This window comes from Perissodus microlepis, chromosome 7 (assembly GCF_051167445.1).
Source record: "Perissodus microlepis isolate ML-2025 ecotype Zambia chromosome 7, ASM5116744v1, whole genome shotgun sequence".
NCBI classification, from domain to species: domain Eukaryota; kingdom Metazoa; phylum Chordata; class Actinopteri; order Cichliformes; family Cichlidae; genus Perissodus; species Perissodus microlepis.
This window is the reverse complement of record NC_140467.1, coordinates 24,527,959-24,600,047: the sequence shown is the minus strand read 5'-3', so window position 1 is coordinate 24,600,047 and position 72,089 is coordinate 24,527,959. Positions and strand designations below refer to the sequence as shown.

Genomic DNA, 72,089 nt, shown 5'->3' with positions numbered 1-72,089 from the left:
AAAATCTATTCCCACAATCACTTATCTTTCATTCCTGAAGTGTAATCCCATTTATTCACTGCATCCACATGATTGGCAAAATTTGCACAGCTGAAGGATAGAGCAACAGGAAGATTAAGTGGTGACGATAGTTTGTTTTTAACTAACCAGGTCTGTCTCAAATAAGTTCAGTAAGGATCTCACATTTTTATTAGTAGTCTTTGTAGCAGCTCTGTTGCTCACTAGTGTCACTTGTAAGTATTCAGTGAAATGTAAAAGACTTCTAAATGACTGAAGACGTCATCAAACCCTTTATGAAGGCAACAAAAAGTTCATTTTACACTGAAAACAGCAGATATGTGTTTCCTTTCCTACACGCTTCTCTCTCCACTTCAATTCCTCTTACTTGGCTACATTCATTTTGACCTTTACTACAGCTTGTCTTTGTGTGTTAGCACTGGTGTGCATTTGTGAGTATGTGTTTGTGAGTGAGGGATAGACAGGGGGATACCACAGGATAGAAACCCATCTGCTGCTTTAAGCCATTAGCCATGAGTGAGTTTATTTTACTTTTTGGAGCAAGATAATCTCACTCAGTTTATATGACTGATGTCTTTTGAGACTTCATCAGACATATCAGTTCCATGCAATGCCACTACTGTGTGTGTGTGTGTGTGTGTGTGTGTGTGTGTGTGTGTGTGTGTGTGTGTGTGTGTGTGTGTGTGTGTGTGTGTGTGTGTGAGAGAGAGAGAATTGTTGACTTGCACTTGTTGATTACCTTAACACATTAACACTGCAACAAAGTCTACATCGAGTAGACAACAAAGCAGTTATATGTATTTTAATCTGTAAAGTTCCATGTGAAGAATCAAAGTGACTACGGGCTTAGTAATACTGACAGAAGAGCAGTGTGTACATTTGTGCTGCTCCACCCTGAGTATGTTGCTGAGGTGATTTATGATAACTAAGAGACAAAATACCTTTTTTTCTTGAACGTCTGCCATCACAATTTTGCATCTGATAAACTAAAATGAGTCAAACTGGAAACTACTGATACAGCACAACTTGTAGCATGAGGATATGTTGTCTGTAACACGTGGCACAGTAATGTCATGTTGCACTGAGAGAAACACTAAGAAATGGAGCGGCAGTAAACAGACTAAGTAATCATGGTTGATGGGTTCAAAACACAAGAGTTTTGAAAAAAAAAGTGTGTTTTAACAAATACAATTTAAACAAAAATAACACAATAGATGCACCAGTTGTCTGATGCATTGTTTTAAATGTAAAACAGCGTCACAGTGATCACAAATTATACATTTTCAGACCTAATAGTCTGCTTTTAAATAGGAGGTGAAGTAACAAAGCCCTTACAGAATGACGCTCCCTCTTTGTCTGCACTGTGCACAGGCCTGTTGTTGTCCTGCACTGCATATGGCCATATGGCACCCCCTTGGGCTCCAGATGGTGGGCCACTACAGAGTGAGGTCACACTAGAAAGAAACATACAAATGCTCATGACAGCTGCAGATAACAGAAACATGGTACATTAGGGACAGATATATGGGGCACTAAGACACAGACACAGATTTACTCTTTACGGCCATCCTGAATACCATTTCTGAGCTCCAAAGCTTATGATAGTAGTAAGCAGCAAATATTTAAAGCTTTAGCCAGCAGAGAGGGGGAGGTTCATGTCTGATCTTATAGCTTTGATGTTGTCTGTCAATGTCACTCCACATACATGTTAGAGATCGTGGGTTCACTGTAATTTTGGCTATAGTGCGTGTTTTGTTGATTTAATTATGAGGTCATAGAGTGTTTTATAAAATGTGAAAAGTTGTGGAGATAAGCGAAGGCCCTGCAGCCAGAATGCCAAGACTACTGATTAATAAGTAAACCTGGCTGGGCTAAAATTTTGGCAGAAAACAGTCACACAGGTCGTTTATGCCTGCTGTTACCATCATTAGCGGTCACGCTAGAACTGGACTGAAAATCAGTATCAGTACCAACAGGTCGGATGGAGGGATGAATCCAAATTTGAAATTTTTGGTTCAAATTGTCACCAGTTTTTACTGTATGGGGCGGGTCAAAAAATAAACAAAGATGAGATTCAGTAAAAAATGTGCAAAGTAAAGCTAGCATGTCACAGATCTGCCATAAATATTTACAGTTATTTGAGACTGTGGTGGGGCAGTGATCATTCCTCACTGTTTCCTGTAGGAGCTGGTCTAACTGGGACACACTGGAATTTAACAACTTTATATGAGGTTTAGCACATGTTAACTATTTCTGAAAAAGACTATATTTTGTGTCCTTGTATATAACATACAAGAACACAAAATAATGATCAATACAGGTTGATCTATAGTGGTCCAAAAATAGCTTTTGCAAAATTAGAGGGATCTGATTGCATTATTTGTGCATTTAGAGAAGGCTTAACCATGTTTGTGTCTTTATGCTTTAGTCTGGCTTTGTATGCCTTGATAGGAAACATTATTTTTGTGCATTAACCATTAATGCTGCTTAATGCTGCTTCCTAATGACCTAATGTGTGCGTGCACGTGTACACACACATACACACACACACACACTGGCAGCCATACATTCCCATTAACCCTGTTTGACAGCTAATGTGCATCAGATGATGAGTTGTTTCTCCCTCTTCTCCATGCTTTTCTCTTTCCGTCATTCCGGTATAAGTTAAAAGATTTTATAGAACTGGGTAGAAGTTTTGAAAAATGTGAAAATTGTGAAAGTTTACATTTTTTGACATTTTAGTAGTTATTCTGCATGTTACAACTGCTATCTGTATCTGTAGTTCAGTTAGCTAAAATGGCTGGTTTTATTCCTGACAAAATATGGATACAGACAGAATGGAACTGTGGGAAAAAATGATCTGAAGCTAGTAGTAATATTGTGTTCATATCTGAGACTGACAGTACACACAAGAAAGCTCTGATCTTTTGAATGTAGAAATTTTGGAATGAAAAGTTCAACTATCCAATATCAAAGACTTGTGGAAATGAGCTTCTTCCGAAGGGTGGCTGGCCTCCCTTAGAGATCGGGTAAGTTCAGCCATCTGGGAGGGACTCAGAGTAGAGCAGCTGCTCCTCCACATTGAAAGGAGGTAGTTGAGGTGGTTCGGGCATCTAACAAAGATGCCTCCTGGGTGAGGTGTTCTGGGCATGTCCTACTGGGAAGAGGCCGCGGGGCAGACCCAGGACATGCTGGAGAGGTTATATCTCTCGGCTGGCCTCGGAGCACCCTGGTGTTCCCCTGGACAAGCTGGAGGAGGTGGCCAGGAAGAGGGAGGCTTCTCTTTTTAGGCTGCTGCCCCTGCGACCCAGCCCGAATAAGTGGAAGAAGATGGATGGACTTTATTTTTTCCAATTATGGTGTAAATAATACACCGTAACTGTAAAGTTTAACACTTTAAAAGAATCACAAATCAGCAAGTAGCCATTAACAGTCTCCATTCTTTTGTGTCTTCTTAAAGAGGATGAACCTATCATTTTTGGCACCAACTCCCTTCAGAGGCGTAGAAAGGGGCTGGGCTTAACGAGCCTGCGCGCCACTGGCTCAGGCTCCACCCACTCAAAGGGCAGATCTGGCCTCATGATTGGACCGCCAAAGAACTTCAGACAGATTTCTTCAATCATCGATGTGGACATTTTGCCTGAGACACATCGACGGGTACGACTTCACAAGCATGGCACTCAAAAACCACTTGGGTTCTACATACGTGACGGCGTGAGCGTGCGGGTGACACCGCAGGGCGTAGAGAAGGTAAGGTTTGTTACTTTGCTTTTACCCTGCTTACAAGACAGTATTCTACCTTTAATGCTGACAAAATTGATGAATTATTTCCCTGTAATTCACCAATGATGTACCAATTGTGCAGTTATGACTGGGCCGGTAAGATACCCCATCTCAAAATTTCTCTAAAAATATCAGCAAGTAGCACCTTCATGCAGACATAAAGATAAAAGTTATGAATATATTAATATCAGCTATAATAGCTAAAAGCTGTTGTCTCATATTTGTATCTTTCTTCTTGCTCCTGAAGGTTCCAGGGGTGTTCATATCTCGTCTTGTGCGTGGTGGGTTAGCAGAAAGCACTGGGCTGTTGGGTGTTAACGACGAGATCCTCGAGGTCAATGGCATCGATGTAGCAGGAAAATCTTTGGATCAGGTAAATGCCCTTCCAGGCTCAAAGAAAATTCAATATATACAGAAGAAGATTCAGAATTAACTTGATCAAGATTCAAGTGTGCTTCTTTTTCATGAACAGTAAATGTACTTTGCCCATAAATTACAACACAGTCGCACTTGATTGTGTGTGTCATTTTTTTTTCTTTATCCGTAGTGGATACAAGCTTACAAAGTAGCAGTTCAAAAACAGCTTAGGAAGTAAAAGTAGTAGTAATGATTAGACCAGTGTTTGTATGTATCAAAGTAATGGGGTGTTAAGTCACTCTATATGCACTCATTAGAGCATTTTAATGATAATCAATCAGGGCTGGACTGGTAATCTGGCATACTGGTAGGCCAACACACTTTTGGGCCAATGGGTCAATTGAAGCGCTGCTGCGCACTGGCTTTACAAGCACTGACAGCAGCCCATTCGTTCATTTTAATTACTGACAATGTATTGCCCAATCAAGTCTCTAAAAGCTACCGGGCCCTCCCATACTTACGCACACGCACCTTGTAGAATACAGTTTGGTAAAACGAATGGCTAATTTCACCATGGGCCACTCTTAATGGCTAAAGTTTAGCTTTTAACTGTCACATGTTTCAGTGGAGTGCAAAAAAGAAACTTTTGTGTTACAGCAACATGATAAAGAGTAAAAATAGTAAAGTCTACAATAAATAACAAATAAACTAACAAATAAAGTAAGACTGGCATAGTGTGGAGAAGAGTGGAGTGCAAATTGCACAATATTATATTCATAAAAAAAAAAAATTATATGTTATATACAACATGTACACTGTAAATCTAAGAAAAACAGCTGCATTTCTCATCGCATCATTTAAGCCCTATTTGACTATCTCATCTGTCATTTTAGGTCACAGACATGATGGTGGCAAATAGTCACAACCTTATTGTGACCGTAAAGCCAGCTAACCAGAGGAACAATGTTACGCATCGTAGGAGTAAAATCTCCGTAGGTAACTCGGGTTCTCTGGGCTCAGTTGGATCTACAGGCTCTGCCGTGTCACATGACTCACAAAGCCCCGCCTCTCTGAGCAATCCCATCACTGCAAGGTTTGTCATGCATATTATCGTTTTTTGGGCCTGCTTATGAACAGAAAGAATGGGGACTGTGGCAGCACTGGCATATATCATATCTGTTAAAGGCGAAAAAGAAAAAGAAGTTTGTGCTTAAACGTTTAATGAAATGAAACTTCATTGAAACTGTTGTTTTGAAATAATAATGAGAATCATGAATTTTAGAAAAATGCAGTCAAAGCTAGCTGAATTCTCAACTTTAGTCATAAGTTGCCAATAGGAATGGACACGTGCAGTTTATATTGCATTCACTTTTTTATTAATCATTTGGCATGTGTTTTGTTACCATAGCAACAGCATTGCTGAGGGTGACAGTGATGATGGTGGTGATGATGATGATGAAGGTGACCTCATTCTGGAGAATGACTGCCTGACACCCTACGACTCCCACCGGGTCACTAACAGCACCACTATGCCAGACAGAGACTCACTTAGCAATGGGCCACATAGCTACACCGTGGGTAGGCCCCTCCCACAGAGTGTCTCATTGCCCAGTAATGTCGGCGCATCCCTGAGAGACAGCGCCATGATGATCTCCAGCCACAACGGAAACTCCACCCACACAACTAGTAGCAGTGAGGAGAGCATGAGAGAAGATAGCAACGTAACAGCACTGTAACCACGACAGCACTGTTCCATTGAGGACTATGAATGTTAGCGCAACAGTGCTGAAACCATGGCAAATACAGGTGGCTGTGGTCCTGTTAGATAACAGACTTATAAAAGAGGAGGGAGCTGACGTATGAAGCACTGACAGGACCTCAGGAGGGACCATTCACAGTCTTCTGCTAGTTTACACTTTACCTCTTTCCCGCCTTGGTGGATTGTTGGCTTTTACTGTATGAAGGCATAGGAACACTGTATACGATGCAACGTATGGCTGAAGTTTTCAGCTTTGTCAGGTTCTATAAACAGTAATTATATCATTTTTTTAAAAATATTATATTATGGAAATGTTTAAATACCATAATGTATTAACAGATTAATATTGACCATTTAATTAAAAAAATTAAATAGTTATAAATCCTCTTGTAAAAGCCATAAGTCACTTTGATGTCAATGTATTTTAAAAAATGTCTTCAAACCTATAGTTGACTTTCATGTTTTATTTTTGCAGCACCACAACAACCAGTGCAAGTAGCACTACGTCACTTTGGCATCTCTAACTGTGAAACTTTGTGTCTGTGTAGTAATCTTAATGCTTAGTGTGGCAAACATGGCGGATACACATGAAAGCTTCATGAAATGAAGCAAAGTGATTAAAGTTGCTTTGGCATTTGGGTAACTGGGTCTTAGACTGCCGACATCTCAGAATTACAGGTAGTTCTGGCTCCGCTTCTCTCTCTGCTGTAACTTTGTCAAAAGCTTTTAATACTTCAGGAAAAGCACAGCAGTAAATGAACAAAGGTAACATGTATTTTAACCCAATACTACTTACTTTACATTGATTACATTTAAATAAAAGTTTACTGTGATTTAAAGCAGAAGCATCAGTAAGTCAGTCTGTTTTATGAGTGGTTCTGACAGTACCCATTGTCCACAGCTGAAAGTCTTCAAACCCCTGCAGCATTTGAAGAACACAAATAAAATCCTGTTTCCTCACAATGGGAGTTGAGATGTGATTTGCTAAAAGTATATTTATTACTCACCTCACCATTTACCGTTTGTGTCAATCTTTCCGAACTTCAAATTCCTACACAGCAAACTAGCAGGAGGAGACACCTCCAAGACACAAGACAAATTATTTAACACTTGTTGTTGCACTTATCAAATAGTGACCCAATTGTACTATAAAGCACCAAATTTTACCAAATGGAAATTTTATTGGTGAACAATTGGTTTAAAAAAAAAGTAACACCGAGGGGAATGTCATAATAATTTCTTGCAATTATTCTCATCACATGTGCACAACTGGCTGATTTAAAGTTTCACGTTTAATTGTTTTTTGTTGTTGTTGTTTTTTTTTTACTTTAAACTAAAACCAAAAGAAATGAAAACTTTTGTTCCCAATCATGTGTTACTGAAAAATGTGTGGCCGGTTGGTTGTCACATTGCTTGTTACTGGCACATTAGTGAGAACTGTAGAGTTGTGTTAATATCACACATTTGACCTGACAAACTTGTTGTTTTTTTTTTTTACTGGTGAATTTGTGGACCCAACATAAAACTTTGAGAGGAAGAAGTTTTATGTAATTGTCATGGGTCAGAGTAATTTTTCATATGGTTTTCCTTATTACATTACATGAGACATTAAATTTCAAAGGGACTACCTACATAAATGAAATAAATGATAGATCACAAAACATTAGCCATTAAAAAAATATGGACACTTATTAAAAAGGTGAAGTTAATTTGAGTCAGTTTTTTACTAGCAAACTAAAGCTAGTGGTAGCTAGGTAAATCTTTATAAAGAGGTGTGTAACAACAAACCCTGCTATGGGGTTGGTTGTTACACAGTGACAGAGTGCTAATTACTTTTTTTTGGTTAGGGTTAGAGACCCATTTTGAACCAGCATCTTAAGCTTTGATTTAATAAAATAATGATTATTGAACAATGTTTCAATGATCAACAATTCATGCAAGATTGAAAAGTGTGACAACCAACGCCAGTCTTCTAGGGTAATGACAATAATACAAAGAAAGGAGAAAACAAAAAACCAAAAAAAACAACTATCATATGAGCCCATATAAGCTGTGCTCAGTGGTGAGGCTGTCCGACGCCGCTGTCCGAGGGGAGGAAGAAATGGCAGGGCCTTCATGGGAGACCCCGTTGATTCTGGCAATTCTCTCCACGGATGATTTTCCAGGAGGAGGAGGAGTCTGGAATGACACTCCACGCTCCAACTGTTTATGAAAAAAACAGTTGGAGCGTGAAAAAATTTATGTTTAAATTGTGCACCCTGATGTTTCGCTGACATTTCTGAATTTTGTAATGATTAGGAATAGATTACATCAAGTAAGTCATGACAATCAGAAGAGAAAAAAAAGCCCAGGAGTGACAGCAGCACCTGTAGCTCAAAGTTACTCACCAAGCAGCAAGGATCCTTAGTGATCACACCGCAAGTTTGTGATGATCTTATTTGTAAAACAGGCAAAGATTTAAATAACTGAATGGAAAATGGAAAATCAATTTCCAACAAAGGTTTAAAACTGTTTCATTGTTCCTCAGCACCGAGGGAATCAAAACATAATACCAGTAAACACTGTCAAGTACAACTGGGTTGTGAATGAATGCAGCTACAGTATGTAGAGTACCCAGCAGAGTTGCCACACAGCAAGATAGTTTAGATACTCTGTTTTTTTCCTCCATCTGGTAAATACTGCCCATCTGTGCCCAGGATACTTAATCGCAAGAGTTTCAATCACATAATTACAATAGCTCTTCATCCAAATTCTTGTAATAAGCAACATCTGGAGACACCTTGAATATAGGTCTCTGGCGAGGTGAGAAGAAAAAAACTGCTGTTAAGGCTTGATTTAAAAAGGCTTTAGAGATAAGATGATTGTTTAGGCTTCATAAATGCACCAGTTAGTTCAAACGTCAAACCCACAAAAAGGCAAAGCAAACTGTGGCAAAACTAAACTAGAAACTAAACTGGGAACAGCTAAACTAACAGGAAAACTAGTATATAAAACATCAACATGAAACTGAAGTGGCATGAAAAACCCTGAGACCTGACGTGACATGAAGCAAGGCAAACAGACAAACTGACTACTGAACAAAGGAAGACAGAGGACTTAAACATGGAAAGGTAACGGGGTAGTGGAAAGTGGAAACACCTGGAGAAACACAACTGTCACCAATTAACCTGACGCCACAGGGGAAGCAAAACTAAACACACTAAACATGGAAACACAAGACTTTCGAAATAAAACAGAAAACATGGAGAGATGTAGAAGTGACAACACAAGCTTGACAATAGGATGTGGAACACGCAGACATGAAATACATGACAGACTGGGGGAACGGAAAGGAACACAAGGAGAGGAACATGGGAACAGATAAGGGGGATGAGGCTAAACTAAAAGTTATACATAGAGGACAAGACAGACCTAAACAGGAAAATGACACATAAACTAGAGAGCATGAATGACAATATTAATTAGACTAAACCCCAACTAATAATAACACTAGAACTGAACATTATCCACAGTACATCAGAAGAAGGTCAAAGGTCATGACCTGTATGTAAAAGGTCTCATTAATAAGCAACTGCATGAACAGAATCTCCACTTAGGGTAATTTCTAAGTTTTGGTCAAAGATAACTCCATGAGCAAATTTCTTTGAAAAAGAAAACGTGTCACATCTTCAGTAACTTTTCATTTATAAATTCCTTCATAATAATTCACACCAGGTTCTCTGTGACCTCATGGTCCTCTTTAAAATGCACTCTTAAAGTAATATGTGTGTTTATATCATATATGATACATCTTGAAAATCTGTTTTCTTATAATGCATGTGTTTTGTTGTTATAGTTGCACATCAGCCAGAATACTGCATGCTTTTGCATCAACCCATACACTGCTTCCTATTGGATAGTCATGGGAAGTGGAGTTTATTCCACTGTCCATATTGTTTTTAAACTACTTTCCTCACAGTTGTATACAGAGGTAACACGTGCTTTTACTCTGCATTTTATTCCTGCAGCAAAAAAAAAGCATCAATCCCAGCAGGATGAAGAGTGGTCATACAGGGAGTGCAGAATTATTAGGCAAGTTGTATTTTTGAGGAATAATTTTATTATTGAACAACAACCATGTTCTCAATGAACCCAAAAAACTCATTAATATCAAAGCTGAATGTTTTTGGAAGTAGTTTTTAGTTTGTTTTTAGTTTTAACCCCTAGCTATTTTAGGGGGATATCTGTGTGTGCAGGTGACTATTACTGTGCATAAATATTAGGCAACTTAACAAAAAACAAATATATACCCATTTCAATGATTTATTTTTACCAGTGAAACCAATATAACATCTCCACATTCACAAATATACATTTCTGACATTCAAAAACAAAACAAAAACAAATCAGCGACCAATATAGCCACCTTTCTTTGCAAGGACACTCAAAAGCCTGCCATCCATGGATTCTGTCAGTGTTTTGATCTGTTCACCATCAACATTGCGTGCAGCAGCAACCACAGCCTCCCAGACACTGTTCAGAGAGGTGTACTGTTTTCCCTCCTTGTAAATCTCACATTTGATGATGGACCACAGGTTCTCAATGGGGTTCAGATCAGGTGAACAAGGAGGCCATGTCATTAGTTTTTCTTCTTTTATACCCTTTCTTGCCAGCCACGCTGTGGAGTACTTGGACGCGTGTGATGGAGCATTGTCCTGCATGAAAATCATGTTTTTCTTGAAGGATGCAGACTTCTTCCTGTACCACTGCTTGAAGAAGGTGTCTTCCAGAAACTGGCAGTAGGACTGGGAGTTGAGCTTGACTCCATCCTCAACCCGAAAAGGCCCCACAAGCTCATCTTTGATGATACCAGCCCAAACCAGTACTCCACCTCCACCTTGCTGGCGTCTGAGTCGGACTGGAGCTCTCTGCCTTTACCAATCCAGCCACGGGCCCATCCATCTGGCCCATCAAGACTCACTCTCATGTCATCAGTCCATAAAACCTTAGAAAAATCAGTCTTGAGATATTTCTTGGCCCAGTCTTGACGTTTCAGCTTGTGTGTCTTGTTCAGTGGTGGTCGTCTTTCAGCCTTTCTTACCTTGGCCATGTCTCTGAGTATTGCACACCTTGTGCTTTTGGGCACTCCAGTGATGTTGCAGCTCTGAAATATGGCCAAACTGGTGGCAAGTGGCATCTTGGCAGCTGCACGCTTGACTTTTCTCAGTTCATGGGCAGTTATTTTGCGCCTTGGTTTTTCCACACGCTTCTTGCGACCCTGTTGACTATTTTGAATGAAACACTTGATTGTTCGATGATCACGCTTCAGAAGCTTTGCAATTTTGAGACTGCTGCATCCCTCTGCAAGATATCTCACTATTTTTGACTTTTCTGAGCCTGTCAAGTCCTTCTTTTGACCCGTTTTGCCAAAGGAAAGGAAGTTGCCTAATAATTATGCACACCTGATATAGGGTGTTGATGTCATTAGACCACACCCCTTCTCATTACAGAGATGCACATCACCTAATATGCTTAATTGGTAGTAGGCTTTCGAGCCTATACAGCTTGGAGTAAGACAACATGCATGGAGAGGATGATGTGGACAAAATACTCATTTGCCTAATAATTCTGCACTCCCTGTATATTAAGAAGCCACCAAATGCTTTCATGCTGTACCTGACAGAGCAGAGGTCAAAGGTCATGGCTGAGCTGAACATCACTAGAAGTGCAGCGGTAAATGCAGTTGTGGGAGCGAGTGTAAGTGTGTAAATCTGCATATATATACGTATCTGTTCATGCTTTATGCTGGTGTTTGTGCATGTGTAGCAGCTGTCCTATAGTTATGTGTTGTAGCAGTGTAGCTGTGTAGCTGTGTACTTATGCATGCTGACAGTGTGTTCTTATGATCTTCTGTCCACAGTGGAAGTTACTGTCAAATGAACAGAAGGCCACATATTTCAGTCAGGCAGAAACAGAAAGATGCCGTCAGACCAAAAAGAATCCTGATTGGTCCACCAAAGACACTACGTATGTCCAAACTGCCAACATGCAGTCCGTACATGTGTGCATCACTGAACTGAACGATGAAAAGATCACTGAAAAAAGTTTGTATCAGCTCCTTAAAATTCTATTGTGTTTGTTTTTAGGGCAAAAAGAGGAAGAGAATCTGACATTGCACCTCTAGCACAAGTGAGAGAAGATTTCAAAGATTTGTTGAAACAAAAAAGACTGAACAGGAAGTTCAACAAGCCAAGAAGCTTTGTGTGAGGCCAGATCAGATACAGCCATCTTCTTCTCATTCATCTGTGACAGAGCCATGTCAGCAGCCACAAACACAGCCAGGTGTTACCAACCTGCCTCACCAGCAGTCAGTGTGTGTGCAGCTGACAAACACACTCATCAACATACCTGTGTGCAAAGTAAATTGGATCCCCTCTGCCTCTCATCAACACCTCCCTGCATCCACATCCCCCTCTGCTGCACCCCTTCAGCTCCAGACAGAGACCACCTTTGTGAGAAAAACTGGTGAAGACTTGCTTTCAGTGCTAGAACAGCTTGACCCCCTCCCCGTCATTGCCCTGTCTCAGCAGCCCTCCTCTCCTCATGCAACCTCTGCTGGCTGACGCTTGACTGTCAGTGCCAGTACCAAAGAAAGCCACCCCTTCTGGCCTTAATGAATTCAGACCATTATTGACCATCACATGTCATCAAGGTGCTGAAGAGACTGGTTCAGCTTGCAGGTGAAACATGTTCTCAACCCTCTTCAGTTTGCTTTCCAGCCTCTTGTGGGGGTGGATGATACTGCTATCTACCTGTTGCAGCATGGTCACTCTCACCAGGATGGTACTGGTGACATGCGAGTATCATGTTTGTTTTTATATTCCTGTGCCGTCATCCAACTACTTCTGCTGAGTGAGAAGCTGCTCAAGATGGGTGTCACCTCTTATGTCCTGTTTACCTTCTACACCTCAGATTTGTAGTACAACAGTGAAACATGCCACCTGCAGAAGTTCTCTGATGACACAGCAGTGGTTTGGTGTATTTAGGGTGGGCAGGAGTCAGAGTACAGGGAGCTGGTGGGCAGGCAGCAATCACCTCCATCTGAATGTCAGCAAGACAAAAAAGATGGCGGTTGACTTCCAGAGAATAAAAACTTCACTAGCTGGGCCCACGTCCCCATTTTAGGTTTAACAGCATTTTAGTAGGTAAAAGTAAATTCTTTGACATGAATTGAGCTGTGGATTGGGGAAGGCCTCGAAGGGGACTGGCGACGGCTCCTGGGCCTGGCAGATCCCCATGTACTAAATAGAAATGAAGAAGTTAAAGAATTGAAAACAAGGAGGGAGGGAGGGTGGGGCACGTAAATGAGAATGAACAGCTTGCAGAACTGGGGGGAACCTATATAGATGACAACCGGAAGGAGCATGTTTGGAGGCGTGGTCCTGCTCCTGAAATTCCGATACATAATTTCCAATACAACTAGGGTGGAAACAGTAGACAGATACAGGTATTTGGGTATTCACCTGAATGACGGACTGGACTGGAGGACCATAAGTGATGCTGTGTATAAGAAGGGGATGAGCACACTGTACTTTCTAAGGAAGCTCAGATCCATTAATGTGTGCAGCAAGATGTTAGAGATCTTCTACCAGTCTGTGGTAGTGAGTTTCATCTATTTTGCTGTTGTCTGCTGGAGATGCAGCATCATTGACAGAGACACAATGTCAGTCTTACTTTTACTGCTTTTAAATTTTTACTTTTACTTTTGTTTTGTTTGTTGTTGTTGTTGTTTTTTTTTTTTTATCAAAAAATAGAAATTCCTGCACTCTTTCTTATGGCTTTTAAAACAGCTATGATGCTTAACACTGGAGCTCATGAAAGGCAGATAAGAGATTTTCACTTTTCCACAGAGTTGTTCTAGTTTCAGCCATGGGCTGTCTAACAAGCTTAATTTAGACCAACATTGGGCTTTGTATTTTGTATATTTTTTAAACTTATTTGTGATGGTTTACTTTTCCATAAAGATTTCAAGATGTTTGACTCTAGTGACTCAAACCAGGCAATAGTAGGTGTGGTGGGGTATGGTTTGTGTCTCAGCTGAAGGGACGGGGTGTAACAGTGGGTTCAGGGGGCAGTGCTACAGAAGGCTGGAGGTCACAGCTGTCTCTCATTAATTTCATCATGTCGCCACTATTTGAGTAGCATGCCGGGACCCAGAAGAGAGGAGTGGGAGCAGACAGAGGACAAGAAGAGGGCAAACTTAGCCAACAGAAGCTGAAAAGCTACACCTCTGTCATTGTATATAAAGCACTATAAATAAATCGTCACTCATAGTACAGTGCTGAGTGTGACGGGTCTTACTTCCACAGTGATGCCAATGGACCAGCAACTGGCGTAGCCAGCAAATGCGCCAAGATCGTGGTTGAGTTACCGCCATGCATATGGAACAGAAGGCAGTGCACCAACAACAGCTAGAACGGTAGCAGAACCAGGCTGAGTGCTACACCAAAGTTTTGGGCAATCTGTTTTGCTCGTTCTGGCACCTCCTGGGCACCACCGCTGCCCCTCCTGGAACCCACAGTGACACTCTAAGAGATGAAGGGGACAACCACTGGCCTTCCTGGAGGTTTTTCAGGCCATTGCAGAGACGTGCCAGTGGCCCAAAGGGAAATGACTGCTGCAGCTGCTTCTGTTGCTGCCTGGTGAACCAGCCAGCCACCTGTTACCTTTAATAGAGGTCCAATTTTAGTGCATTGGCACGGACCTCATCGGGCACTTCACTCGCTTTTTATTAGTTCTAAAGGATGCAACACAATATCGCAAAGAAGGGCTGCTGTGCAACATTTCTGCAAAAAGTCTTGCGCAGGCACTGTTTCAGGTTTTCTCTTTAGTTGGTATTCTGAAGGAGATACTCACTGACAAGGGCACGGCGTTCATGTCTCACACATTAAAAGAACTATGTGAATTATTGGGCATTAGATCTGTTTCACCAACCCTCAGACTGACAGGTTGGTGGAGCGGCTAAATAAGACTTTAAAATCCATGATTCGTAAGTTCATTCACGAGGATGAGCACAATGGTCACTGGTTAGACCTATGTTGTTTGCAGCAGGGAGATGCCCCATGCCTCCATGGGATTCTCTCTCTTTGAGTTACTGTTCAGCAGGAAGCCACAGGGGGTGTAGGACCTAACTAAAGGAAACTGGGAGGGAGGTCCAAGCCCAGATAAAAGAGAAATTTTGTACTTTCTGGACCTGAGAGAAAAGGTACACACATTGTGAAGATTATCAAGGGAGAACCTTCTCCAAGCCCAGGAATTGCACCTTAACCTCCTAAGAGCATGGACAAAGGCTGAAACTGCTTCCCTGGTGAGCTTGGAGAAGGAAAGAGGTGGAATAAGGTCTGGCGGTGCCAAATTCCACCATTCCTGCCTCCCTTCATTATGATGACCATCTCATACAGAACCAAAGAAAAGATGTTGCTGAATTGCAACAGCGTTTTGCAGATGTGTTCTCTCCCCTACCCAGTCACACCAACCTCATAGAGCGACATTTTGTAGCGCGTCCCAGTGTAATGACACGTTCACAGCCCTACAGGCAACCTGAACATAAAAGACAATTTATTCAGAGGGAATTAGCTGAGATGCAGAAATTGGAAGTAATAGAAGTCTAACAGCACGTGGTGTAGCCCCAGAGTTATTGTGGTGAAGAAAGATGGGTCCATACAGTTCTGTGTGGACTACCACAAAATGAACAAGGGCACGAGAAGAAAAAACGGCATTCTCCACTCTGTATGATTGGTACCAATTCGTCACACTTCCGTGTGGCTTGTTCATAGCCCAAGCCATTTTCCAGACCCTCAAGCATATGCTGCCACCTACTTGGATAGTGTCATCATCCATAGTGACACCTGACTGTGGTGGTGTAGTTCATGAACCACCATTTTAATTGTAAGAATTCTTCCAATGAGTGATAAAGATAAGGTTTTCCAACTTGTGAAATTATCTTCTACTGTATTCAGTAAAGGACTCTGAGAGCCCGGTGCAAAAATTTATACCTAAATATCTAATGTTACCTGAGTGTTGTGGAGTGGTGGCAGTGATCTGAGATTTACAACTTACAACAAGGCAGAACTGTTGATTTACTTCAGTTGACAGAGTACCCACTGCGCAAAGTGATGTCGGAGTGATGTGAGGACAACAGGTGTATGGCAATCGAGAGGACATTATGAGGGTTAAGTTATCTTTGGATTTACAGTTTTGGTCCAGTGAAAGGGTTGTTTTGCAACGCCAGGCGAGGTCTTTTTTCAGCATCTATTGAACTTCTAGTGTAGACATTCATAGGACCTCCATGTACGGGCTATTTATGATCCAAATGTGGTTATTGTGGACATCTTTCCAATGTCAAATGTAGTTTTTCTACATATATAGGCTCTGTAGTCACGTTTCCTGTATAGAAACAGTTATGTGTTGATGAAGTAATAATCTCTTACATTTATTAGCGTGCATGTTTTATTGGCTGAGTGTTGATAAAACCTATTATGAATGAAGTGACTTTTTCTAATCTTCTGGCAAGGGCTTTGCAACCTAGTTTAAGGAGTACTTTAAGTATTTTAGGGTAATTAATCTTTCAATACATTTCCCACTGGTTTTTGAAATAATGAATGAAATCTTGTTCTTTAAGTAATGATGTATTAAATCTCCAGTTCCTAATTGGTGATGCATCTTCTTTGTGTCACAGAGATAAGACATTGCTGCACAATCACCAATATTGATAGAACGAATCTGCCTGTAATATCCCTCATAATGGAGCTGCTAACTAAAAAGTAATCTCGGGAAGAATGTGAGTGGTGCACTGGTCCCTGAGAGTGGGGTGATGTGAACACACAGCATCACAAAGACCAAAATCATTCATGTATTGTTTAAGAATATCTGTAGACTCCCAGTTCCTTTGACTAATTTCTATGAATTCCTGGATTAAAACCCAGGTTGTAGTCTCCCCCTATTATAATGGTGGTGTCAGAGTGATCCGAAAGTGAAGTGAAGAATGTATGGTTAAAGGAGGGGTCAGTATATACCATCAATACATAGATATTTTATTTTTAGATGTACGTGTAGGTACGAGTCCGTGTGAGGGAACTGCGGAGAGGTGTGTTTATGCAAATATTTTGGGCACATGTGTTTACTGGCTAGTCATTTTAAGCCTCTTCCCTGAAACCAACTCCACATACATCCCATGTGACAAATCTCAGTGAATTTCTGCTGTAAACCATTCAGACAAAGAATAGAAGACAAACGCCTCTCTGTAAATAACATTTATTTAGGTATACAATTTAGTATTCTTATTGACTGTGCACCACCACTGCCTGTCTCGCTCCCTTTTCACTTGGTCGACGTCAGTAGCTTCTAAATGCAGCATTAAGCCTCACCGGAGGGCAATAAAAAAAAAAAATTAAAACAAGTAATTTTCCTACAATGTTTACAGATGCAGGATCACAGGCAGTGCAAACCCACATGCTGCAGGGAATGTCACAAGAATGGCAAAAAAAGAACTAGATCCAATGAAAAAAACAAACAAAAACCTAACTTACCAGTCATGTCAGAAGTAGCAACTTTTAGTCTTTTAAAGGACCCCAATGTCTTGCTTGATATCCTGCCCCCCCCCAAAAAAAACAACAAAAAACATAAAACATAAAACAAAAACTATCATGGAAGTCGAGGACATGGTGCAACAGATGAATCAAAGGAAAGGGAAAAAAAGAAGAAGCAACCAAAATTTCGCAGGGAACTTGAAAGTATGAAAAGAAACTAATAGTGTTCTCTAATACTAAACCAACTGCTATCAAACACAAAGATGATCATGCCCATTTGGTCTCCCTTTTAATTTTCAAGGAATGAAGACATGAAAACGCACACAAATATTTCTCAAGGAGCACACACAGATTTAGACTCCTCAAAGTTGAGTGTTCTCTATTTACCTATTAGCGAAAGTGAAATGTAGCTGGTGCTGTCTCCACATTGTGCTGATGCTGGATTTAAGTGCTTCTAATGACATGAGGGAAATGACATGTGGAGTTGTGAGGATGTGTGGCAAACGGACCAGATTTAACGGATCGGGTCTTGCACAGATTATTTATAATAATCTTTTTCTTTTTTTTTTTTTAAAAAGAGAGGAAATAAGGCAAAAATAAATATACAGCAAGTTCATACAACATTTACATTTTTAGTCAGTCAGATACTAGGTTTTTAGGAGAAACTGTATGTGTGTGTGTGTGTGTGCTGATTAGTCATCCCACTCATCGTCGTCCTCAAAATCCTCATCTTCGTCATCATCATCATCTTCATCTGAGAAAAGAAACATTAAGATGAAGAAGGCGGAGAGTTTTCATATTGGCTCAGTCAATCAAAATCTAAACAGGAAATAAACGAGTGAACAGACTTTACAGATGACCAGTGGTAAGAGGTGGGGCAGTGATAAGTACTTGATTACATGTTTGATGAGAAAACTAAACTGAAATACTGGTAATTTTTCTGATTTCAACAACAGAAGAAAAACTTAAAGAATAAACAATGAACAACAGGTTGAAAGGTCCATGGAGAAAATCGACTGACAGAAAAAGGAACATTTTTAGGCTGCTACCTGAGGAATGGATGGCTTTGCTCCTCTTCTGCATCACTTCCATGAGAGCACCAACAATGCCTGTGGTTGGAGCTGGTGTTGGAGGGCCAGACTCTGGATGATCCGACACCTGGGAACAGACAAACAGAATACATAAAAAGAATTGCAACATTGTAGCATTGTAACACAATCCAGAGGAAAGTTGTGGTTCAGAGTTTGTTCTTCACATTATTGTTTTAAGAACGTTTTAACTTTAAATGAATCTTATGGCATTTAGACATTTATAATGGAAAACTGCTCATATGAAAAGGTAGATTAAAAATGTATTGTCTTAAAATGCATCTCTTCTCATGGTTGGTAGTCTACTAGGTTTCTTCACTGCCACCTTTTGCCAGTAGTAGCAGAAGCTTTTGGGGGTGAGGTGGAAAAAGAGTAGGTAGATAAAACAAATGGGGAAACATCAGATCTCTGAATACATCTTTTTCCACAAAGGATCTTGATTACATTAATTTTTAAGTCTGACTTAAAGGCAGACTGAGTGACTGTATGAAATGCATAGATACGTTTACCCTGCCATAAAAGATTTGTCTAAAAAGGGCTGAATATAGGAAAAGCTTAGTTTTGGAGTAGACAGTGGACAGGCTGATTTAAGCAGCAAACAACAAAAACAAAAACAAAACATTCTACTGGTAATTTTGGTGGGCTTATCTGAGACTGTGGTTAGCTGGCTAATAAGTAGTAAAATTTCCAAGTAGCTTGTGAAGAATCTACCAGGAACTACAATGTGGGTTTTCACAAAAAAAAAACAACCCCAGAACGAAACGAAACGAAATGAAACGAAACAAAACAAAACAAAAAAATACTGTCTTCATATGTGCAAATAAAGCCTCAAGTATTTATTATGTATTATTGTAGTGATCAAAGGGACTGACTCACAGTCTTGAGCTGGATTCCCTGTCGGATCTGGTCCAGCAGGGCATCTCGTCCAGTACTGGAAGTTGGCACTCTGTTGTTTTGCTCCACCTTCTTCAGCTGGGTTCCTCCTCTAATCTGCTCCAACAGCACCGACTTCCCACTTGGACTTGGTGAATGAGGCGAGTCTCCACCCCCACCTACGCTATCTGGCTCTGGAGGAGGAGGTGGGCCAGGTGGGGGAGGAGGAGGGGGAGGTGGCAGTGCAGGAGTGCTGCTCACCACAGAATGCTGTGCCACTGGGAGAGGTGGAGGGGGTGGAGGTTGGGGAGTAACAGAGGCATGTAAAGGAAGGGGAGGAGGAGGGGGAGAATGGTGGTGGTGGTGGGATGGAGGAGGCGGCTGGTGACTTCCCCTGGTGGGAGGAGGTGGGGGAGGTGGGGCACCCAGAGTTCCCGGTCTGGAGGGAGGTGGTGGAGGCGGGGCTAAGGCCGGGGCCCTGGATGGAGGAGGGGGAGGAGGGGCTCCTCGGCCTCCTCTGGAAGGTGGAGGTGGGGGTGGAGCCAAGCTGTGGGGCGGCGGGGGAGGAGGCGGAGGGCCGCCTCGAGAAGGTGGTGGAGGGGGTGCTGTAGAAGTAGAACACAACAAGAAACATCCTACGTTTAACTCTTGTGCAGTTTTGCTCCACTCTGCTGCAGCACTGTGATCTGGGGAAACATCTGGATCTGGAGCTGAGAAAAGTAACTAAGCCCCAAAGTAACTAAGCCCCAAAGTAACTAAGCCCCAAAGTAACTAAGCCCCAAAGTAACTAAGGCTACGTTCACACTGCAGGCGAAAGCGCATAAAATCTGACTTTTTTGACCCTATGCGACCCATGTCCGATCATGGTATGACAGTGTGAACGGCACAAATGCGATATTTTCAAATCCGATCTGGGTCACTTTCGTATGTGGTACTGAATCCGATACATATCTGATGTTTTAGAAAGCGACTGCTGTTTGAATGGTCATGTCCGTCTTAGACGGTTAAATCCGTCTTTTACGTCACTGACACAAGACAGACGCCAACTATCAGTGCCGGAGACATTGTGAACGCTTCCTGGCCATCCAGTGTAGATGTCAGAGAAACTGTTGGGAAGACAACGTTGGAGAAACGTGAACATTTTATTTGTACTGTATAATCTGCAGATTCTGACAGAAATCTGCAACTATCCTTTGAAGCACCGCTCCTCTAAAACAGCAATAAGGATAATTATTAGGCCATTTGTAAATAACAAAATAACTTTATAACTTAAAGCAAAATTGGGAAACGTAAAGTTCGAAACAAGTCTTTATATTAACGGCCATCAGGCAAACAATACTGTTGGGTCTGGGTCTAAACGGCGCGTTGTGTGTGATGTCTTCTTTTGCGCGTGGGCCGCTTGGAGGGTTCACACTGGAGCGCGTTTGCTGTCACATTTTATTTGTAGTGTGAACAAGCAGACAATAAAATCGGATTTGATCAAAAAAAATCGGAATTGAGCATTAAGACCTGCAGTCTGAATGTAGCCTAAGGGTCTAAGGTGGGTCAGTTCTTACCACACTGCAACAATTATGCTGCAGGCCCAGTCTGCTGCAGAGCAGGTTGTGTTTGACACGAGAGATAAACTTTTAAGAAATCACCATCTATTGACCAATCAGCTCACTGGAATTTTTTTTAGGAAGAACCTAAAAACCTCTAAATCCCTGGAAACTTTAGAGACCGTCTGAAGTCTTTATCTTTCCCTGAAATGCACCAAGTAAAATGATATTTGAGAGCTTAGAGTCTTATCCCTGTCGATGTTTCTCAGTGGTATAATGCTGATTACACCAACTTTTCCTAAGTTAACTAGATTAAGTAACCACAGATTGTCTTATTAAATTCAAACCACCTTCATGTGACTGTAGATACCTGAAATATTTGAAGCCACATGAGTAAAATATATCATGTGCATGCTAAACTATCTTCATACTACAGGCTACTCTCTCAAACAAGTCATTTTATAAACTAACCAGTATAAGTCTGCAACACTAAAAAAAATAAAATTCTTATAAAACATTAAAGATAAATGAGGGAACGACTCGCATTATTAGAATATAACAGGTAATTAAAGAGGGGTTCAATTTACACCAACACATACGCTGGCACTGTCCTAAATTCAAACACCTCTTTCCTCTTTTCTAACTAGTCCATGGTAACATGATTAAAACAGTCAGGACAGAAGAATCTGAGTACGTTTCACAAAATAACAATTCAGACTCAGAAAAGCACTTGATCTGCTCATATTTGCTGTGTGATGGGAAAAAAGGAGAAGGAAGCAGGTGGCAGCTCAAGATAAAACCGTGAGAAGAACTGCAACATGTGAATTTATAAAAGTTAAAAAATATCAGATCTCTGACTTCATACACTGACCAGAGAGAATCAACTGGATTTTTATGAAGCATTTCACTTTAACCTGGCATTTATTCAGTTATTTATTTATTTATTTTTAATGATGAAATATCCCCAAAACGAGCTATGTGTTTTGGAAGCGGTAAACAACACAATAAAAAAATAAGCATTTTATTCTAATTAAAAAAATTAAATTAATATACTGTATCATTTCTGTGTTCACAGTACATTTTTGAAGAAAGACATTTCTATTTCTAGTTCAACAATTTCTGTTTCTCTGTGAAATACAAAAAATGGGAATTTAAAACTCTTTTTTATGCTGTTCAACAATTTGTAATTATCAGTTCAGTTCACAGGTAGGTGTGTGTGTGTGTGTGTGTGTGTGTGTGTGTGTGTGTGTGTGTGTGTGTGTGTGCGCTCACCCTGTCTTCTCAGCTCGTTCTTGACTGCCTCCACCCCTCCCTTCTTCTCGATGAAGTCGTAGATGACCTTGGACGTTTCTCTGTCCTTCAGCTGAGCCTCAGAGATGCCGCACATGTCGAACAGGTTCTTCAGTTCAGGGTCCAGGTTATTCAGCTGTTGACAAAGTATATTTTAAAATACGCTTTACGCTGGGGAGGACCTTATGAAGGACCTTATGGTGCAAAAACCAGGCCAGCAACTCAAATATGACTTTAGCCACAGAAAAACAAAAATACTTGGGTGGCCGTTAATATGGTCGTTGGTAACAGTGACGTAAACTTCATCTAATGCTTTTTAATGTCTGATGGCAGCAGAAAGAGACAGTAGATATGTCTGTATATCAATAACATGTAAACCCAGATACAAGGTAAATGAAAGTCTTATCAATCAGAATCAACTTTGTCATTCTTCCCCTTCTGTGGTGTTTCTGTCCTGCTCATATCACACAACCTGAGCCCGTCATCATTGCTATAAAGCCCAGCATTTGTGCAGGAGTTTATGTCCTATTTCCCCCTTTTCCCTCTCTATATGAAGTATGTCCATGTGTTTATACGTCAAAATTATGTTTTCATCCAGCAAGTAACTAGAGAATGAGAACTGTGAAAAGTTGCACATTCATAAACTTAAAGTGTGAACTTTATAAGGATGTCATGTTTCTGTATCATCTCTCTCCTGTTGGACCCTCATACCCAAAAACACATCCGCCTGTTTAATGCTCCGATATATTTAAAATCTAAAGAAAACTATAGTGTACAATTTTCTAATCCAATAAAAGAATATTTACTACATCAGCTTACCTTTCATTTTATTTGAAATCTACCAAAGGATCACATCTTTTTAGCTTATTTGTAGCTGTCACTGTGGGATATTGCCCTAAATATAACTACCTAAAGCTTCCACACAGTTGGAGTGGACGTATTAATTTGTTTGTGAGATAGTCACAGAGATATAAAACGATATGAACTAAAAATAAATACCCTGAACACCAAAACACTAGGTGGCTGCCACAGGTGTCATCTTTTTCATACAATGTAGTGGAGAAATAACAGGTGATACTACACGACATTTAAAATATAAACTCTGCTGGGCTGTAAAGTGTGTTCTTTGGTTTCTGTGTGGATGTATGTGACAGATTTCAGTGTCTTCACTGAAGATGACTGACATTGGTCCAGAAAAGTAAACACGATGCTTGTTTTGTGAATGTCATAATGCTTGCAGTTTAATTCACATCTTTTTGTCAATACTTTTACAGTTTCCTCTTTTGATTTTTTTTATGCTGTGCAGACAAAAACAAACAAACAAAAAAACAAAACAAAGGACTGAAGTAAATATGGAAGAACAGGTAAGTTTGCTGTTCGAGTCTGCAGTTGCCTGCAGACAAAGATGTATCCGGGCTAAGGCTTGAACCTGGTATGTTACTTACTGTCACTGTTTGTCTATGGAAATATTAACTCCTGCTGAAGATCTTCAATTCAGTTTCAATTTAGTCTTATTTATATAGAGCTGAATCACACCAGCAGTGGCCTCAAAGTGCTTTATATTTTAAAGCGAAGACCCTTTAACTGAATAAATCTGGTTTTAAAAGCTAAACAGCTCCTTGTTTATGTTGGATTGTTTTTTTTAAACTAATAATAGACTTCCTCATGTTCTAGGTCTGATGAGTGTTTAATTTGTCCGCAGTGCAGGAGCTCAGACTGACGCTCAAAGTGCCGTGTGACACCTTGTGGTGAGCAGCAGGAAATGCACACTGGCTGTACCCTGATTCCTGGTATCCAATCAGGTATTTTATTTTTCTTATGCTTCTGTGCATTAGAAACATTTATTGAAGCTTTAAAGATTATACTAACCTTACAGGTTTTGTTTAAAGGATGCTACTAAAATAGATGTTTTAGCAGCAACTGAGTTTTTTGTTAGTACGATTCATTTCCTGTGCACAGCCTGATGTGCAGTACAACTGCTGTGAGCCATTTTTAACACATTGGTCTATTTCTTCAGAAATCTTTAGACAAAATGTGATTTCTGTAACTCATATGATATGATCAGCTGGAGAGAAGATAACTGACACAGGTCTGGATTAGAGAAAACCCAAAATAAACTCCAACATCTGCATCTTTTTTTAAATCATTAAAGTTATATGCTGTACATTCATTCCAACTTGGAAAAACACTTCAAAGAAACCATTAAAAGCCCAAAATTACCAAAACATTCACGCCCATGTTGAGTGTATGCAAGCTTCTGATAACAACTGAATGTGAAAACAACAGAAACAGTCTTTACTTGTTAATAATTTTGGATAAAAATGCTTAATGTGATTTACAGAAAAAAATACTTTAATGTTGCTCAGTGGAACTTTGTATAATTTTGTCTATTATCAGACTTTACTGACACATGATGGCTCTCTTACAGCAACAATGCCAGAAGCCTTTAGAGAGCGATCTACATGTTGGTCAACTACATTTTAGATATTTCTGTATAATTTTGGAAGGTTGAGCCATTTCTAATAATGTATCCTGATCTTGTTGGGACAATAAGTAACTTTAATCAAAGTCTGAATCCATCATCCTTATACATTTTGGGTCTGTAAAGTAGACTCATAAAGCTTTAAACAAGTACGTTTTAATTAATTGCAAGTCATATAGTAATGTATCATAAATGATCCAGTAACACACAGTAAATATTGCCAGTACAAGGAAAGCGGAAGACAGCGTGACAGCTACATTATTGCCCACAGAGTCAGCGTTACAAAGATGTAACCTACAGATTTTTTTCTGAGCTGACAGAAAATCTGCAAATTCCTTCTGTGCAGGTTCTCAGATGCAGAGCAGGAAGCAACAAGAGCCAAATTTGTGCGATTTCATCAAGCAGCCACCACACAAGTCACTACTGTGCTTCTGTGTCTGTGTTTGCTTGTGTGTGTGTGTATATATAAAGGGGGTACTCACATCAAAACCTGTGTTTGGATCCCAGCCCACATGACCAATGTGCCTGAAGAAGACAGATGTGTAGTGAGATCATGTAAACACGCGTATGTAAGTACACAGAAGAACATCAGCTGTTTAGCATGTGCACATGATACACAGTGAATGCACACACTGCACTCTGATAATGTGGCCATTGAAGGCTCTCAGACGTTAATGTAACATGTTCACTGTTGCCACAAAGGAGCCTATCATTGCTAGATCAGACTGTACAGACACCACAGTCCAAAAACTTTATCATTTGTCATTGTGTTTCAAGTTTTAGGGTGTGTAAAGCAGACTTTTGCTTTTCTGCTGTTCAGTCTCTGCCTACCAGCTAACACCAGCCTTTCTAATCTTGTGTTTTCCAATCAGCAAGCTTGATTCAAGATTCAAGATTCTTTATTCGTCACATGCATAGTTATACAAGTATAACACGCGGTGAAATGTAACCTGACACAATCCACTGGTCACTGTTATGGTGACCTTGATTCAGCTGCTTTCACAGAAAATCTTTTGGCTGGGTGAGCTACAACTCTATCATGATTACCTGCAGCTGGGAATAGTAGTCTTCCCACTCTGGAGTAGGGCTGTGCGATATGACCAAAATCTCATATCCCGATATAAGACATCTATCGTCCCGATAACGATATAAATCACAAAAATTTAACATTTTCTGTAAATTCTGTGACTCTCCGGCAGCTCGACTTGCGGGAAGTGTTTCCAGCTGGGTGTCCTGTAGCTGGAGTCGAGTGTTTTAACCAATGGATGAATCGATACATTTTTAGACATAAGTTGTAACGGCCGCCGTTTTCTTTGTAAGTATTTATTACAAGGCGTGCTGCGGGGAAAAGCCTGTTCTAACGTTTGAGTCTAAGGTTTATTTTCTAGCACCTGACGGCTCTTTTTTGCTTCTCATCCATAAACACTCTGCATACTCTTTCACGTCATTCAGTTTATTTTGAAAGGTCTCAACAGGATCTTGAGCTTTATTCTGAAAGGTTTGTGGAAAATAAACAAGCAGAAACGCGGTGGTTTTACCGTCGTTGTTGCTAACGACAACGCATAAAAACAGGCGCTTGTCTGTCTGTAGTGTGGTTATATTAAATATAAGAGAAAGAGAGAACTTTAAGAAATTAATATAGCCACTACAGTGACCATCAAAACGATGAAAAAATATTGCCGTAACAGTTTATTTTGCGACACCACGAAACAAACGATAGCGTAAAATGAATGATAGACGTTTTTATATCGTCAGCCGATATATATCGTTATATCGAACAGCCCTACTCTGGAGATCAACTATGAGCTGGAGGTGTGAATTAGGTCATATTTGTGGGTTTCACAGCGTGGTATGTGTGCATATGTGAGGATATATATGCACATGTGCTAAAGGGACCACGTTTTTAACCCCTACCCTTGTGACAGTAAACAACAGAGAAATAATCAGCTACATCTTGTAGACAATTTTCAACCGCACCAACTTAGACTGCAGCTGGTGGTCCTTGTTCTGCTCTCCCACTCACAGCAGATCTCCACAGCAGAACTAGGACTACTGTTGCCAGGTTAAATCTAGGATACTGCAGTTGAAATCTGTTTGGCCACAAGACAAAAGGCCTTAAGAGAGCAGAATGACTGCCACAAGAGCAGCTTGCCCATATGGAAGAACTGCAGTTACTAAACTGTCAAAATTTGATTGTGCAATAATAAATATTAATAATAAGTAATTTTCTCCATCAACAGATGAAAAAGTTTAACTACATGATAAAATATGTTCATTATTTTAGACATTTGATTTGGTTCAATAAATTAAAAAAAAGTCCTATTTGCTCAACACTGGAGTATGGAAGCCCGTTTCTGCCACTAAATAAAAACAAAACAGCTAGTATCCATGACTCGAAATTTCGAGTTATTTTCTCAAAATTTCAAGAAAAGTAACTCGAAATTTCAAGAAATATAACTCAAAATTTCGAGTTACTTTTTATAGGGCCCTCCCTTTACGGAGGTTTTTACCCTAGACCTACCAACGGGGTCATGGTGGGAGATTGTTTTTTCCTACTAATTGGGAGTCGCAAGTTTTTGATTATTTTTTGTTTTATGTTTAGTAATATTGTTTTTTCTTCTTTTTTCAAATTTGAGGGGATGGTTACTGCACATTGTACAAGTCATGAGTGGTGTAGGTAAAATAAACATTATCTCAATCAATATCAACGGTCTGGGGAATCCGGTTAAAAGGAGTAGGTTGTTATCTAAATTGAAACGACACAAGGCACAGATTATATTCATTCAAGAAACTCATATGTCAAAAGAAGAACATGAAAAATTTAAAAAGTTTGGCTATGTAAATTCCTTTTACAGCTCATGTGAGAATAGCAGACGAAGAGGAGTTATAACTTTAATTTCTAATACGGTAAATTTTGAAATGCTAGAGGAAGTCTGTGACAAGGATGGTAGATATGTTGCTGTTAAAGGGAGGATTAATAATAATGTGGTATCTCTGATAAATGTGTATGCCCCTCCAGAGGGCAACCCAAAATTCTATCAAAAACTATCTGAAAAAATTATTAGTTTTAGTGAAGGGACTCTGATATGTGGGGGTGACTGGAACTGTGTATTAAATCATACTAAAGATACTACAAGCTTAAAAAGACGCAAAAATAATAAATCCAAGGCTCTTAATTTACTTATAAAGGAAGTGGATCTTTGCGATGTATGGAGAGAATTACACCCTCTGGAGAAGGACTATACACATTTTTCAGTAGCCCATAAGGTACACTCAAGGATAGATTTCTTTTTGATAAATAGAAGCGATAAACATAGAGTCATAGAGTGTAATATCGGTATAGCTGATCTGTCAGATCACAACGCCATACACTTGACTATTCACTTATATAATCAGAATAAGAAATCATTGTGGAAATTAAATACTGGTATTCTTAACAATGAATCTGTGGTACAAGAGATTAAAAAAGAATTACAAGTCTGTATTGCTGACAACAAGGATGAACAGATGGATCCAACAATAATTTGGGATACTGTTAAAGCAGTAATTCGAGGGTATCTGATATCAAGGACTACCCATATCAAAAAAATGAAAAAGCTCACATAATTCAAATTAGAACAACAATTAAGGGATTTAGAAAAAAAACAGCATACAGATTTGAGTGCTGACTTGGCTGAAAGCATTAAAGATGTAAGAAAACAACTAAGCGATCTGTCTATGGAGGAAATGGAAAAGAAACTGAGATTCACAAAACAAACATTTTATGAGTCTGGTTCCAAAGCAACCAAAATACTGGCTAAACGGTTAAAATCAATACAAATAAGTAATGCAGTTAATAAGATTAGAGATCCAAACACCAAGGAACTATTATATGAACCAATACAGATAAAAAATGCCTTTCAAAAATATTATAAAACATTGTATAATCAACCCGACCAGAAAAACAGACAAGAAATTGAAGAGTACTTGGATCAGTTAGACCTTCCTTCTATTGGGACAACTCAAAATGAATTTTTAACTAAACCAATCACTAAGGAAGAACTGGATAAGGCAATAAGGAGATTGAAATCTAATAAAAGTCCAGGGAGTGATGGGTATCCCAATGAGTGGTATAAGACTTTTAAAGAGGTTTTGACTCCTATTTTGATAGATTCCTTTAACTGGACATTGAAACACGCTAAAACTCCACCCTCTTGGAAAGAGGCCATTATATCAGTCTTACCAAAAGAAGGTAAAAACAAGGAAAACTGTGACTCTTACCGCCCAATCTCTATTTTAAATGTGGATTATAAATTATTTACATCCATAATCACAAGACGCTTAGAGCTGTTTCTCCCAGATCTGGTGGATGAAGACCAGACAGGGTTCATTAAGGGGCGACAGACACAAGATAATATACGACGCACATTGCATATAATTAATGAAGTTAATAAAGAGAAAATCCCAACAGCCTTAGTGAGCTTTGATGCTGAAAAGGCCTTCGATAGAGTCTCTTGGATATTTCTTTTTGCTGTTTTGAAGAGAATGGGCTTTAACAGTATCTTCATCGAGTGTATACAATCCTTGTACCACAGGCCATTGGCTAGAGTTAAAATAAATGGGGACCTGACAGACAGTTTTGAGCTCTTCAGAGGAACCAGGCAGGGTTGCTGCCTGAGTCCAGCCCTTTTTGCTCTGTATATCGAGCCTTTGGCTCAGTATATACGGCAAAGTGCAGACTTAAAAGGGGTTTTAGTTTCTAAAATTGAACAACGAATAGGTCTCTTTGCAGATGATATAATTATATACCTACAGGATCCTGACACGACCTTTCCTCGGTTGATTAAAGCATTAAAATATTTTGGCAAAAACTCAGGATATAAATTAAATATCGTAAAGACTCAAGTACTCTGTCTGAATTATTTCCCCAAAGAATCAATTCAAAACGAATATAAACTAAAATGGGACTCAAACAAGATCAAATATTTAGGTGTCTATCTAACTAGTGAAATAAGTACACTATACAAGGCAAATTATGTAAAGATTAGTAATACAATCCAAAAAGATTTGATTAAATGGGCTCCGCTTGTCATGGACCTTAGCTCAAGAATAGAGGTAATAAAAATGAATGTGCTTCCTCGACTACTGTATCTATTCACTTCATTGCCAGTCCATATACCAGATGCACAATTTGGTAGATGGGATAAATTAGTTAGTAGATTTATTTGGAAAGGGACAAAGCCAAGAATAAGATTTAAAATACTCCAATTAAGAAAAGAAAAAGGAGGACTTGCCCTCCCGAATTTCAAGGAATATTTCTATGCAGCCCAGCTGAGATATATTGTTTACTGGTGTTCACCGGATTACACCTCAAAATGGAAGCATATGGAGATAAATTATTGCTTATGTCATCCACAAGCAAGATTGGGAGAAGAAACTATCCAGTCTACGAACACAAATCTCATTACTGAATTCACTATTAAACTCTGGTGGATTATAGTGAAGAAATATAGAATTATAGAAGACTGTAAATTGCTGATTTGGCCTGCATATTCTCGAAAATTCTAGAGTGGACAATGGGATAGTACATTTTTAAGATGGGTCAATAAAGGAATTACAGCAATGTGTACATTAATAGACGGGACAACATTCAAATCCTTCGAGAATCTACAGAGACAATTTGGACTGGATAAGTCAGATTTATTTAGGTATTTTCAATTAAGACATTTTTACAATACAGAAATTAGGAAGAAGTTCTTGAGAGAAGGAAGCCATATAATAGAAATAATAACAGGTGCATATAAAAATCCTCCATCAAGAATTTTATCGAAATTATATAATGGCCTGCAAAATTTGAATAGGAATGAAACATTATATATCAAACAAAAGTGGGAATCGGAATTACATCTTGAGTTGTCAGAGGATGACTGGCGATCCGTATGTCTCACACAGCATAATTCCACTAGCTCTAGACGATGGAGAGAATATGGCTGGAAAAATGTGATTAGGTTCTTTATTACTCCTTATATCAAAAGCAAGCAGCTGAAAACACCCCAACAATGCTGGAGATTATGTGGAGACTGGGACGCCAATCATTCTCATGTGTTTTGGAAGTGTAAAAATATCAAACTTTACTGGGAAAGCATTGCGGTAACAATGACGAAAGTGCTGGGGTATGACGTGCTGTGTGAGGCACGAGTAATGTATTTTGGAATATGGGAAAATGTAAGAAAGGAGGACCATTACTTGTTTAAAATTATGTTGTTGTCAAGCAAAAAGGTAATAACAAAAAACTGGCTGAAAAGTGACCCTTTAAAATTGGAAGAATGGACTGATGTAATCGAGGACATATATGTAATGGAGAAAATGACCTACACTTTGAGACTGAAATCTGACAAACACCGAAAACAGTGGACAAAATGGATAGCCTATGAGACTCACTCAGCCCCATAGGGCAGGGACCTCTCCTCGTTGTTTTTTTTTTGTTTTTTTCCCCTCTTCCACAGATTGGGTGTCCTTTATTTTTTTTTTGGTTTGTTTCTTTTGTGTTCTTTTTTTTTGTGTTTTTGTTTGTATGTAATATAAAATTGGAAAAAGTACAAAATAAAAAGTTAAAAAAAAAAAAAAATTTCGAGTTACTTTTCTCAAAATTTCGAGTTAGCTCTGCCAATCAAAAATATACGTGAATGAGGTCGCTTTCTTGTTACCCGGAAGCATATGGCGCAGAGGAACACGCACTCAAAAACGGATCCCAACAAATTGGCGCTTTCGCGAGTACGTTTGCTGATAGTAACACCATGTGATTCAGCTAATAACACAGGGATTTCATCATTTGTGAAGCCAGGCTGAAAACACTCAGCAATCTGTGCATTCACGACTGGATGTAATACCGGTAGCTTAGCTGTAGCATTTGTAGCTGAGGGCTTCAGCTTCCGGGTAACAAGGAAATGATGTCATTCACGTAGATTACTGATTGGCAGCGCTAACTCGAAATTTCGAGTTACTTTTCTCAAAATTTTGAGTTAATAAATCGAAATTTCGAGTTAATATGTCGAAATTTCGAGAAAATAACTCAGAATTTCGAGAAAATAACTCGAAATTTTGAGTTATGGATCCTTTTTTTTTTTTTTTTTTTTTTTAGTGGCGGAAATGGGCTTCCATACTGGAGCACTCAGTACACTGTGTGGTGTGACTCGGACTCACTGGAAGTTGCTCGGCGTGCCGATATCGGCCTTCGTCAGCTTCTTCTTCTTGCCTTTGATTTTCTTGTCCTTCCGGCTCAGGCCGCTGTGGCTCAGCATGTTGTTGATGTGATATGGCTGTTGATGGCTGTGGGAGTTGTGGAATCGGACATTGTTGATCTCCGGGTTCTTTATGTCTACTGTGGCCACATGCAGAGTTGGGCCTGTGCATCAGGAGGAAGTTAGCAGAAAGAGTTGAAAAAGTAACAACCACTATAATTTTTTAAATGATTTTTAACAACTCAAATTTTTATTGTCACATATTCAGCCAAAAAGTATCTTTGTGTGTGTGTGAGAGAGAGAGAGTGTATGACTGTGAGTGAGAGAGGTCATTGGGAGGATGACCTCAGAGAACTAGAGACAAAATACAGAGTGAGTGTGATAAGTACTGATGATATATGCTGATGATACAGATGAGTATCGCCAACTCATCAGAAGTAGCTCGATGAAGATCATTGAGCTACTACAAACCGCCTACAATGGCTCGACCAGCCAGGTACGTATTCATGACGAAGTGTCCGAACAATTCCCCATCATGACAGGGGTCCGGCAGGGCGATGTGGTGTCACCGCTGTTGTTCAACATCGTCATCGATGCGATAATGCGCAAAGCATTCGAGGGCCGCCGCGGAGTCCAAGCCTCGACCGATCGATTTATCACCGATCTAATGTTCGCTGACGATAGCGCCATTTTTGCCGAAGACGACACCGAGGCAACTCACATCCTCTATGACATTGCCCGGCACTCCAAACTGTACGGCCTCAAGGTTAACGCCGAGAAGACCAAAGTCCTGATCACCGACGGCTCACCAACGATCGTCCACCTCGACGGTGTGCAGATCAAACAAGTCCAACAATTTCAATATCTGGGGTCCCTCGTCGAGGAGAAGAAAGTGGCATCATCAGTGGAGATACGCTCCAGAATTGGACAGGCGGCGGCAGCATTCGCTTCCCTGCGCTGGTGCGTCTGGAAGAAGAACAACATCTCATTGGCGACAAAGATCTGCCTTTACCGAACCCTGATCCTGCCCATTCTACTTTACGGCGCAGAGACGTGGACAATGCTCAAACACGACCTGAGCAAGCTCGAAGTTTTCCAAATGCATTGCCTTAGATGCATTCTCGGCGTTTCCCTTCGCGACCGTCATTCGAATGACACCATCCTCACCAGCTGCGGCAGCCAACCGACGATCGGCGACCTAATCCAGCGCCGCCGACTCCGTTGGTTTGGCCACATTTGTCGAATGGACCTGAGCCGCTACCCCCATGGCCTACTCTGGTTGACCCGCCCCACCGATTGGAGGGTGCATCGAAATGCACCAAAGAAGACATGGATGAAACAAATCCAGGATGATTTGAAGGCCCTTCGACTTGACCTCGAGCAGGCAAGAACCATCGCCTTAGATCGAAAAGCGCGGAAGATAATCGTTGGTCAAGCAAGAGAACCTGCGGCACCTACAGCAGCGTACTGGTTGCGCGGCAGACCACCGCTGCTGGTCGCCCGCTAAGGACAAGAAGAAGAAGAAGAACTCATTAGAACATTGGTAGTGTTGTGGTGTCACTGTTTTAGTTTTTATTTGTCATATGCAAGTTAGCACAGGGTCAACATTGCAATGAAATGTGTTTATGTGTGAGTAAATGAGTTTGTGTGTACATATTTCTATGCATCTTGACATCATGAGTTCAGTATTAGGACAGTGCAAAAACATAAAGGGACATCCATTGTGAGAGATTTAAACCTAGCACAGCACCTCTTGACAGCTGCAGCACTAATCATGGCAGCACAGGAACAAGCTCCAAGTACAAGATCCATAGAAACTGGGTGCAGGCTGTGCACAGATGCCCCTGAGACAATCCAGCACATAACAGCAGGGTGCAAGATGCTAGCAGGCAGGTTTGCTCTTAACTCTAGGAAAATAATCCAAGCAAGCGACCCTTTTTGACTCTCTTACAGTGTCATCAACATGCCTTGCTATAATCCCATGTACTGATATGACAGAAGGCTGCCACAAACTGTGTGGTTTCATCCGTCTGCACTGAGCATTCATGACATATTCTTTTTTTAATGTGCACAATGAACTGTCCATGTTGTTGGTGCAAGCCATACAGTGTGGAAATTCCTTGTAATCTCCACAAACTGAAGTAACATCTGACACAGCCACTAATCCACTAGTAATCCATGTCTGAATCCCTGGTTGCACCCCCACCACACTCCCCAAGAATTCTGGACTTCTACAACTAGACCAACAGGTCTACCTCATCAGCAGCCTAAGGACTAGGGTGGGATGGGGGAGGTGCTTGTTTCCCTGCCTTCAAACAGAGCTGTTGAGGCACTTTTGCTTTGATATCAAAATAAGTACTTTAATAGTACTGACTGAAAAGAAAATACAAAGGATTAATCATTTATAAAATTCTAAAAACTAACATCAAATATCCATCCACACTGATAACCACATTTTACAGCTTCTAAATTAAAGCAAGGACTCAAAAGCAGCCATCTTTAACCAATATCTAACCTAATCATTTAGATGAACAAAAATGAAAAACGTGCTAATTTCTATTTTGAAAAAAAATTCACAAAACATTAATGAAGTTTAATAAATATTTTAAATTGATGTAATACATAATTATTAATAAGAAGTCCTGGCATTAGCAGGTACAATACACACAAAACAATCAGTAATGCACTTAACCACCATGGCCTGTATGCACGCTCACCATGCAAGGCTCCACAGCTGAAGAAAAAGCATGTTGAAGCGCAGAACAACATTTAGACAAGGTCAAAGGTCAAAGGCACTGCAAAAACACAATACCAACAGTGAAGTTTGGAGGTGGGAACATCATGGTGTGGGGCTGATTTTCAGCATATGGCACTGGCATGCTTCATGTAACTGAAGGAAGGATGAATGGAAAATGTACAGAGACATTCTTGATAAAAACCTGCTGCCATCTACCAGAATGATGAAGATGAAATGAGTGTGGATGTCTCAGCAAGACAATGATTCCAAACACACAGAAAGAAAGAAATTCAAGTTGCTAGAACGGCCCAGCCAATCATCTGACCTAAATCCAGTTGAAAATCACTGGAAAGCACTAAAGCTCAGAGTTTATAGACGGGGCCCACAGAACCTTCAGGACTGTTTGTGGGGAAGAACGGGGCCAAAATCAGACCTGAGCAATACATATGACTAGTTTCTCCATACTTGAAGATGTTATCACCAACAAAGGCTTTTGTATGAAGTATTAAAACCCACACTAGAGGGTTTAAAGAGAACAACAGAAAGCGTGTGGTCTACATACGACACAGAAAGGCTTCTCCACAAACCAGATTTAACCTGCTTCACTCTGTCAGTGTGAGAGCCAGACTGTGAAACAATGCTGCCAATGTGTTAGGAAACAGTCTACTGGCATTTCTCACACACACACACACACACAGTAGGACAAACGCTGTTGTCATCACTGTCTCGCCTATGCGGTCATACAAGGAGGTCCTTCTACAAGACCAGTGTTTGCCAGTTTGATCAACACTGCTCTTAAACACTGGATAATGGGAAATGGACTGGTTCTTATATAGCGCTTTTCTACTTTGAGCACTTAAAGTGCTTTACACAACTTGTCTCACTCACCCATTCACAAATTTACACCCATTGCACAAGCACTTTTTTCTATGCTCTTGCTATCTAACATTCAAACGCATTCAGACTCCGATGGATGATAATATCTTGCCCAAGGATATCTGGCATGCAACCACCAACCTTCCCCGTTAGTATGTGACCTGCTCTACCACCTGAGCTACAGCCACTCCTACAGCCACTGCAGCTCTGAACTGTTCTAGAAATAACTAGCTGAACTGGACATCAGCTGGTTCTTATTCTATATCCTAGTACAAAGTCAATGGATTCCTTACCAATCGCCATCAAAACTGTCTGAAGTTCATGTGTTTAACAGCTTTCATTTAATGGTCTCTCCACTGTAACCATCAAAACCCACACAAGCAAGTTCAAACAGATATTCCAACTGCTAATTTACTCAGTAATTTTCAAAATACACACACAAAGAACAAAACAAAACAAAAAATAGAAGGTCAATAGTAACAATCGGGTGCATTTGTTGGGCATATTTGGTGGTTTATAAGCAGATGATCTATATGTACGAAACGGCAGTTTCTGAAATCTAAGTGTTACTAATGTTTAGGAGGTGTATTTACAGAAAGACCTGTCAAACCACCATTTAATTCAATGTAGCAAAAGGGATTACATGAAAACTGAACCAAGAAACTAAAAGCTCAACATGTATTTGCTCACAGATAATTACTGCAGTCCTGGCTTAGATTCTTAGAATTCATTTATTTAGAATAGTAACCTGCTAATATTGGAAATGAGTGAGTCCCTATATTCTTGGTTATTCAGTGCTTCGTATGCTACAGTTTTAGCATATTTCTATCAATGCTCTATTGAATCCTTGGATAACTGAAGCGTTTACTTTGCCATTTCTCCACATGTTGCATCTTGCTGTATTTCTTTGGTTTTTTTTACTTCAGGGGATGAATGACATCCTCATTTTATTCATTTCTATGTACTTGTTATTGAATTTTTTAAAGCCTGAATGAGAAAAATAATTTTTACAAAATTAACTAAAGTTAAGAGCCTACGTAAGCAAAACTTATTAAGAGTTTAACATACCATTTTTAGGGTCGCCTCTTTTCTCTGCAAAAGAAAAATTAACAGAATTATGGTTTCAGAAAAGTAATCACGAGTCAGCAATCTTTAGAATGTATGAAGCTGAACTTATTAAGAGGTTTTAGTGAGAAAAAAAGAGTCAGAAAAGTGCTTTTCAGGTTCAGTTAGTTCTGTTAAAGCCCTAAGGTGCAGAAATGCTGCTTCACATATGAAAAAGCATTTTAATAGAGCAGTCAGGTTATTCTTGGCCTGAGCAGAAAAAGAAGAGAAGCAAAAGATTTGAAAGCTCAACTGTGTTTGCCACACAGCGTCCTGCCAGCTGTGCCAGCCCCGTGAGCCTTTGAACCCTCAGTCATCGTCACAGTTTGAGAGGTGCACTTCAAAAGGCCAACATGCAGGAAGGAGCTGAAGGGAAGTCAGAGGAGCCCCACAGCAGAGACATTTACTCTACTGAGAAAGACTGACAGCTTTACAGCAGCAGAGAGGAAGAGATGGAGCACACAGCAGCGAAGCGAAAGAAAAAATAAAAATAGGGGAACAAAACCCCACAGAAACAAACAAAAACACAGTCCCAAACCAAACCTGTCAGTGGAAACCACAGCTTGATGACTGATATGAGAGGTGATATTTTTTTTTCCGAGAAATACTTTTGGTGAGGATCAGTCCTCTACAAGCCTTCCATTGCTAGTGTCCGGAGAGTCAGTGCTATTCACAGCTCAAAGTAGATTTTCATTTTTACTTTCACCACTAAACAATCCTGCACTTTTAACTACCTCCCCTCCCTTTTCTAACAGTGAGCCAAACTCTAAGTCAGCCCCAAACCTGCCTTTAAGGCAGTGACTTTGGAGCCGCATTCAGGCTGAGTGAGCAAAAGATAAGGTGTGTTCTCCAATAAAAGTTGTGAAAGGTTAAACCAATTGAGGAAGAACACAAAGACAAACTGAAACATTAAAGTTCACCTATTTTCCGCTGTCGTCGGTTGAGCAAGTCATCAATGGTGGCTCTGAATCGTTTGGCTTCTTCTTCGCTGGCGAAGTTCAAGCCAATCTGACATGTCTGAAAGAAAGAGAAAGGGTGAAATGTGATCCTAACAGCTTTCTCTGAAGAACAGAAAAACTGTGCAACATTAAATCGTAATACACTGTAGGTGGATAAAGACAAGCCTGACAACTGATATTTGGAAATATGAAAGAACCACACAGCCTTATTTTATGCTGATAAAATTCTTGGTGAGAATAGACTCTAAAAACAGGAAGACTAATCATCTGCTGTAGACATTCAAGTCTTGAGGAAGTCAAAAGAAAACATTAAACACTTACATCTCCTGCAAATGTAATGAAGTAGGGTCTGGAGTTGCTGATGAAGAAGTTGTGGTAGAGTTCCTGTTCGAACATCATTTTCCCTTCCTACAGAAAAAAAATTACAGAAAAATGAAATTGAAAAAAAAAAAAAAAAGTTCAGAAAAAAAATCTGACTTCTAATCCTCTACAATTTAAATTCATACTCCCAACAACCCAAAGAGAGATTTAGGAGCTGGCTGCTTGTTCAAGAAATTAAATGTCTTCCTCTGGAAGACAATGATGCATTTTTGGTATCCTTGAACACACCTCCATAAGGAGCTCACCTCCACTTAGTTAAATGAAAAAAAAAAAAAATCACCAACAACACAACCAACAAGAAACTGTCAAATATTTGCAGCATGCATTTTCTATCTATAAGTAGGGCTGGGCCGTTAATGATAAATTCAATTAAAAATTTGGCTTTGAACACAATCAAACAATTTAAATGTGATAAAACAATTACTTATAATTTTTTAGCATAAAACTTGAGCCCTGCCTCTCACCCTATGACAGCTGGGATAGGCTCCAGCGCCCCCCCGCGATCCCGAAAAGGATAAGCGAAAGCGAATGGACGGACTTGTATTTTATGTTGTGTAATAAATTAAACACAACGCCTTTTTTCATATCAGTATGTTTACTTCAGCTCCAGCCGAGATGACAGAAGAGTACTTTTGGTCAACGAGCACTGACTAGAGGAAGTAAAAGTTACAAAAAGGTTTTTCAAATCAATTTTATTTATATGGTGCCAAATCACAACAACAATTGCTTCAAGGTGCCTTTTCTGCAGGTGTCTCAGCATTTCCTAGTTTCTGTTACTCAGTCCATGGGACTGAGGTGCTGGGTTTATTATTGGCCCTGCCATCGCACTACCTATAGTTATAATACAGGTCACCTGAGATGCAAGTCTGCCGTCACCTGCACCCACAGACCACCCTCGGTGATCAATACCTACTCGTCTGGTCCACAAACAGTATAAAAAATAAACATAGTTTACAGATCTGAAAAGTGAGGCAAAATAGCTTAAACCTGAATTCTATTTAATGGCCACGAGGAGACAATACTTCTGGCTGCAAATACACTCTGAAAAATACTTTCCGCTGAGTTAATGAGTAAAGATAACGAGTTTATCAGTCACTTATTTTGGGTCATACTGAATAGTACTGACTGGTCATACAGTGTTTCAGAAAGGCAGATTATCCCTGTTACATTCATGGCTAAACGTGAATGTAACAGGGATCGTAACAGTCAGACCCTCCTTTCTCCTGTCACATCTAGTTCAATCAACAGATTGTTTGTTAGCTTAATGAAATCTTATACTTCTGAAATAAAACCTGACCAAAATAATCATGACTGTCCTTCTTGTCATAATTCAGCATTCCTTGATTCTGATAAGTGAGCAGTTTTTTTCCCATTAGAAAGAGAAAATAAATATATACATGGATATATATATACAGCTTAAGTCCACACTGATATTACTTTGAGAGCCTGTATCCGCCTCAGGCAGTAACCACACATCTGATAATTCATTTTGATCCATTTGAGATGTACAACTGAATGTACATCATACTTAAAGTGCTGTTCTAATGAAGTCAGTGAACACACAGAGTAAAAGTGAAAAGTCTGGCCACAACCCTCCACAGAAGCACTGAGAAAAAAAACTAAACAATTTTGTTCCAAGCACTATTCTTAAATAATGTCTCGATGCATGCTCAATCATCCAGGAGAGGAAATCCCAAAAAGTTGATTCTGTTTATCTGGACGTAGCGTTTTCAGTGGGAGAAACATTTCCTCACTCATCCAAGTGACTTCTTCAGTCTCAGCTGACTGCAGGTTTCCCCAATCTTATAAACAGTTCATTTGCACAATAACTGAAGCTAGTACCACTGGCAAACAGTGTTATTGCTGTTTTTGTTGTTGTTGATCAGTGGTCATGACAATTTGCATATTAGTGATCAAGAAACTGACCTCACAGCCCATTGTTTGCCAGTGGTGCTAGTTTCAGTTATTGTGCAAATGAACTGTTTATAAGATTGGGGAAACCTGCAGTCAGCTGAGACTGAAGAAGTCACCTGGATGAGTGACAAAACGTTTCTCCCACTGAAAACGCTACGTCCAGATGAACAGAATCAACTTTTTGGGAATCTAAGTAACCCCCTTTAAATCCGTGTTCTTATTTCTTTTACAAACAAGATATGACTGTTTGTGAACATTAGAGGCAGATTCTATTAAATGCACCGATTGCCTGTTTCCAGTGCTGTAACCACTGCAAAGCTAACTGGCAGCAGTTTCATATTTCAGTTTTTCTTCTGCCAGAAAGCAAAGAGGAAAAAAGAAGAAAAAGAAAATTCCAAAAATGTGAAAATAATTATTTAAGATGCATCTTTCAACTATTCTGCGGTGTTTAAAGCTTTTGGATTGTTTCCGTTTGGGGTCACTCACCTTGATGTCAAAGACTCTGATGAAGTAGGATCTCTGAGGGTTGTCCTTGACAAGGCAGGCCACTCCACAGCACCTCTTCACCCAGTTACAGCTCCTCTCAGCACCATACACCTGGACCACTGCTGAACACAGAGTCTGAAGCACAGATATGATGGTTAATATCATCACCTGTGTGATTTACAGAAAGAACAAAGACAACTACAGAAAAGAAGGTTACGTTGCTGAAAATGTAACCACTTTATCTCCTTCCATTTTTTCTTTAAGATTTTACAGACACACAATGTTCTTTAGTATATACCTGTAAACTCCATGTGTAACAAATGGAGGAGGAAACATACACTATGCAAAACCTTCAAACAGCCACAATTACAGCTGGGAGGAGAAATAGAGTTGGTTATCAGGCAAACACTGAGACCTTTGGAAATCAGATTATATATGTCAAATGCATTCTACATTAACAGGGAGTCACAAATATCAAAGGCTATCAAAGGCCCTACACTGATTCGTGAGTTGTGACTCAGCTGTATTGATGTAGTCACAAACAAAACAAGAACTCTGATGACAAATTGCTGACTTTACATTTACATTAGGTGAAAAGTGAAGGACTTGTAACTCTTATACACCGATTCCCAACTTCAGGAGGGTAAAACTTAAAAGTACTGACACCGCCTCATTGTCTTACACTTTTCCACAGTGTTTTAACAACAACAAGAGGAGTCCAGCTGCAGTAGTCAGCACTGTACAGGTTTCAAACAGCTCCAGTTTGTGGTTTCTGCAGAGGTTGCACAGTGTTTGATGCACTGCCATGATTCCTCTGCAGTGGAAGTAACTCCGGCTGCTGAGGAAGTTAAGAGGAAATGTCACTGCGTCCTTTCCATCTGTAATTTATAGGTGTAGGTCAGAGGAACAGGTGCAAACACTTTTCAGCAGGAAATCACCAATCAGCATCCCCCAGAAAAGGTCAAAATGTGTTCCTTAAAACCTTAAATTAAAAGCATTTAAATTCTTACACAGGAGAAGAATGCAGCAATGAACACAGACAGTGGTGACACTGCAGCCTCTGCGAGCTAAGATCTTAGCATCTGTTAACGATGAACACAAAAATCAATATCTCAGTCATTTTTCTATCATTAGCAGCCTGACTGCTTCCTGTTAAACTCCTGATAGTGCCTACTACCATGAGTTAGTGCTAAAAATGTGTACATGCATTAATCACTGAAGACGTAACTGATTTGAGCAGTTAGTATTATGTAGCAAATCACAGTCACCTCAAGGCACTTTATATTGCAAGGGAAACACCCTATAATAATACAGAAAAAAACTACAAAACCCACAAGCAAGCATTTGGCAACAGTGGGAAGGTAAAACTCTCTTTTAGCAAGAAGAAATCTCTGGCAGAACCAGGTTCAGGGAGGGGCAGCCATCTGCTGCAGCCAGTTGGGGTTGAAGGGAAGAAAAAAAAAAAAAAAAAGAGCGCGAAAAAGAACCAGAGATTATTAATAACTCATGATTAAATGCCTGGCGTCTAAACACAGCAAGTGAAAAAAGGTGAGTGAATAAGAAATACTCTGTGCATCATGGGAAGTCCCCAGTAGACTAGGCCTATTGCAACAAAACTAAGGAAGGATTCAGGTCCAGTCCTCCTTGCTTTATCAAAAAGGAAGGTTTATCTATTGTTGTGATCCAAATTGGAAGCAGAAGAGGGGCTTGATAGCTGAAGGCTCTGGCTCCCATTCTGCTTTCAATTTTCTAGGAACCACAAGTTCAGCCTGCAGTCCAAGAGCAAAGAGCTAGCTTATGGTGTTATGGTACTATGAGATCTTTTAAGATAAAATGGGGCCTGATTATTTAAGACCTTTTATGAGATGAGAAGGATTTTAATTAGATTCTGGATTTAACAGGAAGCCAGTGAGGAGAAGCCAGTTTGGGAGAAATATGTTCTCTCTTTTCTAATCTCTGTCAGTATTCGTGCTGAAGCATTTCGGATCAAATGAAGGCTTTTCAGAGTTTTTTTGGGGGGACATTCTGATAATAATGAATTTCAATAGCCCAGCCTAGAAGTATAAAATGCATCAACTAGTTTTTCAGCATCACTCTGAGATAGGATAGGATGTTTAGAGATATTACACAGATGCAAGAAAGCAGTTCCACATATTTTTGTTTAATTTGCACAGTGTTACTAGCAGCCAAGGTAATGCCATCCAGAGTGAGTATCTGGTTAGATGCCATGTTTGTAATATTTATTTTGCTATTTAAGGCCAATAACCTCAGTTTTATCTGAACTTAGAAGTGGGAAAATGATCATCCAGTTGGCAAGATAAGTGGGCCAGAGAGAGCTTGAAGTCACCCCGGCTTACCTCTAATCACATCTGAGAGAGGGAAAAAGGTCTTAACATTCAACCTTTTATGTTTAAAATGATACAGACTGTTAGTCTTGGTAGCAGGGGATCGGTCCGCCAGGGCCTCCGCTCCTGGCCACCGCCTGACACACACTGCACCAGACCCCTACAGCACCTCCTGTGGGTGGTGGGCCTACAGAAGGACGGGCCCATGTCCCTTTTTCAGGTTGTGTCTAGACAGGCCCCATGGACTGAGGCCTGGCCACCAGACACTCGCCCTTGGGCACCCTCTACGGGCCCAGCTCCAGGGCGGGGCCCCAGTAACCCTATCCCAGTCAGGGTGAACTGTTCCTTTGATTGTTATCGCTATGTCTGGTCCTTCACCCAGGACCAATTTGCCATGGGAGACTGTACAGGAGGCAAAAGCCCCCTGAGAACATAGCCCCTGGGATCCCTGGGACACAAACCTCTCCAGCATGATAAGGTAGCGATTCACGGAAAAGGGTGGAGTACCCACTGTGGGTCAGGGACGAATTGATGTCCCAAGTGGAGGAGTTTAAATATCTCAGGGTCTTGTTCACGAGTGAAGGGAGAAGGGAGCGGAAGATCAACAGATGGATTGGTGCTGTAGCTGCAATGATGGGGATGCTGTACCGGCCTGTTGTGGTGAAGAGAGAGCTGAGTGTAAAAGCAAAGCTCTCAATTTACTTGTCGATCTACGTCCCTACCCTCACCTATGGTCACGAGCTGTGAGTAGTGACCGAAAGAACGAGATCGCGGATACAAGCGGCAGAAATGAGCTTCCTGTGAAGGGTGGCTGGTCTCTCCTTTAAAGATAGGGTCAGAAGTTCGGCCATCTGGGACAGGCTCAGAATAGAGCCGCTGAACCTCCACACTGAAAGGAGCAAGTTAAGGTGATTTGGGAATCTGACAAGGATGCCTCCTGGGTGAGTCCTGGATGAGGTGTTCCGGGCATGTCCCACCGGGAGGAGGCTCCGGGGCAGACCCACAACATGCTGGAGAGTTTATATCTCTCGACTGGCCTGGGAACATATTGGTGTTCCCCCGGAAAAGCTAGAGGAGGTGGCCGGGCAAAGGGAGGTCTGGGCTTCTTTGCTTAGGCTGCCGCTCTAGATGGATAACAGAGTTAACCTTTATGTGTTTTTGCTAATAGTAAATCATCTTTATCTGTATTTTAGGCCTTTTCTCTGCTCATTTTTTCATGTTGGAGTATAAATTCAAAAGGATTTGGATTTCCATTATTCCCTAGTGGATTTTGCTTCGCTTCTATTGGGTTATACCTACACACAAGAGATAAGGATGGCCAAGGCGCACTTATTCTCTTAACCTTTTTCCTCACAAAGATCAGAACAAGGTCAGCATTATTTCAGAGTAGGTTAATTAGATAGGTATAATTCAAGTGATTTGATTTTGTTTTTATTAGTATTATTTGATTCTGCTTTTGTTTTACTGATTCTAAATTACTTTAATAAAATATCCTGCATCACAAAAGTCTACATTATGGACATTACCTTTTTAGCCCTTTGTTAAACAGTATAGGTAAAAACCTGAGTATTAATCTGCTTTAATATAAATAGCTCTTAGAGGCCACTTCAGCCTTACAAAAGTAACAGACCCCTGGGACTTAGTTTTCCCAAGTCACTAAATGAAACCAATGATTTTCCAAGAGAACCTATCTGGAGGGGAGCTGCCATTAACAGGTGTGGCTACTGGATGCCAGGCCTGCAAGGGTACTCAGACTCCCGTTTTTTCGCATGAGAGGAGGCAGGGTAGACACCCGGAGAGCTTTTGAGGCAGTTAGAATTGGGAAAGTCCCCTCACCCATCAGCTCCACATAAGCTCTGTACTGCCTACTGGGTAAGATCCATGGGATCAGAGATTAGGATTGATTTGACGGAGGGGTGCTGGTCCTACAGATCGACACAGGTCTTAATGTCTTTAAGACATTCCTGCAGTTTAACTAAATGAATGAAAATCTATGCTATGCCTTCAAATGGTACTGCCTAAAGGAAGCCTGTACAATGTACATAAAAGTGGTTCTAGCACAGAACCCTGTGGAACTCAATAATTAACCTGTGTGTGAAGAAGACGCTCCAATTACATGAACAAATTGGAGTCTGTCAGATATATATGATTCAAACCAATGCAGCACAGTAACACTCACAGCATGTTCTAATCTCTGTAATAATACAATATGTTCGATGGTATCAAACGAGGTCTAGCAGGACAAGAACAGAGACGAGTCCACAAGAAGACCATAAGTAACCTTCACTAATCCTGTTAGTGTAGTGAGATGAATTCTGAAACCTGACTGGAAATCTTAAATTAAACCTCTCCTCTGCAGATTATCAATTATCTGTTTTACATCTACTTTTTCAAGAAATTCTGAGATAAAATAAAGGTTGGACATCGGCCTAAGCTAAGACAGTTCGGTCAAGTGATTGTTTAATTCCAGCCACCTTAAAGGCCTGTTGTACATAACCCAACAGGCTTCTCGGCTTTTTTAATTATTGTTGAACAGCCCAGCCTTGAACACAGCACATTAACACCATGTACAGGTAATGCTGACAGACTGTCAATCTACTTATTTTCAAAGAAAGAAACCAGAGAGAAAAATCAATTGGAGAGAAAGAGTCTGACTAAATATCACCTATTACCCTATGATATCATAATGTTGCTGGGGAGACATCATCATATTGTAATTAAAGAAAGAAAAAAAGAAAAAAAAAGGCTGACATCAGCGTGTTGTAATTCAGGGCTCTAGAGTGCGACCAATTTGGTCGCAAATGCGACCAAATTTTTCAGTGGTGCGACTAAAAAAAAATATTTGGTTGCACCTGTGCGACCAACTGTTCGGGTAGCAAAAAAAAAAAAAAAAAAAAAATCTGCAACCTTCCCTGTGGTCAACAACAGACACACGTTATGCCCCTATCGTGGACTAAACCAATCAGAGATAGTAAGGGGCGGGACCTCTCTGATTGGCCGTGGTCCAGTTGAAAGTGCAGGTGGAAGTGGGAGGTGAGTAGCTTGAATAAAGCGATATCAATTCATTAAATCCTGAATCGACTTTTAAATATAACTGTGTTTTGCCAGAAACGCCAGATTCTCAGATCAAAGCTCACAAAACCATTTCAACAACAACCAAACAGCAAATGAGAGCAGGTACACGGATTCCACACAGAGACGTAAACACGGAGCGGACCCGACACATCAGAATCAACTTTGTCTTTCTCGGCTTTCTCACCCGACGGCCCGTAGACGGACACGCTGTCGGAGCTTAGCGATTCTGATGCGCCGGTCCGCGCTGTGATTACATCTTTTTGCGCTGATTCTGAGCTGCAGGTTTTGTCTCTCTCAAACCAAAATTCACCGAGCCAGCAGCAAAAGAAGCAGCAAACTGCGCTTCACATTTGATCAATGTCGTCATGAATTTTGCTGTTTTGCTTCCACGACAATTAAAATCACACTTCATGCACAGCTAGCTCTCTCTCTATCTCTCTGTACTTCAAGAACACTTTCCCGTCTCCAATCTCTGTTTTCTGTATTATTCATTCGCTTATTACCCACCGGTCTACCGTTGTTTACAGCGCTGTCGGCTGCTGTCTTTTTCTTTTCTTTTTCTTTTTTTCACTTAAATGACCTCGGACAAGAAAGCCTATTTTTTCTGTTGTTCAATACTGAAGAAATTTAAACTTTATATGCAGAACATTGTAGAATATTTTTAAGGTTATCTGCTATAAAAAGCCAGACCAGGAAAATCTCCTTCATGTTTTTCTGTTTTATTCTCAGTTACTTTCACACAAAGGCATCTGCTGTGATGTTCACAATTCTGATGAAGTCAGTACTGATAAATGATCAGAATTATAATATTTCTGACTGTCTGAGGCTAAGCTGAATCGAATCGGGACTTTGAAAACTGGAATCGAATGGATTATAGAAATCAGTGATGATACCCAGCCCTAGTGAGCAGCCTAGGCACGACAGAAGTGGATGTAGCTGTAATAGGAAAAGAACTATTGCTAACTTTTCTGTTAAGTTAAGGCCTGATCCTTCTGAAATTCATAGCCAGTGCTCTGACACGGTGTCATCAATCTTTGAATGCTGAAAAAGCACAGTGTATCCAGAAAAACACATTATATTATATAAATTATTATAAAATTTGTGTGCACCTAACTTTTGTGCCGGTACGCCTAACTTTTTAAAGTTAGGCGTACCGGTACGCCCATGGCAAAAAGTTAGTCTAGAGCCCTGTAATTAAAAAAAAGTTTTAGAAAACACAAGAGCTATCCCTTGTGCTCTCTGAGTGTTTTGGTGTTTTCTCGATTGGTTAAATTTTTATTTGTGAAGAATATAGACAGTTTAAGATTACAGGAATGCTTGTTCAGTGTTCTGACTCTTATCCTGACTACAGTGCTGAAAAGAAACCCTGGGTTGTCCTTTTGTTCTTCATCACTGATGGATAGTAAGATGTCCCAGCGTTATAAAGGGCTTTTTTTTTTTATAGAGCAACAAACTCTTTTTCAGGCTAAATTAAGATTTTCTAAATTAGTGTGACACTGTTTACTCTCCAGGTTATATGCTTTAAAGTGCGTGTTTGAGAGTTGTACTAGTGAGTCAAGTGCTTCTTAATGGTTTTGCCTTTAGTAGCAGAATAACAGTAATTATTGGAGCTTCAATTTAAAAGAATTTAACAGCAAATTTAAGAAGCTGCTTTTATCACCTGCGAGAAGAATTCTGTGTTGTTATTTTGTTATTGTGGCTATCATTTGCATCCAGCTGATGAGGACATAAAAGCACAAATGCGCTGTGTTCATCTTTAAAGAAAGCCAAGCTCAGCTTTGTACCTGTGCTTATTTACCAGGAGCGAGCATAAACAATGCTGACACTAAGAAAGAAAACTGTAAAAACACAGTCTTGGAAACCAAAACAATGAGCTAAAACTCCATTTACTTGCATTGATTCTATCGATTCCCCCCCCCGATATGCATGCACACCTGCATGCCTCTTAAATGTTTTTTCTTCCATGTATTGGATTAGCATCTAAAGTACTGACTCATTAAGGTTATCAGGAATTGCCCAATTTTGTATTGTATTAAGTATTGTATTAAAAGTTTTATTTATCGCTGGCCACTTTCCCCCCTGACCATATTTATCTTTATGTTTTATTTATGAATAGTTGAGTAACTCAATATTCATCTAATTTTTGGCTATTCTAGCTGGACTGAGAAGCACATGCATTTCCCATACAATGTGAAGTGAATACACCTGCACCTACTTTTAAGTTGCAGGTGGTAAACAAACGCAGGAACTTACGGCGCATTTCCTGCCTAAGTAGCAGAACAGGCACTCGTTCTCCTGCGGGGTAAGGAGCAGGGAGCCGACGTTAACCGCCCTGCGGGGCGGCGGGTGGCTGTTCATGGCACCAGAATCTTGTAGTCGACCCCGAAACAATGCAGTTATCCCTGGAACGGGCACTACAAACGGCTGCATTTACAGAAAATCCATGCGGGCTCCGGTTGCTGTGGCCTGCAACCGGATCATCTCCGCTCAGTTCGACTCCGAGCAGGAGGGCGGAGGAGGATGTGGTTGCGATCTCTTTTCCAGTCTTGCTCCTGCTTAGGAAAAACCCTTGTATTCTCAGTTTGGTGTTGAATGGGAAACCAGTGACTCGTTAAGTGTACGTAGACAGATAAACGCCTAACTTTCATTCGGAAACTCCAGCGACTGCAGCAGTAATGCGTACATCCAACATGGCAGCAGGAGGGAGCAAACCACTTTAAGGATACAGCAGAGGGGTGTTGCGTTCAACAAAATCTGCCCATATCCGCTATAATACAGATAACATGGGCAGAAAAGCCGAAAGATGTGACACATTAAACACTGTAAAACTGTTGAATTATATATATATTTTCCGTGGTAAGAATAAAATGTTGCTGAAAACAAAAACGGTTCATCCCATGCGGCAGCAGAAATGCAGCTCTGCAGAGGGAGAAGGGTGGGGGGGCAGGGGGATGCCAGTAGATGTAGAGCGTGGAAGTATGAAGAAAATTCTTTGTAAGGAAACAATTAGCTTTATCATTATCATTTGCCTGAAATTAAACCGACTGGATTGTAAAATAATATTATATTCTTGTGCTAATCCAGATATAAAATTTATTTTTATATTATACATATTCTACTTTATCTTGTACATATTATAATGTGTACAGTATGTAGCCTACTATGTGTAAACCTGTGTTTAAACATAGTAAAATAGACTTGATTTACTGCTTTCTTAACCAGGAACTTTCTAACCACCATAAGCACTGCAGACATTGAGAAATAGATTTTGGGAGACCAAAATAATGTGGTAAAAGTCTCAATTCTCTATGATAATTCCCTATGACATTATTTTTACAGGTCACATCTTTATAGTTGTCTAATTAAGTACTTAAACCTGATTCCGTGACCTGACCACTAACCATTTTTCTGCTTTTCTACTGTTTCTACTCTTCTGGTGTTCTGCAAAATGCTCAGAATGGCACATATCCACAGTCCTTATTATTCCAGTCAGTAGTGGTGAACAGCTACCAACACAGCCTACAATGATAGGTGACATCTTATACGCTCAAGTTTCAAAACTTGATCTGCTAACATATTAGTGCCAGACACAACAAGGTGCCTTTTAAGGTTTTGTAGAAGACCAGTCCAGAAGCATAATGTGTTGGCTGTTCATTGTATAAGACATGTTGATAACGAGAAGCGCAATGTTAATGCTCTGCTGTGACAATCAAATTAACCTAAATTATATTTTAATGGTAAACAAATAAAATGTTGAAGTTTGTGAATGCTGAGGTGACAAATGGACAGAGAGTCTCATGCAGGACCTGTCTTCATGCAGCAAGTACATCAGTGGCATTAACACCAACACTAATCTGGAGACCAGCTGCTCCTACATTCTGCAGTATAAAACACTGAGCAAAGGTCACAAGTTTCAAAGAAGCAGCACCGACAATCTACGATGTTCTCATGAAGCAGGATCTCAGTAACTGAAAACTTTGGTAGTCATTTTTGGGACCAAGGATTTTATCCTGTAAAAAAGTCTTGTTTGCTTAAAATGTTATTTAAAAAGCTGATTAGTTTATCTTAGTTTCAACAGATGGTGAAGAAGGTTGGGGGTGGAAAGTTGTTCTTGCTAAATGGAGGCAGAAGAGATTTCTAGCACAAGGGATGATGCAAAACCAAGATGGAATTTATATACTTTTTTTCACTGTTTGTTTTGTATTTACACTATTAGGATTCGTGTAATACTATCAATATCATATCATATGAATTTATAATAGTTCACCTAAACATTTTATTGCAAAGCTATCGAATTTTGTTTGCACGTTCAGTACATTTCGGTAATCATATTGTTGTACTTACAATTTTATTTTTAAATAGCTGGGATTTTTTTGTTGTTGTTGTTTTCTTTTTACTTTACTGCCACCTATATGGTATTGCTAAAGTACCCTAATGTCCACTAGATGGTGGTCTTCTCATGCTTTTCTCTTCCTTGGTTGATGGTGGGAAAAGAAGCATTGTAGAGCAGAGGTGGGCAATTCCAGGCCTCGAGGGCCGGTGTCCTGCAGGTTTTAGATATCACCCTGGGTCAACATACCTGAATCACATGATGAGTTCATTACCAGGCCTCTGGAGAACTTCAAGACATGTTGAGGAGGTAATTTAGCCATTTAAATCAGCTGTGTTGGATCAAGGACACATCTAAAACCATCACTTCTTGTTCAAGAGTGATGGGAGAAGGGCGCAGGAGATTGACAGATAGATTGGTGCTGCAGCCGCAGCGATGCGGACGCTGAACTGGTCCGTCGTGATGAAGAGAGAGCTGAGTGTAAAAGCAACACTCTCAATTTACTGGTCGATCATCCCCCAACTATCACCTATGATCACGAGCTGTGGGTAGGGACCGAAAGAACGAGATTGCGGATACAAGCTGCAGAAATGAGCTTCCTCTGAAGGGTGGCTGGCCTCTCCCTTAGAGATCGGGCGAGGAGCTCGTCCATCTGGGAGGGGCTCAGAGTAGAGCCGCTGCTCCTCCACATCAAAAGCAACCTGTTGAGGTGTTTCGGGCACCTTACAGGATACGTCCTGGGCACCTGAGTGAGGTGTTCCAGGTATGTCCCAAATGATGGTAGGCCCCAGGGCAGACCTAGGGCAGGCCCAGGACTCGCTGGAGTGGTTATGTCTCACGGCTGCCCTGGGAACCCTTTGGTGTTCCCCCGTACAAGCTGGAGGATGGAGGTCGATGGCTGGTGAGAGGAAGGTCTGGGCTTCTCTGCTTAGGCTGCTGCCCCCACCACCCGGCCCCAGATAACCGGAAAAAGATGGATGGATGGGTTTTAAATCTCTGCATAACACAGAATCTTATACTTGGGGTTGTTAATGACATCCTCCTGGCTACAGATGTAGGAGATCATGTGGTCTTCGTTCTCAGGGACTTAACAGCTGCCTTTGACATGGTGCATCACAATATTTTACTATCTCACTTGGAACACTGTGTAGGCATTTGTAGTACTGTTCTGCAGTGGTTTAGGTCTAAGAAAACTTTTTGTGTCAGTCTTCTTGGATTTCAGATCCTCCTCAGCTCTAGTCTTGTGTGGCGTACCACAGGGATCAATACTTGGACCTCTGCTTTTCCCCCTATATTGCTTGCCCCTTGGCTCTATTTTTAGGAGGCACAAAACTGCTTTCTATTTATATGCAAATGAGATGCAGGTTTATATGCCTCTAAAAGAGAAAAATTACTACTCCATTCAAGTGCTAAATGACTGTCTTTGAGGAAGTGAAAACTTGGTTGACTCTTAATTTTTTAAAATTTTAATGAAAATAAGACAGAGGTTCTGTCTATTCGGCCAGGTGTCACTGGTGGGTTATTTTCATGTGGACACTGGCTCTCTAGCACAGTATGGAAAGGCCACTGTCACCATTTGGTTTTTAAAATGGATAGTGATTTTTGGTTTGACAGTCAAGTGAGAGCAAGTAGTGAAATCCAGGTTTTTCAGCATAGGTAACTGGCCAAAATTGAACCCATCTTGTCAAAAAATGATCTCAGAACAGTATTCCATCCTTTTATTACAACTCGGCTGGATTAATGTAACTTGTTATACCTTGGTATTAGCCAGTCATCCTTGTCACATCTTCTGCTGGTCCAAAATGCTGCTGCAAGACTTTTAACTGGTACACAGAGAAGGAAATGTGTTACTCCTGTTTTATCCTCACTAATAAACTGATCTGCAAAGGCCAGTAATGTTATGGGAACAGAGCTGGACTCCCTTAGGGTGGTGCATATGGCCACCTATGTGTACAAACATGGAAATTAGAGCATCAAGGGAAGCAGGTAATTCTTTAGCTGCTAATTCTCTCTTTAGTTCATTATTTAAAAAGTACAGAAAAACACCTCAGAGGCCCTTTTCCTCCGAACCTGTCTCTTCAGCCAGAATCCAAAAGTTGAGTGATTAATCCTCAACACTCCTCTTACATTGCTTTAAAGAAAATAGCCTGTGAGTCGCTGAGTATGGATTAAAGCCTTTATCAAACACATTCCAGAATTTGTTTAAGAATTCTTCATGAGACATGGATGTTTGGGTCCCCATTTTAAGGCTCTTCCTCGCAGTAGCGCCATCAAGAAAACTAAGGCACACTGGGAAACAGGCCACGTCCTGACAATGCACCAAACCTGGTACACACACACACACACACACACACACACACACACACACACACACACACACACACACACACACACAGACTGGGAAAGGAGGAAGTGGAGGATAGGGAGCAACAACAGTGCAAAAAAAAATGGCAGATCACACTTTGAGGACCGACGGACCGTGACAAAATTATGCATAAACTACGTGATTTTGCATCTTTCATCTCTTTGTGTATGAGAACCTCTGGTGATTTGATACACCAGGATTGCCTTTCATGTATTACTGTTTAGGCTCAAAGTTTGATTGTATAAAGGCATGCAGTGACTTGAAAAAATGACTCCCCTCAAATGTCTTAAACCAAAAGCAACAAGCCTGTTTGGAAATTGTGAAGAGTAGAAAGTCCAGATATTGGTGTGAAAATGTAAGGATTAAAAGGGAAAAGGAAAAATAATCAAGTAAAACACAGATATTTAAAAATTCTACTACAATACATTAATCAAGGGTATGTACTTTGTTACTCTCCACCTCTGATCATGACTGAGTAAATGAACATGGTCATGGAGATGCTCTGACCATCTGTTGCTCTAAAGTGTTCTCTTCTTCACATTAAAAAGTTTCTTAAAATCTAAAATCTGGTCATTTAAGGAAATTCTCAAAACAAAACCCCTCCATGAATTAATCCTAACTGTTGGTAATATGTTGCATTTATTAAAGACTTTCTTTATGAAGATGGCTTTGTGAGTATTGAGTAACGTTGGAGGAGGGGACAACAAAACAATACTCGGGCATTTCTGCCCTGATATCACCCCAGGGACCCAAAAGAATTGGGTGCAGAGACAAAGAGATCATTCACAGCTTATCAGATGGAGATTTTCTGAGTTTTACAACACCAAGAGAGGAGGCAGTCATCCACCAACAGGTCTTAATTTGAACCACATTCAATAAAGAAGGGGAAGGTATGTAATCTGTTCAAGAAAATTGCTATTATAGCTTCTTTAAACTGTTTTACCTCATCAAACGATAAATAGCAGATACTAGACAAGGAATCAGTATTTCCATAGTTGCTAATAGTGTGAAGTTTTGCTTGGTAGTTAGTGGCCATTAAAAAGCAAAACAGTGGAAAATTGTTAGTTGCCCTTAACCGAGACTGTGAGAAGTTGTGACTGTTTTATCTAGTGCTGCCTGGCAGTGAGCTACTGTCCTTTGCCGTTGTCCCAGTGTGAAAAGACAAAAAGACTCATCATTCAATAACAGTTAAAAATGTCTATATCATATGTAGGTACTGGGTTGTCACAAGTTTTGGGCAACTCATTTGACAATTTGCCAGATTGACAATGTTAGGCTAAGATATTACTGAACATATGATTTTGCCTCAAGCTTCCAGCAATGCTAACATCACATAGCATGACAACAGAGATGGAAGAAACATTTTTGCAACTACTTATTTAAAATATTCACAAGAAAGAAACTGTTTATTGCAAGTACACTCCATTTGGACAAAATTTGCTTAGCCTCACTTTAATATCATTGCTCTGCAGGTTAAGCATTTACATTTTGTTGTTTACAAAGATTATAGGATATATTTCCCAGGGAACTTTCTCAGTAAAAATCGGAAGTAACAGATATATGATTTAGCACTGAAGTATACTAAAATGTGTTTTAAAGTAAGTTCATTAGTGTGTATTTTATTCAGTGACATGTATCACTTTTAAATCAGGTTTCTCTATTTCAGGGCTCCATTATTTATCATATAGTTATTTTATTCTCAAAGTGGTTGTATTGGGGGCTGATAATAAAACAAGTCCTCAGCAAGGAACAAGTGCCTTTTAATGAACAAAGCACATAAACTTACATAACTGAATGCAGCAGGAAATTACATGTATGTTTATCAGTTTGCAATCGTGACTTTTGCTGGACAACATTTTCTTCTTTTTTATGGCACCAGTCTCTAGTGGTGCAGTTTGATATCTAACATTACAGGACAAAACAATAGTATTTTGACTTAAATCTTGAAATTTCGACTTTATTTTCAAAATGACCCAAATTAATTTTTTTTCTTAAAGTGGCTCTTATTCTGCTTTGTAGTACAGTGGATGATAACGAGCCAAACAATGTAAACACACAAACAACACCTAAGACAAGATATGATTCTCTCCTCCGCATGACATTGTCATTAGTCACATGATTTTTTTGTCACAGCAATGCATTATCTGCATTATCAGAAAAGGACTTTTGCTTGCTTGCTTGCTAACATTTCAGGTAGTGATGGGTCAAACATCACATGCATCGATATGGTGTTTCGCTTTTTGTGCTTACTGCGTGCCCCAGTGCAGTATTGGTGTGTCTTTTCTTCAATTTTTAGTTGATAAGATTAAAGATCAATGCCTAAATTTCCCCAAAGCCTCCTTCTTGTTCTGCTAGTGAGGCCCCCCCTTCTCCCTCTTGGTCTACTTTGATAGGAGTTTTAGTGTGTCTACTAATCAGATTATGTCTGAATGGTGCTATCTGGAGTTCCTACAGGCTCGGTGCTGAGAGTTATTCTGTTTTTAATATACATTCTTCCTTTAGGCCAGATAATACAGCAGTTTCTTGATGTTTCTTATCATCTTTTGGCTGATGATATTCAGCCATACTGCTTCTGAAGATTACCAACTCTCCGCTTTGATTGACTGCTGAAAAAACATTAAGCAATGGTTGAACAACACCTACTTACTCAAAGGAGCTTGCAAAGAAAAGCGTCTGGACTTCTTTAAGTTTACTTGAAGACGTTTCACCTCTCATCCGAGAAGCTTCTTCAGTTCTAAGGTCAAATGGTGGAGAGTCCCAGATATAAACCTAGTGGGAGTATCCCCCCACAGAGGGACAAAAGGACCCCCTGATGATCTTCTAATCGCCTGAGCCAAGGTGTGAAACTGGGTGTGGGTCCCAATCAGCCAGAGTTTCGGGTGTGTTCATTGTGAAACCTGGCCCCACCTTATCATGCGAATTCCTGAGGTCAGATGGCCCAGGATGTGAGTGGGCGTTAAGGCGTCTGGGAAGGGATCTCAAAACTGGATTATAAATGGCAGAGAGTTGGTGTCGTAAACCCCCGCCTCTGTTCAAAGATGGTCGCTCACAGTGGACATAGATGGCTTCTTTCACTCCTCTTTCAAACCATCTGTCCTCTCTGTCCAAAATGTGAACATTGGCTCTTCTGTGTTGTGCCATGCCATGTGCATGGCACAACACAGAAGAGCCACCTCCACAGGACAAGACTCAGCAGTCCATCTGCATCTTAAGGATAAAGGACACTCTTTCGAGGATGCCAATGTTCACATTTTGGACAGAGAGGACAGATGGTTTGAAAGAGGAGTGAAAGAAGCCATCTATGTCCACTGTGAGCGACCATCTTTGAACAGAGGCGGGGGTTTACGACACCAACTCTCTGCCATTTATAATCCAGTTTTGAGATCCCTTCCCAGACGCCTTAACGCCCACTCACATCCTGGGCCATCTGACCTCAGGAATTCGCATGATAAGGTGGGGCCAGGTTTCACAATGAACACACCCGAAACTCTGGCTGATTGGGACCCACACCCAGTTTCACACCTTGGCTCAGGCGATTAGAAGATCATCAGGGGGTCCTTTTGTCCCTCTGTGGGGGGATACTCCCACTAGGTTTATATCTGGGACTCTCCACCATTTGACCTTAGAACTGAAGAAGCTTCTCGGATGAGAGGTGAAACGTCTTCAAGTAAACTTAAAGAAGTCCAGACGCTTTTCTTTGCAAGCTCCTTTGACTACGATGACCTGGATGACTGAGAACCTTCACAGACAACACCTACTTACAGCTAAAGCCAGACAAAACTGAAACCTTGATTATTGCACCGGACAGTTCAATGTCTGACATTAAACAGCAACCAGGTGATTTAGGTATCTTGCAGAAGCGTAGCCTCAGTAATTTAGTTGTTATTTGTGATTAAGCTTTTCTTGGGAGCGAAACTTAAAACGGATAGTAAGATTCTGCTTTTTAAATTTATTTTATTTTTCTCCAAAACTCTGCAGCGAGACTACTGACTCGCTCAAACAGAGGAAATCATATAACTTCTGCTTTAAAGTTGCTACACTGGCTCCCAATCAGATCTAGATTTCATTTTAAAATTTTACATGGACATTACATGGACAGGCCCCTCACTATATTGCTGATTTGATTCATATATATATATATATACACCTCTTTTTGTACACAGAGGTCATTAATTCATAGACCTTCAAAAAGCAGCTAAAGACATTTTATTTCAAAAAGCTTTTAATTAGACCAGGGCTTTTATGATGCATTTATGATTGTGTTGTGTTTCGTTACTTCTCGTGTGAAGCACTTTGTCACATCTGTCTGTGAAACGTTGCTATATAAATACACTTTATTTACTTTACTTCTACTATCAAAGCACAGGGCTAACTTCAGAATGCACATATGCTCAACATTATGATTTAAACCTTTAAATAATGCTTTGAAAACCAATATCAGTGGGTGTATTAAACACATTAAGGATAATAATGCTAATGTTTTTAAAAAAAAGACCTTTAGTGAGGTCATTATTAGAGTTGATATTTAAAGCTATAAACCCAGAATGAGTTCTGAGATGAGGCCAGTGGGAACGTGATTAGTTAATAACAAAGACAAATAATGAAGTGAACAACCTGTTGATGAAACTTAATGAAATGAGAGATCACCTAAGTGATAACCAGTGACTAAATCACGTTTCAAAGCAGTTTGTTTCCCTAAAAATGAAAAAATATACAAAGTAAACTTGGATCCATTTTGTACCTAATCAAGTTTTGACCAAAATTTAATACCAAATATCCAGGAGTTATAGTTAGTTTATAGCTGTTTAGATATTTTGATCTAGATCAAAGGGGTGGATCAACCAACTGTTAATCATGACACATGACAACAACAGTTTACTCCCTGTTCCAGTCTGGACCAGATGAATTAGGTTGCTTCTCACTCACAGTTCCATTGCATTCATCTGTGATGAAACATAAAATTGAATCTCATGTGGATGTTTATACTCAGATCTTGTACTTGGGGGGTCTTTCTTGTGGTCTGAATTCACCATGTTTCCAGGGGTTCCTGCTTTCAGCGGTTTGGAGACCAGCCTGAGCGCCTTCACCACACTCTGCTTGTCTTGGATCAGCATCACCAGAAAAAAACATTCAGTCTGCAGGATATTGAAGCTGGTGCAAAACACACTGCCTAAAGAAATGCATTTTAATCTGAGTGGGAGGAAACTTTCTGATAATCTTTCAACAACTTATTTGTGACTGTAACTGCCTTCTTCTCTACCACATTCTTCTGCAGTTCTCAACTTACTGATCCAAAACTACTGAAATCATACACTTCTTGTGCCATTAAAATCATTGGTGAACAATCCAGGGCTTTCTTAGATGAATGTAAAGCAGAAATGATCAGAGAAGCCTCAGCCCACCAGTGGTTTCCTGCTCCCCTGCTCTGGTTACAGTCCTGAAAAAAGAATGATGGGAGATTTTCCATGCATTCTTGGAGACAACCTCAGTACCCATGTTTCCTAAGAGACTGGCCACAATGTCTTTCCCCTAACTCTGGAAAAACTGAAATATGATTACTTGCTTGTGAGGGGTTCCAAGAGCAATTAGTGGATGATGGTGTAACATAAAAAGCTGTAGAGAACAGTGATTGAAGAAAATAACAGTCTTAGTTTGAAAAAGGCTAAACAAGAGTTTGCCTGTCCTACTGCATGTGTGCATGACTATATATACAATGGGGTTTCTACTGTAGATTTAAAGAAAACGTACTTTGTAGAATTTAGTAAGTAAGTGTCTCATTCTGACACTACTGAAAAGATTATGAAAAGGCAAATATCAGACAACCTATTTTCAAACTTTGTCATATTTGTACGATATTTACTTAAAGGCATTATATAGTTTTTAAACTGTTAAGTTAAATATGAGTTCCTGTTACATTTTTGAGTTCATGAAACCTAGTTTTGATTCACTTTTACTATTTTGCAGTTTAAATAAGCACTATTTAAATGTTTAATTTCACTGCAATCATTTCTGTTAAAACATTCTTATGCTTTGACTGAAAGTCTATGCGTTTTAACATCAACGTGTATAAATATTTAATTTGGTTGGCTAGTGGGAAAGCATCAATGTAAGCATTTGCAGTATCAAAACTTCTAAATGTTAACTAAAATAATATGCATGTTGTGTTTTGAGTTTGTTGAGTTATATTTATTGTTAAACCCTTTGGATTGTGCTTAATTTTCCTTCATGTAGCAAATCTATGATACGATGGGTGAGGAGAGTTGCTGGGCTGATGACCATCATTGTGTTAGCAGAGACCACAATGGGTTGAACTACTTAATGCAAAAAGGAGGACTTGCAAAGTGTACTTCGAGGTCTTTATAATGCAATTTCTAATACAATTTTTTTTTAAAATATAAAACATTTTAGAGATCAGTGTTTAATACTTTAAAAAGTAGTTTTTAAATGACCATAATCCTATAGAAGAGTGAATGAATAATAAGGCACATCAACTGAACATATTTCAATTCTTCTTGTAAGTACTTTAATTTATTTCATCATTAATTTACTCAGTGGCAATCTCTTTCATTCACAAGAAGCATGCAGCAAATTGCCTTCCAATACCAGCATAAATGGTGATGTCACAGTTGGCATGCATACAGCCATTGGAGTGACTATAAATCAAGCTTGTTGCTAGTTTTACCTTTAGAATATGCGACTGTCCCATGCACCATGACTCACAGGTATGTCTGCATTTTGTGGTTGGTGTGTTTGAGCCATGCAGTAGTAAATAACAGTTAAGTTTTTAGGTATTTAAGCTATGTTATGTTTTAAATTCATGACAAAATATTACTGTGGCTTTTCTGATTTCTTTCTGCAATTTTTTAAGGGACACTTTGCTAATTCACCACAGACTTTCCTCAAACTATCTCATATTGGTGGTTTTAATGTTTAAAAAGTGTGTGGTTTTACCAGCCCCCCTCTCTCTCGTGATTTGCACCAATATTCACTCCATTGCTCTTTGTAGAACAAGGTAGCTTTGTTTCTTGCATTATTGGGGAATTTAGAGCATTCACTTCAGTGCTCATCACTTATGCGCTTCATGATTGTTCCTGCTCATTGAAGCTCATAATGCATTTATTTTCCCTCTGAAAATGTAATATCTGCTCTCCCTCTCTGTGCAGGACTACTAATTGTTCTTTGAGGAATCAAGGGCCATGGTGCTAATGGCACTCCATCTCCTGCTGCTGGTCTTATGGGTTTGCATAGTTGATGGTGACCAGACCAAACCAACCCAACCACCTCTGATACCTCATAAGCCTTTCGTTGTAGTCTGGAATGCTCCCACTGAGTCATGTCGGCTTCGATTCAAGGTGGACTTGGACCTTAGCATTTTTGATATTGTAGCAAACCTCAATGAAACTCTAAGTGGACCAAATGTCACCATCTTCTACCACAGCCGTCTGGGATACTACCCATACTACTCGAACTCTGGGATCCCAATAAATGGTGGCCTGCCGCAGAACCAAAGCATCTCCAAACATCTTGGAAAAGCCCGGGCTGACATTGACAAGTTGATCCCCCACAAAGATTTCCGAGGCTTAGGCGTCATTGACTGGGAGAACTGGAGGCCTCAGTGGGTCAGAAACTGGGGCTCTAAAGACATCTACCGCAAAAGGTCCAGGGAACAGATCCGAAAACTTCACCCAAATTGGCCAGAGAGCAAAGTTGAAAAGGAAGCGAAGGAAGGCTTTGAGAGAGCTGGACAAGCTTTCATGAATCTGACCTTGGCATTGGCTCAAGGTCGCAGACCAGGTGGACTGTGGGGGTATTATCTGTTTCCAGACTGCTACAACTATGGCTACAAACAACATCCACAACATTACACTGGGGAATGTCCAAATGTTGAACATGTTCGCAATGACCATCTGATATGGCTCTGGAAGGAGAGCACAGCCCTCTATCCATCCATCTACCTAGACTATGAGCTAAAGTCCTCCTCTAACACAGTCAAGTTTGTCCATTATCGAGTCAAGGAAGCTATGAGGATTGCATCCATTGCACGTGCGGATTTCACATTGCCTGTGTTTGTCTACTCCCGACCATTCTATGCCTACACCTTTGTAGTTCTGTCAGAGGTAGGCCTTAAGCTCTTTAATTACACCTTCATGGTGTGTGTGCCAACTGGACACATTTAAAAAGCAAAAAAGTGTCTATTGGCCTAATAATTAAGCTGTATACAACATACTGCAATGTTTGGGGGACCATTTTTCCTTATGATCCACTTCACAATTATCCCTGCTTTGCTTTGCTCTTTTGACGTTAACATATCCTAGTATTTACCACAAAGATGGTTGTAGACAAGAGAAAATTAATAGATTGTGCAATGGTGGATATAAAGAATTCCTGGATCTCTTTAAAGGCATCATAAATTGAAGTGTTAACAGTGTTTACTGGCAAAATATACACCTGTCCTTTTCTTTAAGAGTGACCTGATTCATACTATTGGGGAAAGCGCTGCCTTGGGAGCATCAGGTGTCGTCCTTTGGGGATCCTCAGAGTATGCTCAATCACAGGTAACTGCTAGACATACAGACAAAAATAGAAACAGATTTAAAAAAATTTGAGGAGCTGTGTAAAATGTAAATAAAAGAAAAAGAAAAAATTATCATAAGAAAAATATTTGCTCATTTTGAATTTGATGGCTGCCATCAGGTAGTTCTGGGGGCTGGGAGGTGGCCTGGGGCAGGGATGAAGAAATTCAGGGGGCTGACTGTTTGGCCCACGGCAAGGATGAAATAGTTCATTGGCCACCGGATCAGTCAGAAGGTGAGCAGAGGAGACAAAGTTCGGTGGCCGGGTCAAGAGGTCAGGGGAGAAGACAGGCCACTTCAGGAGGCTGACCAGGGGAGCAGTGCCAGAGATGGAGTTCAGGAGGCTTGGCTGGACTGATGGTGCCAACAAAGGCCCTGTGTGTCCATTACTGAAGGCTGACAATGGTAATGAAGGCGACCATCAGAAGGACGACTTTATGAAAACCCTCTAGAGGCCACCGTCGGGATAGAAGAGTTAAGGTGGATTGGCTGGGATTGATGATGGTAATGAGGATGCCATTCAAAAATGTAGGTTAAAGCTCTATAATGCAAAGAAGAAGCCATGTGTGAACATAACCAGCAACTGGTCTCTAGAGATCCCCAAAAATCACAGACTTTTATTTAAAGGAGAGATACCACACAGTGGTAAACATGTCTCTGTCCCAACCTTTGAGACATTTTGCTGCCACCATTTTCAAAATGAGCTAAAGTCTTGATGTGTAAAAGCAGCACCAAATAAAACAATACAAAAGAACTTCCTTCTAAAATAAGTTAAATGCTAAAATAAAACTAATTGTGCTGCACTACAGTGGCCTAACATATAAAAGACACGAGAAGCACTGCAAGGAATATATTTAAAAAGCAAACACCACATGTCAAAGCTCAAATGCATGACAATTTACATTGCAACCCAAAGGGGGGGAAAACATAAGAAAGTCTGCAGTGCCCACCACCAGTCAAAATCACTGTGGTACATGCAAAAAACACAGAAAAAAATCCCACTAATTTCTGTGCAGTTCCTTTACTGTCTGAAAACACAGAAACAAGGACCTTACACTAGTCTCCAATGTGATGCCTTGATGTTAGCTATATTGAAACTACAAGAAGATGGACTGCCAAACATGCCAGAGTGTGTTCTAACCCTGTTGTTTTATGGAGGTCTTATAAACAAAAACACCCTGTGAAAATATCCCTTCATAATAAAGGCTGGTATTTTAAAGAAGGCCCATTTGGGCCCAGATTTACTAATGTCTGCAGTAGCCAAAAGACTTCTTTAGATGTTAACATAACGAGGCTCAGTGTCAGTTTTGTGACTGAAAGTTATGAAGAGTAATTTTGTGGCTGGCCTTACGGTATATGTATTTGCAAGAGTCTCACTTTCAGGAGGAGAATATTTTAACCAGTCACGTTATCAGAATGAGTGACTAATCAGCACTTTGCACAGATGGCTCAATGCTCCTATTGCACTGCCAAAACTTTGGCTCTGTCCTAAAACTCTTCACTCTGTCCTCATGCGCATTTAGAGGTGAGCCCCATAATAATACCGTTTTCATAAGACAGAGGGGAAATGATTTGAAATGAGCTTCTTTCGGTTTCACTCTATTTCCGGCTGCATGTTTGTCTATAAATTACAGTGGTAAACATAATAAAATACTCCATTTTACTGTGTAATGCTTCAAGGTCATAGGTCAAAGGTCAGGGTTATTCAAATTAATCAAATGCTTTAGTTTTCATTGGATCACCTCCAAACTTTAAAGCAGTATATTAGTCATTGGAGGGCATAATTTATTAGTGCTTTTCTAGTCCTCAACCTTTATATTTTATGACAGTTCAGCACAAGAAAATGTCTTTAAAGTAGGGAATAAAAAAGCTAATGGTGTTGACAATGCTGTTGAAAATTAAATACAATATATTATTCTAATAAACGTCTTATACATTTGACTTAGAATTTCTCCTTCCTCCCCTAGAGAAACTGCCTAACGGTGAAGAAGTACATCAATGGTCCTCTGGGACATTATGTCATCAATGTCACATCAGCAGCTAAGCTGTGCAGCAAAGCATTGTGCAAAAAGAATGGTAGATGCATCCGTAAGAGCCTGGACTCAGACACTTACCTACACCTGAACCCACGCTTCTTCCACATCCACCACAACTCAGCTCCCAGCGGCCCTCGCTTTCACATCAGTGGCCACCTAAACAACCACGACATCCTGGACATGAAGCAAAAGTTTACCTGCCAGTGCTACCAGGGCTGGACAGGTGTTTACTGTGAGGTACCTCAGACTATGCCACCTCTTCCTCTTCCTCCCCCACTTCAACCCACTGTGCCGGTACTTCGCCCCCAGGGGATCAATCTGCTGGGAGACATCCTGCTCCTCCTGTCACTCCATTTCTTCTGTCTATGTGTCATCATATTCCTGGGACTTTGTTTGATTATCAAGTCTCTCATATTGTAGACACAAAGATTTTATTTAGGACCAGAGAGTTGCTGTAAATTCTTTGCCAAACCACAAGTGTGATCAGCCACAGTTCATGCCAATGTCCCCTAGTTGAAGAAAACTGTTTGTATTGAAAAAATGAGAAATTCTCAGATTTGGCCTATAAATGCAAAGCTCAGTCTGATCGTGGTCTGATCCAGGCAACAATGTTTGCATCTGTGTTAAAGTTCAATTCAGGAAAAATGTACATTGCGGTTTTATTTATGTCACAAATTGCAAATTTAGATTTCCATAATGTTCCCACTAAACAATATTTTTGAGTTTTTGTTTTTTGGTCTTTGTTTTTAGTTTTACCTGACTGTTGGCTGCTGACCAGCATTCATTTCAATTCAGTTTGATTTATATAATCCCAAATCACAAAAATGTTGCCTCAAGGTGCTCTTACTTTCCATTTGAAGGGAAAATGATAACAATCTGGGAGTAGAGAAATATAAAAATTCTGTAATCCATATAGGCTTTTCTAAGTTCAGTGGATTGGGCTTAAACTTGCCCAGTTGCTGGTATTCAGGAACTTTATTGTCACTCCATATTTTGATACAAGTTCTCGCAACTAAATAAAGTTTCTCTCTTGAATAATATGTTCTAGATTCTTTTTATCCCCTTTACATGCCATGATGCAAAAGTCAGTAGGTTCTAATTTTTGGACAAATATCTGGATTGTTCCAAATGGGAGCTACACGGGATAAGTGAAGACTTATTATTATTTATTTTTACTTATTTATCTTATTTAATTAAAAAATTCCCACAGGCTGTCAAGGACGTGTTTAAGTTAAGGCTTTTAAAGCAGTTATAATGCTCATTACTGAAGCCAATGAAAAGCAGAGCATACACACATATAGGTTCACCCATGAGTTACACATCAGGCTTCATTTTCTCCATTTTGAAACAACAAAAACTCTTTAGCTAAAAAGTAGTGAAAGAAATTTGTAGCTCTAAACCACCATTGTGTTTTGGGTTCTATGGAGTTTTGAAATGTATTTGTGATGGTTTATCTATTCATAAAAAATTCACAATGTTTGAGTGTAGTTACTTAAACCAAGCAATAGAGAGTTTACTAGAATTAGTTCTGCCTAAAATCAATTATCTGTTCTCACTATCATTTTAATGAGTGATATACGTGAAGTTTTCAATGTGTTAGACCTTCACTTGATATATGATTCAGAACACTAATAAATAGCTTATCTTTACTAAACATAATGCATTCAGAAGGGGGCAAATGGGAATGATGAGATGAGGAGAGCCAGCAGGCAGGATCAGTTCAGCAACAGAAATCACATGTGAAAAAAAAAACAGAAAAAGGTGCAAAAATGAGAATAAACCTCCCATAACTACAAAACTATTGGCAGCAAATGAGTGTGAATGTATGTAGCTATAAATATTAAGGGAACAAATGAGAGAATACAAGTTCCAGAAGACCACAAATTTCTGATGGTCTCTAAAAAAGGACACCATTCTACATGTTACATACTGTACTTTTGACATCAAATTAAGGTTTTGAAATAAATTTGAAATCAGCAGTGATTCAGCCGTAATGGAACAGGTGAAAATTCACAAACACATGCAAACTGACCGCAGTTTCTTTCCAGAGATGACACTTGTCCTTTAAATTGAATTCACACAATATTAAAGTTGTGGTGATAATTTTAAGCATGCCCAAAAACATCAGGCACTTTTGAGTTTGTGAGACTGCATCAGAAAAATATTACACTAAACATGAAATTCACTTTTATTAAAGTAAGATGTTGATGGGGTCCAGGTGATCATAAAGGCTAGAGGAGCAGAGGATGGTAGGACGAGAGGAAGTGGTCTAGTGTGAATTAACACAGTAATTAGTAAACATGCAAGCGGGTAAGTAGTAGTAGGGGATTGAAGTTAGCGTTGCATGATTTCTCTTAATTTGGTCATAGCTGAGACCTACTTCAACAGCAATGATGAGCTATCTGTGCAAATTATGAGTCCACAGTGACACTTCAGACAACCCAGCGCTCTGCCATCATCATGATACTTCCAGTAAATGATCGATGAATAGCATAAGTGCAGGAAAGCTGTTTGGAAGTGTATCTCAAAAAGAAAGATCAGTCAAATCCAAACAAGAACTGATTTGTTTTTAAAATATAATAAAATATAATTAGCTGAAGCTGACACCGCTAAATTATTCTCGCAGCAAGCTTCTGTCAGTGTTGTTAATGGATTAAGATGACTGACAGCCGAGGGTGTAAAGACCCTCCCCATCTGCATATCACAAGCTCTTTGTTTTCTAATATTTCTAACGTTATAATCTTCCTCACTTTCTTAACACAAACCTGTTAGAACAGACAAAAATTACATCATCAGCACAGCTGGTTTAAAAAAAATAACAAAGACAGTGTTTTGCTGTTTGTTTCCTTCAACTTCTTCATTGAGACCAAGAAGTTAAAGAGTTCAACTTTCTTTTTTAGTGCTGTATCCTACCTCTGCTTTAGAAAATAAACTTCTAGGGTTCATCATTCAATATGTGTTAAGTACACAGACACCAAAGACCAGTTATTTTAAAAACCTCAGACTTTAGTTAGCTCCTGCACTTGAACTAATAACCATAATCAGCTGTAGTTCAGTGTCAGCTCTCATGGTGGATGTTCAGCGTGTCTGCAAGTAAACCTGGCAGAGACTAAACATGAGTTTCCTCTCAGTGACCTTTTTTGTTGTTTAACAAATCATCTCCAGCTTACTGGCCTGAACCTCTGAAGGGCCTTAATGCTGACTGATATTCATCTAAAGGTTTTTTTTTTTCAACATCAGCAAATCAATGAAAAGACCAGAATCAGAAAAATCAGTGTGTAACTGTCACGTCCGCAGTGGCAGACGAGTGGAGGTTGGAAGTAGGACCCAAGATGCAAGCACTGACTTTGATGAGAGTGAGCTTTATTGCGACGGAGATAGAACAAACAGCAAAGGAGGTGGCAAGTGCTGAACCTAAGATTAACTAAACTGGGAAAAACTAACACAAGCAGACCTGAAACGGAGACGCAGGGAGACTCGGGGAACCAAGCCACTCCACTAGTGGTATCTACAGTTGCTGATTACAGGCGGGGAATCAATGCAGCTAAACATTTACATTCTTTGTACACAAGCAGTTAACAAGGTCCGAACAGCAGCAATTGATGATCTAGATGGTCTCACCTTACAAACTCATTGAAATGAAGAAAAGAAAACTAAACTGTATCCATTTCTGGCTTAGAAGCAAAGATAATAATAAACCCTGTGGAAAACACATAATTTTGTCCTTTCTACTGAAATACATTTAAAAGAAGTGAATGATACAACTGCTGGTACTTCTACAATTCACAGGAACAAAGGTCTGAATGTAGAATGGAGTTTGTGATACTGCTACACTAGAGATGGGCTGCTGTTTCAGTGAAAATAAGTAAATAAGTGTCATACACATCATCACAGTATAATGAGATTGAAAAAAAAGCATGCAATATCAAACACATTTGTTGATCATTTCACAGTTTAAAGGTTAAGATGAGAGAAACCTGTAATCCAAAGATTATTCATCCACTTTGATGACGTCAGGCAGAGAGACAGAACAGATTAAGGCCTGTCCGAAAGGGTAAACACTATCATTCTGTCACATGTTGCCACATTGTTATGCAAGAGGTGTTTTGCAGATTCCTTGACACACATGGCATGGTTACTGAAAGATAACTGTGAGAAAATTAAAATACTGTCTTGGAAACAAGGCCCCCCTGCCCCTGGAATTAAACTGCCTGATAGACCCCATAGGGCCACAGTGGAAACCGTCTTGCAGTTTCTGCAGTCCAAGCTGGACAAGTGCAACGAGGTAAGCTGGCATCGATTAAGGCAGTTTGTGTTGTACGCTCAGCACTCAGTCGGAATGAATTGTGTCTGATCTCCCAGTTTCTAAAAGGTGCCTAGAGGCCGACGGCTTGTAGGTCTGGATCCTCATTTCCCTCATGGGACTTCGATTTAGGCTTCGCACCCCTCAGCATCCTCCCTTTGAACTCTCAAGGATGCTGATTTGCAAAGGCTTTCCCTAAAATCAGCTTTTCTGATGTCCATAATACATAATGCAATGTAACTGCACATTTTGATGTTTGGGATGTCTCGATTTTCTTTAGTTTTGTATTTTGTATTTCTTCTTCCTGGTTGTATCAACAAAAGATTTGAAGCTTCAAAGCCTCAAAGACAGAGCCTACCAGTAACATCCAATGGATGATTACAGTTATAGCATTCACAAACTTCCAAATGATTCACACATCTTGTTGATTCCAGGTCCAACATAAAATCAATAAAGACTAGACTGCAGAGACTGTACCTCAGCTGGAATCCCCAGTAAACTTTGGTCCAGTTAACTCTGGTTTCTGGTTAATCCTGAGGTGGAGCAGCTGATGCCGTTGTCTCTAGTAAAACTGGTTGGGTGCTCTGCTGAGGAGCCCCAGGCTTCGCCATCAGCTGGAGTCTCTGCTGAGGAGCCTCAGCCTCTGGTGTATCCAGAGAATCCTATGTGTCATGCCTATTCCGTGTTGCCTGAGTTTCCACACTACCATTGCCACCAAAAAAGTTGGCAACAGTACATTTGAATATTCATAGATAACAACAATAATTATATTTTGGCATAAAATTACAACAACATATAAAATATTTTAAATCACTAATACTGTGATTCTGATCTATGGCAGCTGTGGCAACAACCTCACATTGGGTGTTGGTGTAATTTGTTAAGCACTGTAGATAAAACTCTATTAAAGAAACTCGTACACTAAGATACAAAGTAATTAAAAACCAATATCAAACATTCCTTGTTAAATAAAGAATCAGAAAGGCTATAGGTATATCAGTGCTTTCCTTAAAAAAATGACATATTTGATAGGTTTCAGTCTGTTTATAGAGCAAATCACAGCACAGAGGTTTCTGGAACATGTTTGTTACTATAGCGTCACAGATAAAACACAGCTATTTTTTTCTTGAGAGCCAGTTTACTGTCTTTCTAGTACTGTGTTTAACTGAATTAACAAATACATGACTGCAAACATTTATCTAAACGTAACAATGACAAAATGGAAATTATTTGAATTGGCTCTGAAAGTTGAAACTCCCCAAATATTGAAGGACTGATGGCCTTTTTCTCCAATAAGCACAATTATGCTTTTTCAATCCCTGGTCTATCAAAACTAAATTATCGTAGTAGTGGAGAAGTAAATGCCTGGCAAATTTTTCTGAAGAAAATCAACTTTGTTTATCCTGAAACTCAACGTATCATGTGGTAAGTATTGATTCCAGGCACCATTTTTAGCCAAGTATTCCTTCTCATTCTCAAAGCCTCATTACAACTGAGGTCATTAAAGCAGCAGTAGGATCCATGCTGTCTGAGCATAGCCATTTCTGTAATGAAGTCCATATGCCCACGAGGAGCCTATGACCACGACAGCCAGCTGGGGGTTTCCGCACATGGGTGAGTGAGTGAGTGAGGGGGATGAGGAGGTGAAGAAAGGGTAGTTTGGGTTCATGGTATGTGCCTTTCATCTGCAGAGGTAGTGGAAACAAATGTGCTGTCGGGATCACACTGCCTGAGGAGTTCAAAAAAATGCCCCAACACACACACACGCGCCCACACACACAAAACCACACACACACACACACACACACACACACACACACACACACACACACACGGCCACACACACAAAACCACATACACACACACACACACACACACACACACGGCCACACACACACAACCACATACACACACACACACACACGGCCACGCACACAAAACCACATACACACACACACACGCACACACACGCACACACACACACACACACACACACACACACACACACACACACACACACACACACACACAGACTGAGGTAATATTTGTATGTCTTTCAGTTTTCCTGACTTTGTCCAAAGGCTTGAATTGTACTTTATTAAAAGCTCTTCTTTCTCAAAGTGAAGACACTTTTTTGAAAGTGTAAAAATTTTGCAATACTATATCTTGATAAATGAGTACATTTTTGATTTTGAACCAGACTTCTGGATTTTAAAGCCCGAACTAATAACTCTTAAATGTATGAGTTGTTTTTCTTGGACTTTATCCCAGTCTACCCTTGTCCTTTGCTGGAATGTCAGTTCAGCTTCCCTCAGGTCTTTCCCATGTTCCTAGTGCTCCCCCTGTTCAGGATTTGTTAGTGAAGATTTTTAACTCACTCTGGCCTCCTTGTGTTGCCCAGATCCTGACAGTTACTTCTGGGTAAAAAAAAAAAAAAAAAAAAAACACAGAACAAACACACAAAAAATATGGTAACAAAAACTTAGCATGATGTTTCAGTGTGTGGAGTACAGAAACTGGCAAAGTCTATCTATTATATAGTTTATGTTCCAAACCAGTGTGTGCTGCGTTGTTTCGTCAGACTTGAGCTTAACTGACTTCATACTTTTTCCAACTCTCTGGCTCCTCTGTTCTAATGTGAAACAGTCTTCAATTATTTAGGGATACTTAGTTTGAAGCTAGCTTACCCTGAAAACTGTTTATTTTGCTTAAGTAAACACAGTTTTGTAAGAAGGAACTGTTGTAAATATGTTGCTATAGAGCATTGAAAAATACACAAACAGTGAAAAAACTTCACCAAACAGTGTTGCTTGAATTTCTGTTCACACACCCCAAAGTGCTCCCTCTTACACAACAATGCGAAGCATATAATTAAGACCCAGTCTAAACTGATGGCACGTTCCCATTGTCTTTCAAAATCTCTTGCAGGCGTCAGTGTTAACCTTTGAAATGTATACTGTATGTGTTTGTATGTTGGATTTAAAAAGACAGAGAAGAAAGATGTGTTCAGAAGCAAATACAGAAAAATGTATAGGACAAGCCAAGAGAAACGATCCAAAGGAGGCAAGAATCAGAGATTACTGTAAGAGTAAAAAACATCTGAACCACCAATAGTTGGTGACTCACATCTGAACACTCATAAATGCATAAGTTCTGATATCAAGAAACACAAGATTCTTCATTTATAGGGGCAGTGTGGATGAGGTGGTTGTGCTCAAGCAGGGTCTCTACAGAATGCATGGTTACTTTGTAACCTTGGTTCTCTGAGTGAGAGACTATCTTTCCACTCTGTTGCATGTTCTATATGTGTATATGTATTTTTACAAATATACATATATAGACTCTGGCCCAGTCAAGCCGAGCTGGAGGGCGGAAGGCATCGGTCTGTTAGACACAAGACTGGCCTCAGCGAGTCCCGCCTCCCGCCTCCTGCGCCGATCAACGCCGACTCTGCATTCACCAACGAGCTGAATCAGTTCTACGCCCGTTTCGAGGTTAGCCAGGCGGCTAATGCTATCTACCGCCTGAATACCGAGGACAGTGACGTCATCAGCGAGAGACCGGTGACCAGCATCGCGGAGCATGACGTCCGAGCAGCATTGAGGAGAGTGAACACAAGGAAAGCGGCGGGGCCAGACGGCATCACCGGCCGTCTGCTGCGCTGCTGTGCTGACCAGCTAGCAGGTGTGTTCACTTACATCTTCAACGAGTCCCTGGCGAAGTCTGTGGTCCCCACATGCTTCAAAAGATCCACCATTATCCCTGTGCCCAAGAACAGCAAACCCTCATCCCTGAACGATTACCGGCCAGTTGCACTGACCTCGGTAGTAATGAAGGTGTTTGAGAGGCTGCTGAAGAACATCATCTCCTCCTCCATCCCAGACACCACAGATCCGCTGCAGTTCGCCTACCGATCCAACAGATCCACAGAGGATGCCATCGCCCACGTCCTGCACACCACCCTCAGCCACGTGGACAAGAAACAGGGTAACTATGTGCGAATGCTGTTTGTTGATTACAGTTCAGCGTTTAACACAATAGTGCCCTGCAGACTGTTCACAAAGCTCAGGGATCTGGGACTTAACAGCCGTCTATGTGCATGGGTGTTGGACTTCCTCACTGGCAGAACTCAGGTGGTGAGGGTGGGTAGATGCGTCTCTAACAGCATCACCATCAACACAGGAGCACCTCAGGGATGTGTCCTCTCGCCACTGCTCTACTCCCTCTACACTTCAGACTGTGTGGCCACCCATGGCTCCAACACCATTGTGAAGTTTGCTGACGACACAGTGGTGTTGGGTGCCATCTCCAACAACAATGAGGCGGCCTACATGGATGAAGTGAAGAATCTGGCATCATGGTGCCAGGACAACCACCTCCAGCTGAACGTCGGCAAGACCAAGGAGCTGGTGGTGGACTTCAGAAGGGGTCAGCACAGAGACTACAAGCCCATTATCATCAATGGAGCTCCAGTGGAGAGGGTGCAGTCCTTCAAGTATCTTGGTGTCCACATCTCCTCAGACCTGACATGGGCTGCCCACATTCAGGTCCAGACCAAAAAGGCTAGGCAGCGCCTGTATCACCTACGACAACTGAGGAAGTTCAGGGTCTCTCCAAAGATCCTCAGGAT

General features: G+C 40.2%; 3 protein-coding genes across 4 annotated transcripts in view; 2 read left to right on the top strand and 1 right to left on the bottom strand.

The window, feature by feature from the left end:
- Positions 1-6,880, top strand: part of pard6a (par-6 family cell polarity regulator alpha) — a 16,553-nt gene extending 9,673 nt beyond the window's left edge. Inside the window, exons 3-6 of the mRNA XM_084934319.1 lie at positions 3,479-3,768; positions 4,049-4,174; positions 5,052-5,251; positions 5,567-6,880. Coding sequence (XP_084790445.1) covers positions 3,479-3,768; positions 4,049-4,174; positions 5,052-5,251; positions 5,567-5,894 — 944 coding nt within the window. The 3' untranslated portion in view covers positions 5,895-6,880. The remainder of the gene's footprint in view (positions 1-3,478; positions 3,769-4,048; positions 4,175-5,051; positions 5,252-5,566) is intronic.
- Positions 6,881-17,193: 10,313 nt separating this feature from the next.
- LOC146383140 (actin nucleation-promoting factor WASL-like) lies at positions 17,194-48,579 on the bottom strand. 2 transcript variants are annotated; one of them, XM_084934316.1, is made up of 11 exons: positions 48,106-48,579; positions 40,433-40,567; positions 37,973-38,059; positions 37,613-37,709; positions 36,657-36,680; positions 31,938-32,139; positions 25,238-25,280; positions 22,256-22,409; positions 19,449-20,050; positions 18,534-18,642; positions 17,194-18,238 (listed from the first exon to the last, which is right to left on the bottom strand). In XM_084934316.1, the coding sequence occupies exons 1-11, from the start codon at positions 48,280-48,282 to the stop codon at positions 18,177-18,179; spliced, it is 1,692 nt and encodes a 563-aa protein (XP_084790442.1). In that variant the 5' UTR covers positions 48,283-48,579; the 3' UTR covers positions 17,194-18,176. The 2 variants fall into 2 exon arrangements, with proteins under 2 accessions (XP_084790442.1, XP_084790444.1); XM_084934318.1 differs by lacking the exon at positions 36,657-36,680.
- A 4,778-nt stretch (positions 48,580-53,357) lies between these two features.
- hyal6 (hyaluronoglucosaminidase 6) lies at positions 53,358-64,068 on the top strand. Its single transcript, XM_084934314.1, has 4 exons — positions 53,358-53,437; positions 59,711-60,664; positions 61,013-61,102; positions 63,088-64,068. Exons 2-4 carry the CDS (start codon positions 59,744-59,746, stop codon positions 63,574-63,576), a joined length of 1,500 nt encoding a protein of 499 aa, XP_084790440.1. The 5' UTR covers positions 53,358-53,437; positions 59,711-59,743; the 3' UTR covers positions 63,577-64,068.
- The last annotated feature ends 8,021 nt before the right edge of the window (positions 64,069-72,089 follow it).

Bases quoted from the DNA above. Each gene is read 5' to 3' on its own strand.
- LOC146383140 (XM_084934316.1), bottom strand. From the start codon at position 48,282: ATGCAGCCGTTTGTAGTGCCCGTTCCAGGGATAACTGCATTGTTTCGG. The intron at 40,568-48,105 runs GTAAGTTCCTGC...TCTGTGCTTCAG, and splicing joins ACTTAGGCAGGAAATGCGCC to ACTCTGTGTTCAGCAGTGGT. The intron at 36,681-37,612 runs GTGAACTTTAAT...TTTCTTTTGCAG, and splicing joins CCGACGACAGCGGAAAATAG to AGAAAAGAGGCGACCCTAAA.
- hyal6 (XM_084934314.1), top strand. From the start codon at position 59,744: ATGGTGCTAATGGCACTCCATCTCCTGCTGCTGGTCTTATGGGTTTGC. The intron at 60,665-61,012 runs GTAGGCCTTAAG...CTTTTCTTTAAG, and splicing joins CCTTTGTAGTTCTGTCAGAG to AGTGACCTGATTCATACTAT. The intron at 61,103-63,087 runs GTAACTGCTAGA...TTCCTCCCCTAG, and splicing joins CAGAGTATGCTCAATCACAG to AGAAACTGCCTAACGGTGAA.